The sequence below is a fragment of the Octopus sinensis genome, unplaced genomic scaffold (genome assembly GCF_006345805.1).
Source record: "Octopus sinensis unplaced genomic scaffold, ASM634580v1 Contig12488, whole genome shotgun sequence".
Taxonomy (NCBI): Eukaryota; Metazoa; Mollusca; class Cephalopoda; order Octopoda; family Octopodidae; genus Octopus; species Octopus sinensis.
This window is the reverse complement of record NW_021832604.1, coordinates 35,147-107,235: the sequence shown is the minus strand read 5'-3', so window position 1 is coordinate 107,235 and position 72,089 is coordinate 35,147. Positions and strand designations below refer to the sequence as shown.

General features: G+C 38.1%; 6 protein-coding genes across 6 annotated transcripts in view; 3 read left to right on the top strand and 3 right to left on the bottom strand.

The window, feature by feature from the left end:
- The window catches only part of LOC115229354, a 3,373-nt gene extending 2,130 nt beyond the window's left edge, over positions 1 to 1,243 (bottom strand). The window contains exons 1-2 of the mRNA XM_029799719.1: positions 937 to 1,243; positions 1 to 356 (exon numbers count right to left, since the gene is read on the bottom strand). The exon at positions 1 to 356 is cut by the window's left edge and continues 2,130 nt beyond it. Coding sequence (XP_029655579.1) covers positions 1 to 356; positions 937 to 1,243 — 663 coding nt within the window. The remainder of the gene's footprint in view (positions 357 to 936) is intronic.
- Positions 1,244 to 4,789: 3,546 nt separating this feature from the next.
- LOC115229353 (jerky protein homolog-like) lies at positions 4,790 to 5,149 on the top strand. Its single transcript, XM_029799717.1, has one exon. It carries the CDS (start codon positions 4,790 to 4,792, stop codon positions 5,147 to 5,149), a length of 360 nt encoding a protein of 119 aa, XP_029655577.1.
- Positions 5,150 to 23,354: 18,205 nt separating this feature from the next.
- On the top strand, positions 23,355 to 24,891 carry LOC115229352 (vesicle-fusing ATPase 1-like). The gene has a single exon (XM_036499178.1). It carries the CDS (start codon positions 23,428 to 23,430, stop codon positions 24,526 to 24,528), a length of 1,101 nt encoding a protein of 366 aa, XP_036355071.1. The 5' UTR covers positions 23,355 to 23,427; the 3' UTR covers positions 24,529 to 24,891.
- A 1,799-nt stretch (positions 24,892 to 26,690) lies between these two features.
- On the top strand, positions 26,691 to 27,718 carry LOC118761345 (electron transfer flavoprotein-ubiquinone oxidoreductase, mitochondrial-like). Its single transcript, XM_036499177.1, is given in 4 exon segments — positions 26,691 to 26,967; positions 26,969 to 27,109; positions 27,111 to 27,560; positions 27,563 to 27,718. Coding segments are annotated over 4 exon segments (1,023 nt in total). The 5' UTR covers position 26,691.
- An 11,443-nt stretch (positions 27,719 to 39,161) lies between these two features.
- LOC115229350 (putative ankyrin repeat protein RF_0381) lies at positions 39,162 to 47,449 on the bottom strand. Its single transcript, XM_029799714.1, has 4 exons — positions 47,360 to 47,449; positions 42,613 to 42,711; positions 40,555 to 40,752; positions 39,162 to 39,374 (listed from the first exon to the last, which is right to left on the bottom strand). The coding sequence occupies exons 1-4, from the start codon at positions 47,447 to 47,449 to the stop codon at positions 39,162 to 39,164; spliced, it is 600 nt and encodes a 199-aa protein (XP_029655574.1).
- A 13,950-nt stretch (positions 47,450 to 61,399) lies between these two features.
- Positions 61,400 to 62,219, bottom strand: LOC115229349. The gene is made up of 3 exons (XM_029799713.1): positions 61,728 to 62,219; positions 61,603 to 61,697; positions 61,400 to 61,571 (listed from the first exon to the last, which is right to left on the bottom strand). Exons 1-3 carry the CDS (start codon positions 62,217 to 62,219, stop codon positions 61,400 to 61,402), a joined length of 759 nt encoding a protein of 252 aa, XP_029655573.1.
- Between the last annotated feature and the right edge of the window lie 9,870 nt (positions 62,220 to 72,089).

The window sequence follows — 72,089 nt, the reverse complement described above, 5'->3', positions numbered from 1 at the left end:
ATTTCTGATCTCTTGGAAAAGAAATTTGTGAAGAGAGTCCAGCTTTTTGATAAAGAAATTGTACACAGCATCACATCCCGGAGCCTTCCAATTAGGAAGGTACTCAATTAAGTTTGATATAAACTCGTCGCTAACGTCAGGTGCATTATCTTCCACTCCAGTTACTCTTTTGTTCACTCCAAGGCCCAAATCAGTTTTATCCCTTTTCTTCCAAACATCACCCCAAAACTTGAGACACTCAGACGAGTCAAAACCAGCAATTTGTTTGTTATCAGAATTGGGATTCAGCTTTCTGTAGAACGATCTTCTGTTCAACTCGAAGTTTCTATTATCTATTCCATATTGCCTTCTTGAATCTGAAACTGATAACTTTTTGTTTAGAATTTTGATTTGATCATTTATTGTAGACGATATTCTCTCAAACCCCCCTTTTAGACTTCTTATAATTGTAGGAGCAGAGAATGTCTACTGCTTTCTTCCGTTCCTCATCTTTAGTGGTGGACATAAAATGCTTTGATATTAACCGATCATTCTCCATCAAAGATTCAATTTTATTTTGGATTTTTTGTTTCCAATTCGACTTGAATGTCAATTTACTTGATATCTTGATATACACATTGTGCTGAGTATATCAAAGACGAAATATCCTCAATACTTGCAGGAATGTTATTCGACGTGTATTCAATTAGGGCTTTATTAATCATTTCAATCACTTCATGATTTACATGCTGAGATTGAATCTTTCTTGTTTGCTTCCTTTCTTCGATTGGTATTGATTTATTTTGATCAATTTGAATTAATAATTCTTCAAAATTTTGTTGTACAGTGTCAAATCAGGTAATTTTCTATTCATATTATGTCCAGTTTTGGTGATTTCATTATTTCCGCGGAAAGTAGTAGCAAGTTTTTTCAATTCGAATATCGATTTTTTCTTACCAAATTTAGAATTAAAATAGCTGGCCATAAGTGGCCACCCTCCCCTAGGTACTCGCTTGAGACGATCTTTGACATAGTTCAAAAGAGATGACATCCACTCTCCTGGGTTGGACGAATCAATAGACTCACAAATAGCTTTTAAGGATAACAAAGTTGACGAGAGCTGCTGAGTTTCATTGTATTTGACAGGGGCACAGCCATAAGACAGCATGACAGACAAATCCACATTTTCTTGAGCGTCATTTACTTGGTATTCTGTGGATGCGTCCATGGAAATGACTTTTCCAGACTGAGAAAAACCAACCATCCTTACACCACTAAACAAAATATTGTCACCATTTTATACAATAATGGAATCTACAAGCCTAGATGGAGGTGCAAAGTTTGCAAAGTGTATAAATCAATACCCGATCGTAGTTTTTTTCCTAAAAGCCATCTTACGCTAATCCAATTTCTGGACTTAACATTCTATTGGGGATATGATCTGCCAATGTGCGCATTGATGTCAAATTGCACTTCCCCCCACATTTCTGTGGATTGGAGCTGGATAAATAAATGTGTGTATGACCAATCTGTTTCTCTTTGAGGAATAGACCCAGCTACTTTGTTGCCAATCTATTTTGAAGTATAAACATAGTATTTTCATCGAAATGATGCACGGGGACCGTTGCACGAGCGTCATTAGGTGGTCGGTAAATGAAAGGGGACATCCAAAAAAAATTTTCTGCCAAGTACCCAACCGAACTCAAGAAACTCTAATTCCCCTTATTCAGAGTTATGTTCGTCCACGTTCAATTGTATGCACTGACCAATGGTCTGCGTACAATGGACTTGAATTGTACGGTTACTCTGAACACCTACGTGTTATTCACAGCCGGAATTTTGTGGTCGTGTGTTTCTTTCATGATGCATTTATTTTTTGGCTGGTCACAAAAACCTTCAGGTTCGAAAGATTTTACTGTATATGGAAAAATGATCTCTTTATCGGTTATATGTCTGTCACTGTAGTGTGTCACTCAAAATCCCTCATTTTGGTTTCATGAGAGAAATGATGATGGGATTAAACTGTCAGGATCTCTAATTATCGCTATTTTTAAAGGTAAGGAAAATGTTTTGTGGGTATATTCCTCTAAAATGTGTTGTCTTTCTTGCTACATATACGATTCGGTCGTATTGGTATCGGCTTCATTTTATAATAATTTGTCGCTAATATGTGTGATCGATATTTACATTTATTTTATGATTTGCGTGAATTGAATAAAATGTCTTGGATTGAAAACTACGTTTTTGATCCGATAGGTATATGCGGTGTGACAGTCTACAGTTTCACAATGCTTTTTTTGGGGATGTTTCTAAGTCATCAAAACCCATTAAACGAAAACATAACCTCGGAGTATCTGATGGTCGGAAATAGGAACGTTGGTCTTATTGCCAGCTGTTTCACAATGACGGGTATTGCTCATTATTTTATTAATTAACTAATTATGTATTCACAAGAGATTATCTCTAATTATAGCTACCTGGATGGGCACCAGCTATCTAAATGGGACTGTAGAGACTATCGTTCGCTATGGCCTGATTTGGTGTCAATCACCCATTTGCTATGCAATTAGTATGATTATAAGTATATTTCTGCTTCTCATCTATACAGTTGGTTTCTTTTATTCAGAAAAAATGTACTCTTCCCGATATGTGACTCTCGTGGATGCATTTGAAGAATTTTTTGGAAAATTTATTAGTCTCTTGTTGGCACTTCCTCTACTTTTTTCAGAACTTATTTGGTTCTCTGCAATTCTCTCAGTTACTGGTGGACATTCAATTCCTAATCTTTTAGCTTCGTCTTTGCAGATATTTACAAATATCAACAAGCTTGTTGCTAACATTATACTGTGCATCATAACTATTTGTTACACAATGGTAGGAGGAATTTATTCTGCCGCGTATTCGGACGTCATTCAGTTGATAATCATGATGTCAGGGCTGGTATCCCCTCTATATAATTATAAGATTATCGCATCAATTTACATATATGTCAATCGAATTTCTGAGGCGAGTGAGTCGATTTATGGCAAGGTCGAAGTAAGTGAAATCACTCAGTACGTAGAAAATTTTTTAATATATACATTTGGAGGAATAGTATGGCAGGTTTAGAGTGATTATAATCCAGATAGTCTGGATTTCAACGAATTTTTTCTTGTTCTTCAGCTAAGAACGCCAAATTCATGAGCATAATTTCTGGAATTTTGTGTCTTGTATTGCTGATCCCAGTCATCCTCATTGGAATTTCTGCCCTCCAAACAAGTCTTATTATTTAGCTAAAATAGATTGGGATTATTTTCGACTTCAGCTCCCTCATAAACATGACGGATCATTTCCCATCTTGAAATATGAGGACGTTCTATCAGTCTCAGTTAAATTAACTTCGACTCCGGTTAAATTTTTGGGGATTGGCTTCATTATTGCTGCTTCGGTTTCTTCACTCGATTCGATCACAATTTCAATTGCATCGATTTTCACTAAAAACATATTTCCACTCTTATGGCAGTTAAAAAGTGGAAATCAGGCTACAGACAAACAATTAAAACTTGCATTTATCAGTTGCCAGCCCGTAATTATAATATTTCCCATTATCATTGCTCATTTATCTGAATCCAGCTTAATTCTGTGGAATGTTTCGTCAGAGATTTGTTATATTTTGCTGTTCCCAGTGCTCACACTGATGCTTTACTCCCCGTTCGAGATCAACGGGTATGGTTGTGTTACTGCTTATGTGACGTCTATAATTCTACGGTTATCCTTGGACAGAGATTTCGGGAATATTCTTAATGACACATATGTGCTGCCATCGTACCCATTTAGAAGTATTGTGATGCTTTTGACGATATTCATGATCCTGCTAATCTCAAAAATTGCATCGCTGTTGTTCAAAAAACAAATAATTTCACTGAAATATGATATTCTCGGAAACTTTATTTTACAAAATGGATCGGTGACTAGTCATATGAATTTAGTTTAGTAATAATATGTTTAAATAATAATTTTTTTCCTTTTAATCTGGAAAATTAATGATTTGATTATTTCATAAATTAGCAAAACCAGGCCTTATCGTCAGCCTATCAGTTTTTTTATTTTTATAAAACAAATTAAAATTTAAAAAGTTGATATTCCTCCATGTCTTCATAAACTTCCAAACTTTTATTGTCTTCATAAATTTCTTCCAAAATAGACATAACTAAATTTTCAAGTATTTTTTCGGTATTGATTCTCATATTTCAAAAAATTTTATTTATAAATCTTTAAAATTTTTCGACGGATTTTGCAATAATTTACTTTTTATCATTGCTCAAACATAATAAATTGAATTGAAATCAGGTGACTGAAAAGCCTAATTACAGTGAAACCTCTCGAATCCGCTGCTTCTCGAATCCGCCGCTTCTCGAATCCGCTTGTTTTAATCAAAAATTTGAAATTTCCTATGAATGATTCTTGAATCCGCTTGTTTCTCGAATCCGCTCCTCAAGTATTATGAAAAATAATTTTTTTATCTAATTGTAAGTTAAATTACTTAACATTTTAAAATTCTCATTACACGTTAAATTGTATTTTTGTGATGCGTCGCTGTGTTAGACTTTCTATCAACGAAAAAATTTCTATACTACGTTATATTTCTTACAACCCATTCGTTTCTGCACCTCAAATTTCCAGGATTTTTTCTTCACGGTTAAAAAAGAAAATTTCTCCGAGAACTATAAACGACCTTAAATCAAAATCGGACCTTTTGAATAGGACTGACATCAAAAAATTAAACATAACGAGAATTCCAAAACTCAAATTTAATGAAATTGATGTAGCGATGATAACATGGATTAACTTAATGGAATCTAGTGGAGCAATTCTATCAGATTCGATGTTAATTGCAAAAGCTCTTAAGTTTGGAAAAAATTTTCCAGAATTTAAAGCAAGTCGTGAGTGGCTAGAAAAGTTTAAATTACGAAATGGTATCAAGTTAAGAAAATTTCACGGAGACAGTGGATCAGTAAATCATGATGAAAAATCTATTACTGATTTTAATGAAACAATGAGTTTAAAAATTGAACAATATGGATTGGACAATGTTTATAATGCAGATGAAACTGGTGTTTTTTACAAGGCGATTCCTTCCAAAAGTGTGTGCACCAAATCACGGCCTGGAATAAAGTTGCTGCGACATTAACATTCTTCGCTTGGAATAAAGTTACTCCTACGACCATCAAAAATTGTTTCCGTCATGCACAATGGATAAAATGTGAAACAATCACAATCAACAGTGAATCTAAGAACTACGAAAATAATTATGAAGAAATAATTAAGAAATTTCAAATTGACGATCCAATATCTTATAGTGAATTTGTTGATTACGGATATACTGAAAATGAAGAGCTAATCGAATTTTTAGACAAATCTGAACAAGCTGGTACATTACAGTCAAAAAAAGTTCAATCAGTTAGTGATTTTATTTAATAATTATACTTAGGAAACAATTATTGAAGAGGAATCAAATGAGAAAAAAGTTTATCTCTCAGAAGCCTTCAGAGCTCTAGAGATTATTAAAACTTATGCTTCTCAGGTAAATGCAGATATAGATGATCATGAAAATATTATGCGAATTGTGGAAATGTTAAGAAAATTAATTAAAAAAATAAAATTTCTGATTTTTTTGAATATAAATAATTTTATGTATTCAGTCATTTGTATATAAAAAGAAATACTTAATCTATATTGTAAGTTCATGTTTCAACTATAAAATATTATTTAAATTGCCTCTCGAATCCGCCGATTTTTTGGTCGGTCCCAAAATCGGCGGATTCGAGAGGTTTTACTGTATATAATTTTTAAAATCAAAATTCTTTAAAGTCAAAAGAAGTCTCGCTGGTAAATCCAACGTGCTTTTTTATCGATAATTTTGATTATTTGTGGTTCTGTAGGAAAGTTTTTTGTCGCTTATTGAAATTTATTGGTTCTCTTATTGTAAAAATTAATCCCAAAATAATGATATGTCGCGAGCGTTGAGAGCGATCTATCAATGTCAATGATTGTCAAAAATAAAAATAATCTATTACATCAAAGTTAACTAAGGTCAATTGTTGACAATAAATAAATGATAATTAACCATTATTTATGTCCTCTTGAATTTTTTTAGTCGCTTTGAATGAACTTTCTTAATAGACCCAGCACTATCTGTGACTTTGACAAAATTGTTAGACAATTTCTCGACAATAATTAGTGGATCCCCATATGAATGTTCATTTTTTTTTAATCGAAGAAAAGGATTCGTCCCATAATCTTTTTGTACATAAACTTTTAAGTAATTAAAAATAGAATATAATATCTCCAACATCTAACTCATATTTTGATCAATGGACTCCCTTCTTCCTATTCATTCTTCTATAATATGAAGACTGCAAATTCATCCTTTCAAAATTAAACTGGTACTCATCATCTTTACTAATAAATAACAATAAAAACTTTTATTATAAATTTCGGGATTTTCTAAAACTTCCAATTCTTCCATATCAAAACTTTTTGGATTTTCCTCAACACCTGATTCAACAACAGTGTTGAATCCAGGAATACCACGATATTTTTGGAATGGACTAATTCCTAGAAAATAAAAAATGCAATTTACATGTGGATGAATGAGCACTCTGATTGTACAAAAACACAGCTTTTCGAATGTGTTCTATCCACTATTTTTATTATCCGAAGCTATCAATTTGGATAAACTCCTTGTGATTGTCTGATTAAATCTTTCAACTATCCCCTGACTTTGGGGATTGTTGGGTCGTCCATGAATTTGAACAACTTTGTACTCTTGACCGAGTTTTCTCATATGGTGATTCTTGAACTCCGTACCATTGTCTGATTGGAAGTATTTATAAGGCCCGTGATCCATAAAAATTTCTTCTAATTTATTGGCAACTTCTCTTCTACTTTTGTTCAGTAGGTTCCTGGTGAATGCATATCTCGAATAGACGTCAATCGCATTCAACAACCAAGAAAATTGATCATTGTCATTTAGAAACCTTGGGAATAACCCAATTTTATACCCTTTTAGGTCAATCAGATCAATCTGAAATCTCTCATTCGGTACATCCGCAAAAATATGACTTACGTCGTCCTATTATTTCAGCGGGACAGCAGACTGGCATATATCGCAGTCTCTTACCACCTGACGAATAGCATCTCTTATAACAAAACAAAATTGTTTTCCACACAATTTTTCGAGTGCATTGTGTCCACAATGGTTAGCGTCGTCGATCTCTTTTGCAATTTGTCCGCATCTCATGTGTGTTTGTTGTGGCAATAACAAGTTTGTGATTAGATAAATAATCTTGAAGGTAGAGCTTTCCGTCTATTAAAACGAATTTTTCAGCCTTCTTTTTAGTTTGTACTTCCGAGAAGCTGAGGTGTTCAAGTCTTGTTCTTCGATGATAGATTTTATAATGTTGTACTCTTCATTATTTTTTATGAAAACTTGGTTAGGCATCAGAAAAAGTGATTAGTGAAATAGTTTATTGAGTTTATCGTCAAAAATTATGGTATGCCAGCAAAAATTGGTGTAAATCTTAAATAAAAGTAAAAACTCATAATAATTATTACCTTTGTTCCCTCGAAGCCCCGGGGTGCCGTCCGTCCTCGAACCGGTCGGTTTGGACAGAAATGACGGCAAACGCCCTGACGGCTTAACTACATTCCCCTTTAAGCAGGGAAAATCTCTTATATGGGATTCCACTTGCTGTGACACATTCTCCAACGGGAACCTAGCCAGGTCTGACGTCGACCCAGGCTTTGATTCCAATCGCGCTGAAGATCTCAAAATCCTGAAATACGGTCACCTCTCCAGCTTCGTTTTCACGCGCATCGCCGTTGAGACCTCTGGAGTCTTAGGCCGCAAGTCGCTTTGTTTCCTACGCAATTTGGGGAGAAGAATCGCCAAAAGGAGGGACGACTCGAGAGAGTCCTTTTGGCTTTTTCAACGCCTCTCCATTGCCGTAATCCGCGGCAACTGCTTCGCAATCCGTAAGGCTGAGAGGGCGCCCTAACCTGCGTAGTCTTAAACAATCCTTCTCCCTTTTCTAATCTTCTTTTAATAAATTCAGATTTACTAAAAAAATTGGTACTGTTGCATTTCATCCTGCACGAAGCCTCTTATTATTATTATTTAAGCCAAACAAAATCACCGTCTTAACCATTAACTAACACGTTCAGGTGATTCCGACACTTCTCAACAGTCGAGCCATCTTTTCACGATGTTCCGACTGTGACCCCACACACTTTCTGTAGGTACGGTGAATGGTTTGTGGTCCATTTCCACGATCCCCCCATTTGCCTCTACGAGAGACTCCAGTGTTCTATGGACAATTTCCTCTAAATGAATTAATGAAAATTTTTATTAATATTAAATCGAAAATTTAAAAAATTAAACTATGCCGAATTTGTAAATTTTATTCTAATTTTTTTTTAAAAAAATTGAATTTTTTACCGGCTTAGTGGTGTCAAAACAATACCGACAAAATTAAATCTGAGCTATTAACGACCACCTGTCTAAAAAGACACAGTTGTTGGTTAATAAAGATGCTTATCATCATTCCCTCAGTGAAAAAATCTTTATTACAATAAAAAAGGTCAGCTGGTAGTACGAAGCGTGATATTCGGCGGACAAAATTTGACGATGGCATCTATTAGCTCATCGAAGGAGTTACCCTTCCATTTGTCAGTGTGTATCACTGATCCCTGTGCGATATTTTCCTGTATTGCGGCGGTTAGAGTTCTTTTGGAGCGATCTGGAACCATCTTGATGAGACAGTCTTTACTTCCACGACAGATTCCCCCAACCACCCATTGTTGAGGGAGAATCCGTCCTGCATTGTTTGTCCGTTTAGAAAACATGCATTCGTCAACTTGGACAACTTTGCCAATACCACCTAACAATCTAACACTAAATGCCGAACCCTAAATCACCCTGGCTACTTCCTCTGGCACTCCACTAACAACAGGAGAATAGTTCCGACCCTCGCGGACAAAGTCCGCAAGCTTATACGATCCCCTCCGGACATTAACCAGAAGGGGATTCACGACCTGGTGGCTACGAGGGCAATCAGATGTCTTGAATAAACAAGCTTCTGGGACGCCTTCCGCCGCCAATAATAAGATCGAATCCTCCCTCTCAAGAGAAGCCCGAGTGAACTTGGCTCGTCTCCGCTGTGGCCACCATACTGGCCTACACGATTATCGCATAAAAATCGGTCTTGGTGAAATAACCCCTTCCTATTCCCTCAACGACCTTTTCTCCTGTCCAGGCCCGCCTTCTACTTCCTCGGAACACCGGATCACGATCGGGGATCTTTGGGAGCGTCCGACATTGGCCCTAACGTTCTTGTTAGCCACCGGCTTCCTTCAATTGAAGGGGCCGGGGGTAAATAAATAAATCTAACACTAATACCAATCAGTGTGTTCGGACGATTTGCTAAATAATATGCGCAAACCTGGGAGTGAGACCAATTACGAATTGTATGGCCGCTCCATTCCAGTTGACGCCGACACCATAAAATACTGTGTCTGTCGAAACTCCACATGTACATAAAGCGAATACATGACTGTAAGATCACTGTCGTGCCTTCGAGCCACGTACCTAAAAATAAAGTACTCTCTTATATTGTTTCTAATAGAACTATATGTTCGACACCCACTTTTATGGCACACCAATTAACAAGTGTTGCAAAGAAAGTGAAAAAAGAACATGCAAACTATTTATCATTTATTAATTTCCTCATTAACTAATTTATTCCTTTGAAAATTCTTTTTCAATTTAACATATTCTTTAAAGTTACATTGTATATTAAATTTAGATGATTATACTTTGCCACAAAAAGTCTCTCTCACATTCTTCAAAGAAACGCTACCTCGATAAGAAGAAACTGTCTGAGTTCTCAAAACATGACTGAATTTAACTCAAAAATATATAAAAAACGTTAAGATAATTTAAAAACTATTTTTATTTTAGATATTTTTATTTTAATATATTTTATGTATTTTAAAATAAATATAAATTAATCTCATTTCATATTTATAAGCCATGAATTATTCACGTAAACTAAACATTACTAAAAGCATTAAACATTCAAAGAACAAAGGTATTGAATATTTCCTACTCAAATGTAGGAACTTCACATCATCACCGCTTTGGATTAAAATTTGTACTACAAATGCTACGAAATTTATTGAACAAAATTATTCGAAGACATGTTTCTAAATTTGATGTTGGACTCAAGATAAGTAAGATTCCAAATTGAATTTCATATTAGAAAAATGGAATTCATTCGAAAGATCTTTCAGAAAAAAGACAGACAGGAAACAGGTTCTTAATGGAATTCGATGAATTCTTAATTCTAGGAATTGAATTGTCAAAAATCGGTGAAAACCCACTCAGAAACGCTGGTAAATTTTATACGTGAAATCTGATATTGAGGATTTGATAGAATTACAAAAATGATGTGTTTTGTGGCTTTTATGACATATTTAACAGCGGAGTCATTTCCAAGCAACCTTCTGGTAAACCCGGATTGTTAGAGCACTTTAGTTTTGAAGGACTACATTAACATGTGGAGTGAACTGCAGCATGTCCAAATCTCGGATGAATGCGAAGGATGTCTCCAAGGCCACGAGGGAGTAATCTTTGTGACGGACATCAAGCCACAAAATAATAAATATTATCCGAACGTGGATTTTAAGTATATCCGCAAACTGGGAGTGGGTTCTCAAGGAACGGTGTATCTCGCGCAGGATATTTTGAATAACAAAATATTCGCAGTCAAGAAAGTTGAGAATTTGTTTGATTGTGATAGACTGAGATGAGTCGTTTCAACGCGGAAGAATTGGAAATTTCCTATCAATTGTGGCACGAAAATATAATAAAAATATATGGAATTATTCGGGCAGAGTGTCATCTCTACATCCTGATGGAGTACATAGACGGAATCCCCATGAGTCAGTTAATAAAATCAATTTCCCACCTGGAAGAATATCAGGCTCTCTACTATGCATTGGAAATATTTTCCGCATTGGAATATCTTCAAAGTTTATCCATAGTCCACTGCGACATCAAAGGTCTGTAACCATCATAAACATCAGCCTCGAACGTGATGGTTTCAGCAGACGGACTTCGTCTTGTAATCATCGACCTTGGACTTGCTAGGAGGATCCCAAATGGCGAGACCGTCATTGAAAACGTTGGGATAATCACGGGGACTCCCACTCATTGGAGTCCCGAGGTATTTACTCGCGGTTATTCAGGTTGCCCGGAATGAGCCGTTTGACTACAGAAGTGACGTTTGGGCCGCGACCTGTTTTCTGCTCAATTTACTGTCGGGCTCACATCCATGGGAGAGACGATGCAAACACATCGAGACCCTACAATATATTGTATTCCCTCTTGTGTGATGATAGATCGCCAATCACTCTCCTCCGTTGGCTGATATCCCCGAAAACATTTCTCACAAGTTGAAGGACTTTCTTCTGCGAGGATTCACCGTGGACTACAGAAAACGAGCATTCGCAAGCGAAATACAATCCGATGATATATTCCTCGATTGTTTTTTTATTTTCTTGCAAAATAGATTTTGATGAAACTCAAGACGATGAAATTTCGGACGAATTGGAAATAGGTTCGCATGATTCTCCACATTGTAGAAAATATTGAATGCATGAATGTGACTTGTAAAAATATATGCGATTCGTTCAAAAAGAGTTATCGGCAGAGCAGGAGTATTTATCGACTTCGGCAACACGGAAACAGAAACAACGTAACTTCGGAGTTCAAAACATCCTCCCGATATGTGCGAAGTATCAGGATTACGGATAAGCCTATTCGCAATGTTAATACTCTCAAATGATCAAATTCTAATTTCCATTTCTCTTATTTGTGGAAAAATTATATTTATTTTAAAAATTAGAATATTGTCGAATATTCAATATCCGAGATATCACTTAAACAACGACAGTTCAGCGGTGAGTTTTACCTCGTGGATAAAATGTGTTAATCTAAAAAGATAAGAGTCTTTGATTGCCCAACACTTATTTAACAGCTGTCCGTCGGGATGGAACCCACCAATGCATCTATGAGAACGAATTTTATTTTTTACTAATAAATGAGAATTAAATCATTAATTAAATCCTCAATTTATAATTGTGCTTTGATAAAATTTAAAAATATTTTTCTGTGGTCTCTATTGGTGGAATGTCCGAATATTGGTTAGTCTCCGTGCCCATGTATGATCAAACTCTTTCCGACCAAAAGGAGAAAATTGAAAATAAGAAATTGTCGTCAGTGCACAAGCTGGATATTCCGAATTTCAAAGTGCTAAAAGCAAGGCTAATCTTAGTTCGGGAGTCTTGACGAATTATTGCTACTTTTGGACGATTTGGCTCGAGTGGACACTCAGTGCGAGAAGTATCCTGTGTGTTTAGTTTAGTGTCGTCCGTCGGTTGGGAGACTTGTTGAACACTCTAGGAGAGGAGGATGGACTGATGGTGGAGGGGGGTTGGACTAGGACTCACGTTGTAGTGCGTTTGGGTGCATTTGTCGGACAATTCTCATGGAACCATGCCAAATATCCCTTAAAAGTGAATACAAGTCAAATGAAAGAGTTACTGGAGAAAGTAAGTATAGTAGTACGAACAACAGGAGATATACTATATCGAAGGAGAACTCAAAAACCGGGGAGGGGAATACAATAAGGTCAAGACGAGTCTGGAAGAACATCGAAGGAAGGCTACTGCCGGTCTCATGTCCCGGAGTCTCTACGATGTCCTTTCCGAAGAGGATTTGGTATTGGACTCTGAGTATTTGGTGACTCTCATCGTCGTGATCAACAAAAACAATTCGGCTGCATGGCTCAACTCATATGCCAGTCTGACAGACATGGTGGTCCCCGATTCCTCGCGGTGTATGTGTAGTGTTCACATCCTTCAGGTTGATTCTCCAGGAGGACGACAATATGCTGTATTCTGTCACTCTCTTCAGAACTGTCGTCGACGATTTCAAGTCAAAGTGCAGAGCAAGAAAATTCATAGTCCGCGAGTTTGAGTATCGACGTGAGGATGCCGCGAATCACCGAAATAGCTTGGCTACTTTGGAGGAGAGACAGGCCGCTCTTATTGTAACATTCCACCTCTCCATCTGTTCAGAGACCGTTGACTAATTGGCTCAGGATCAATTTTAGTGAAGCTTTTTCCGCGCTTGTCCACATAAAAATCCTCCGCATTTTCACTGAATCCGTGCTTAGGTAGTGTTTCCTGATTAATGACGGGTATGGCATTCCCAACCAGTTGCTGCTGACTGTCCTTCATCCGACTACAAAAACTGCCAAAAAGTTAAAGACTGTGCTCTTTGATTTGTATTCGGGGCTCGACGAGAATTTCATTTCTAATGAAAAGGTTGACGAGACGCAGATAAAGTTGGCCGGGCAAGCAGATTATTATCCTTTCGCTTTCTTCAAGATCAATCTTGACTGGCACTAACATGTACTTACATTTAACCACTAAATTATTTGTTCTGTTACATGTTTTCGACCTCTTCTGTTTCAAGTTTGGCTCAGTGGTCACACTCGGCAAACATTCCTCCGTTGCTACATTTTTCGACCGAGACTTTGGGCATTATTCCGATGGGATCACTCCAAACTTATGATTTGAACGCATACGCTCGGATGTTTTCCCGATACCCACAGGCTGAATATAAGCTCGAGTGAGTGCTTCGTGACTCAATTAATCATGCCAACACTTATTATTATTAGAACCAAGATCACCGTCCAAAACATAAAACTAATTAATCAGGTGATCCCGGCTTCTCTGAGGAGGGTCCTCAACTTTGACCGGTGCTCCTCCCTTGTCTCGGCACAATTTCTGCGAGGGCGCGGTGGTGGTGTTTTAGGCCCTGTATCCCCGAGGTTTCTTCTCAAGATTTCTTTAAATGGGGGATGAGTAGATGTTCGTTCGGTCCCTGCAGTGCTTTTCGGAAGCGATCTTGAGTTTTCTCGATTTTAGCGCGGTTCGTTCCACTGATAGACCCTCCCACGCCTCAAAAGCATAGCTAAGGGAGGGTTCGATGAATTGCCGGTATAAGGCTTGTCGTGCGGGGAAGCTGATACACTGTCTGCATTTACGAAGAAACACTTTCAAGATGTTCAGTTTCTTCATGCACCTTGTAGTAATATTATCGACTTGTTGAGAGAAACACATATGACTGTCGTAAGTCACCCCGAGGATTTTCTGAGATTTTTGAAACGGGATTTCCATATTATTTAGGTACAGGTTCACCACCGTTTTCCCAAGCTTCCTTGCTGAGGTCATAAGCGTGGTGACCGATTTTTCCGGACTCGTTGATAGTCGGTTTAGCGAGAGCCAACTTTCGAGATTGTTAAGGTGGTTCTGCAGTTTTGTGCTCGCCGTGTTCACCTCACGGCTCCGGGTAACAATTACGATATCGTCAGCGTATGATAAAATGATTGAGTCTTTGTCGTTTGGTAGCGGTAGATCCGATAAGAATAAGTTGAACAGGGCTGGTGAAAGGGGGGAGCCTTGAGGGACCCCGTTTGGAAAGTATCGAGACATCGATGCCAACACTTAATATAAATCTTTATCAAGATTTCGCTCAATTTGTAATTTTATTTCAAACAAATACTTAAAATAAGATGACAAATCGGAATAATATTAGTCACAATTTATGTAATGATTATCATTTCTATTTATCCCAGGTTATGTAATACATTGTAATGACCTAGTAAAATTCCAATTTAGTACTGTAAAGGAATATAAACCAAGATTTTTTGATTTTCTAGGAAAAGGAATTGTTTTGGAATATATTTTCCACGACAGAGTTGATTCCAAATAAATTTCCTAAGCGTCTGTTTGGTTGTTCCTTAAAAACTTGATATTCCTGCTACTCCCACTCATTTACAAGCCTAAAAATCCTCCTGTATTAGAACACATGAAATGTCAATTACTCAACCAGTTTATATTTCTTTAGTTTATTGCTCAAATAAATTCTTTTTTATACTGACTTGGAAAATTTCTTGAGTTTTCCGTCCATGGCAACACCCTCTGGGTATCGAAAATAGTATTCCATGTATTCCTCCCAGCCTTTTTCCTCCAAACTTGACATGCGCAAATCTATTTCAGGGTGTTGATTGGAAAAACCGTCGTCCAAAAAGTGGCTCCGGAGTTTCATTTCTATATAATAGAGTATATATTTGTGAAAACAGTAGTATAAACTGCCAGAATTTACCTGTTCAATGTTCACATAGTTGGATGGGCCAATCGGATGCGAAAATAGTTCATTCGCATATTCGTGAATAATTACTGCATTCGATGATTCGAGAGAATACAAAGAAATTTCTTCTTACATCCCAACCACGTGTTTTCCCGCCGTCTGAGTTTTGTCATAAAACATGACGTCTGAAAGCTCATCAAATTATTCAACAATATTGATGTAATTAATACATATTTAAATATAATTTTTTGTGAGCGTGAAACACATGGATAGATTTAACTATTTGTACGTGTTGTCTGATTTAAGAAACACCTGTTTCAGTTCAGAATACTTGGAAATTTTATTCGGGAAAACCAGCGAACCATTCAAATTGATATTTGATTTACTCGAATCCTCAAACAGTCAGCCTCGTATACTCTCTCAAGTTACTTTAGTAGAGAAAAACCAGCTTAACACTCAACAAATGTTTACATTACTTAATTATTTTAAACAACGCCCAATTATAACCGCCAAGATCAGTCCCTCAGACTTATCTAGGGGACTTGGTCTTCTTTCCAAGTCGAAAAACCTGGCAGAGTTTTCGTCACAATTCCTCGATTTTTCATCCTTGAGAAATCAAGATTCCTTCTCCGTTATTTCCAAACTAATTAAAGAAAATGATTTCATCGCTGTAAATATAATTAGATTTTATTTCAGGCGAGCAGGGCAATAAAACTTAGCAGGAACAGAGACAACCTGCTTTTAGAGGAGGTGAACGGTTTTTGAGTTAGTTAGGTGGTAGTGAATCTGCTTCTTTCAAACCAGACTGATTTGATAATCACTATGATTGCAGATAGTCCCCATTTGCAGAGATCAGTGGTGACGTTTTTGGACTGTCAGTTGATCAAGTTTCCTTTTAAATAATTTGACAGAAATCAAACCCATCGGAAACTCGAGAAAATACGGAAAATTATCTTTACCAATTTGTTAAGAAATATTATTCGCAAATATCGATTTCCTCCTGGTTAGTCCCTAAATAAATATTATTAAGAAAGTCATCCAAACATGGTTCTGCAGTGTTTCAACGGCCGTATTCGGTTCCTACTGAAGAACCACTACATGGATTCCCCAGAAGTATTTCCTTTATTTACACGCTCTAGAAATCAGTCAGTCTGGAAGCACTTTTGGACAATATCGCAGTATTTCGATTTTGTTAAATGCAGTACTTTTTTATGAATGGGGAGAATGTGTTTCCGCGTAAAAAATTAATGCGAGACTTCAATTATTTGGTTGAAGATGCGGTTCCTGAACTCAGAAGAATGTGGGGATTGTTCTTAGAACATTTTGATAGAGCGGATTCAACAAAATATGAACATTTGGTTGTCGACCTGATGCTTATTTTTAGAGGAAAGTCCGTCCGCCTGCAGATTTTTATGTTCTCCCGGCCGATGTTAGCATTGAATTTGTCAATACCTCTGAACAATTGGAGAATATCACTTATTTTATTTCGAATGTTGTCGTGTTTTGTTATTTTCAGAATTGTAGAAAAATTGGTTTCGACAGTGAATTCGCCCTTGATTTCATGGGATGCGGCGACGTTTGCTCTGCTGTGATGCAGTTAGCTACTGGAAAAAGAGTCTTTGTCTTGGATCTATGCTCCCTATCCCGCCAACATGCTTCTTGGGAACTTTTCATGTCGCGCATAATCTACAACGAGGAAATCACAAAAATAGGTGGCATCAGATTCTTATATTGACAGGTTACTCTATCAAAGAAGATGTCGCCCACATTGTTCGAGCCAACTCTGCATCCTTCCCAGAATCACTCAAAGACATGCTTTCTTGTTTCAAAGAGGCATGTCAAATTATATTAATACAGTTAAGGTCTACCCTGACCGTCATCTGCCGACCATCCTAAATATCAAGTGGAGTGCAGACACGGGAAAAGTTTCTGGATTAAATGGGCTGTGTTACCGAGTTCTTGGACGTCAAATTGACAAGTCGGAATGTCTTTCAGATTGGACTAGACGACCTCTCCGTGATTCCCAACTGATTTATGCAGGTTTATTACTCGTCCTTAGTTTGCCTAGCCATTGATGCACACGTTTGTTTGGAATTGGACTGTGCTCTCGGCTTAATTTCACAAATTTTTGGAGATTTGAAGAATACAAAAGGACCTGTATTTGCTCTAAAGTCGGTTCCAGCCTCCATGTGCTCTGTTTGTTTACTTTTTGGTAAAAGTTTAGTACTCGAGGCGGCCTCCTATTCGGAAGGATGCCAAAATATTGGTTCCCAAAGATTTATCTCCCCTCGGAAGGCTATTGAGGCTTGGGGGACGGGATGTGTGCTTTACGGACCGATGTCTTGTATTTTACTTAAAGTTGATTGTTATTAGCCAACTCAAATGGTATTCGATATTCCCTTTACCGAGGATTTGACATCATTGAATCACCAATATCAACTGGTCACTGGGGAATCCTTGGACTTGGGTTCGACTTGGCCTTGTTGTCCTGTGACTGTCTTGGTTATAGTATTGTTAGATTTGTGGGCTCAGTGAGAGTCTGATCACCATAATGTCAAATGTTGTCATAGCCGTGTGGAATGGCATAGAGGAGGAGTATATAACTAAATTCAGTGAGCGTGTGGTTGATAGAACATTTGGATGTTTCACAGAAATGATTTTGTTTGATTTTCGGAATAATTCCAATCCACTTGGAAGGGATAGTTTATTGACTGACAAGTCCGACATTGCAGCCATAATCCGAGAAAATTTATTTTTTTACTACCTTGAACTGACACAGAAAAAAGTGCCAGAAGAATGGATTGTCTGTACGAATTGCCGGAATATTGCCCCACTATTCAGGGGGCACTAATTTGTTATTGATTTGTTGATTATTTCTGTTACCACTCGTATGAATGTCGCCAGCTCGTCACCAATCGAGAACTCCTCTTTGTTCGTTTAAATTTATACACGAAAGAAATGAAATATTTCAAAACGATGATTATGAACTATTTTTTAATGCCTCCAGCTCGTCAAGCAGAGACTCCAAATCACAGTTTGTGATATCGCATTGCAAAAAGCGTTCTACAACTATCTCGTGTCTAAGATGTGACAAATAGAGTACAATGAATATTCCTGATCCTTAGACCCTTCTCGGAGGGGAAGTATATAGTTATGTTCATATAGCATTTCGTATATCTATAAATATACTAGGCATACTACTTGTTTGGCTCTCTTAATTAACGACTCATCAAAGTTGGAACGACAAATGACACTGAACGCGTGGGAATCTGCTGCCACTCCATTTATGAGTTGGTGGAGATGCACAATCTCCCCGTCCCCCTCCAGACTGGACAGTTGCTGTCCAAATCAACCCAAATCAATACTCTGAAGACGATGGAAGGACAGTTCCCGAAATGGTGGAATATGGTCTTGGAATGGTGTGTGGTCATAAATATGAGAGGACAGTCCGGGACGAGCCCAGTCAAATATGTTAGGAGTCCAGCCAGGAGAGAAATAGTGCTCAGACAGTTGGTCTCACTCCCGAATTCGTCAATAATGAGGAAGGACAGGCGACTGGCATGTCTGAGTATTCTGGCCAACTACGAATCAGCTGGCCACACAACTCGATTGAGGGCGACCATAAACTGAGAAAAGGGGACGGAATTGCTTTGGAAAGTGGACATGTGAATGTAGATGCCGTCGAATGGGCGATACTCCATACTCTCAGCAGGCACATGACACCCGATCGCCGCCATGTAGAGAATGAGAGCCGTCTGTTTGAGAAAGACAGTTTTGCCACTCCCATTAGCCCCACTAATGACGTGGATAGGCTGTGAATCAGTAGTGAGGGTGTCGTTGGTGATGACGTCCGTGGAGTGAAGGAGTGGGTGTCTACGTGTGGATATCCTCCCAACCTCCCTCCTTTTATTATTAGACGAGACCCGTCCCCCAAACTTGCCAAGATGGGTCGGCAGTATTTGAATTGGCGGGCAACATCAGCAAAGGAGAGGAGGCAGTCAAGTTCAGCGAGGAGTGCCACCAGTCGAATGAGGGAGTGAGCATTGAGGAGAGAGTTGTCCTGGAGAGAGAGGAGAATGTCATACTCACTGTCACATATCGTGAAGTAAATATCCCCGTAGACATCGTCCAGCACTCCAATGACAACCACCCTTACTCCGAGTCTGGGGGGACTTGTAGTGTGCCCCCTTCTCTGTCGCAAACTTCAGTTCGAACCCATCCAAATGTGCCAGTATTTCCTCGTTCTCGTCCGTGAAGGGGAGGTTGAGAAGGAATCCCACCTGTCGTGAGGAGGACTGACTCACGTGGGGGAGATACACCACTTTGCACTCGCCAATGCAGGAAGGAAGCTCCGATAGCTCTTTCATGGCCACTTGGTCCATGACGAAGGACAGTTGTGAATGGTCATTCTTCACTGCCATTAAGCAGAGGAGTACATTCGTCCAGTCCACTCGAATAGTTCGGACGGATGAGGAACTGGTTGTTCGATTCTGCCTGATCAATGTCCAGCACACGTTCAAAGATTTCCCACAGTTTATTCAGGCCTGAGGACATGTTCCAGCACTCCACAATGTCATCACACACTGACAGTTTAGAAGGCAGTTGCTGACAAATGTTTTTTATTGTTGCTGAAGCTTTTAAGGTCTACGTGATCGGGAGTGGCTAACCCTGTATAAGTTAGTCCAATCTGCGCGGGAACAATGACCTGATTTCATTCGTTCGAGAACATTCTGGAATGAATGGAATGGTAATACAATGGGTGATGAAATGCGTCTCAATTGTGCTCTTATTTGGGAGAAGACTGCTTGACTGTGATGGGAGGCAAAGAATTCGACAATATCATATCGTTGAGAGAGAAGTTGGCAGTCACTGGAAGGCTGTCTCATCAGAAATCGGAGTCTTCTAGTGCCCACAGCTGACTGGCACCGATTGAGGAGTCCTGTGGTAGACTATATAAAATAACCAAATAGGCCGAAAGACTCCTTGAAGGCATTCCCGGCCTTGAAGGCGGATGGATGAGTTTTCTTTGAAAAAATGCCCAAAAGTCTACACCTCAAAGAAGGGATTACTCGTAGGCCTCCTGGTCGAGGAAAGTGGAGTTTGCTCTATTCGTGGGGAAGGGAGACATACAAGGAATACATTTTGAGAGTATATTTGGGAGGGTGGGTGGCCAGACTGTTTTTTAAATTAGACTGAAGGAAGCCAAGGAGTGCCCCGATGGCCCTGATCTGTGGTGAGTGGAATGTGTGACCATATTAGTGCAGTCCAGGTTGATGAGGGAGGACAGTTTCCGTTCATTCCCAACCAACCCATCCTCCAATGTGATGTTGCACAGGCGGGATATTGCTGTGTTGTAGTCTGGGGGTTATGAGGGGACTCACCAAACTCGTGTGGACTGACTGTGGTGATGCGACACGACTCACTTTGACCATCAGACAATCAATTTGTAAACAAACCAAATCTGCTCATCTCGTCTGCCAATTTTTGAGGAGTTCTCGAACTGAGGACAATTTGAGTTGGGCCTGTTTGTTGTAGTACTTTAATAATCCCCTTCTTTTATACTTTGGATTGTATTCATGAAATCTGCTTCCTCGGGCATGTCGGCAATCCAATTCAAGGATGATGAATTCAAATCATAAAAGCAGCCTCCAATTTTGTGTTGATCGTAGCATATTGATAACACAATCTATTCTCTCATTTATTTATTACTTCCAGGCAAGATAAGTTGCTTTCCGTCATCATTTACCACCACTAAAATATTACTAATATTTCCCGCCTAAATTCAAATTTTATTTGCATTTTAGGCAACAATTCAGTTAAACTTAATAGATATTTCAATTTAAAAACAAAATAATAGAATATTAATTGGTTTTTTAAATGAAGGCTTTTCGTGAAGCAGTATCTTGGTGTCAGTTTCTCTCTGCTGGAAGGTCAGTAAATGCTTACGCTGTCGACTGTTCAATGAAATATACAAAATTTAAAAGTTTGCCTGTACAATACACATCAAAACCGTCTCATTTACGAGAACATATTTTTTTCACTACTGCAACAAAAATAATCAATTGACTTGTTCGATTAATATAATAAAACTGTTAATTCCCAACTCAGCAACTGTACAGATTAGAAAGCTGTACGAATTAGCTTCAAATATATACAGGCCGTTTACCAACTTTATAAGGCATCCTCAGTATTTCAAAATAAATTGATGATGCACAATAAGACCAATTTGACATCTCCTCTGTGGAATGAGATTACAAATAAAGGAAAGTTGAAAAGAGACAGCAAAACTTGGGCACGGGATGGCTCTCCTCAGACTGTCGCCTTTCGGGAGTATCAAACTATATTTGGATTTTGACAGATCAAAAAGGCTGCCGGAATCCCACATGAAAATGATTGATGCTTATTTTGGAATTTTTGATTAATTTAATTGGCCTTTTTTTGCAGCCGGACGCTAGTAAAATAGAAGGGGTTCCTTCATTATTTGACTTGTAATATTTTTGTGCATCTCCCTCAATCCCCGTGAGTATGATATTGTCAGAAACTAAATCAGACATGCCTGTTTTTCTCGCCACTATAAGAATGTCAACTCGGAGTAATTGCATGAGGACAGGAGTAATCAAAGTGCGTCATTGCATTAAAATTAGTAAATGCCAATCATCACCTAAATTCACAAAAGTAAATAAATTAAGCAAATAAGGACAGCATGACAAGCCTATATATTCCACCCGCAACTCTGCTTTACACCCACAGACCTTCATTCTGTGAGTAGTCTAAAATTGGGAGTCTAACACGTAAGATACTTAGTAGAGGGATTGGAGAATGATCAATCTTTTCACGTTTGTTGGATTCCTCAAGTGGGAATAATTTCCTGAATAAACAATCACTCAGGCAGGCTCACCGACCTCGATATTATCAACAATGAACTGAATGATTCTATTTGCACATATTTGGGTGGAGTTCTGGCAGAGTGTCGTATGATTTGTGAGTCGATTCCCGTCTGAATGATCACATTAACCCCATTCGTCTATACGCTCCACAAACATTCACGGAAGGCCAGTCAATTCTTTTATAAATGAATATAAGCACATTCAATCACATGACAATCAATAAATAGTAATGAGAAGGCAACGTTTGGGGAAATATTTATTAATAAATCAAATTATTCAATCTTTCTAATTGATCAACTCTAATTACTAATTAATGAAATAATTAGTGGCCTCCTTTTGTTTAAATATAAAAGAATAAAATATTAGTGTGGTTGTGTTCAATGGGGCTGATTGGCAAGTTCAAAGTAGAGCCATGCATTGACGACCAAATGAGTTATTTCAATTCACTGACAATATCCGGTGTGTCAGAGTATGCAAAATAGTCTCACTTATAGAACAGTGCGGTGTTGTTGTGCAAAGTTACCAGCCAACGGGAAAGTCTTGACTCTTTCCCTCAGACAGTCCGCTCTGGTCAAGACAGGAGTTGTCTGCATTTCATCCCCCATGGTATTTGAGGAGTGGCAGGGTAGAGGAAATATTTAAACACCAAAATCGGGGACGAGGTCATAATCGAGGAAGTGGTGAACGAGGTCAGATTGTCGAATGTTGTCATGCAAGTCAAGCTTGTCAATAAATTGTGATATGTCGGGTTATACTTCCAGACGGGAAGAATTTCGGATGTCCACGGACGAGTTGTTGTTGTCGGTGGTGGAACAGAATGTGGTGGTGTGTGGTGGACTGCCTGTGCTCGTCACGTATTGTGGCAAGCCCGTCCTCCTCACAGTGACATCCCTTCAGGGTATGTCCTCTGGTCATGTCAGTGGGGGAGAGTAAAGTGGAGCATGGCCAATTGACGCCCAGTTCAATAATCCTCTTCGAGGCCTGTCCGGACACCCCCAACATAAAGTTGTGTGGGAAATATCAAAAGTCTGTGTATTTCCCCACCCCAGTTCGAAAGTGCCAGTGAAGGCGGTGATCGACGCGGACTGGGACTTGAACAAGCTGGGGATTGGGGGACTGTCCACTCAATTCGAGACAATCTTCAAGCGGGCGTTCGTGTCCCGACTGTACCCGACGGATGTGTGTCAAGTCCTCTGTATTCCAATGGTCTGACTCGACAGCAATGAAGCACACCCGCGGAATATTGTTGTATGGCCCCCCGGGACAGGGAAGACAGCCCTGGCCCGACAGATCGCCGAAATGCTGAACGCCCGTGCAGTGAAGGTCATAAACGGACCAGAACTGTTGAGTAAATACGTGGGGGAGAGTGAATCAAATATGAGGAAGATATTCGCGGAGGCAGTGGCAGAACAGGACAAGTTGGGGGCGGAGAGTGCCCTGCATGTGGTCATCTTCGACGAAATGGATGCAATATGTAAAGAACGTGGGAGTGTGAGTGGGTCGGCCGGGGTGATGGATTCCCTGGTCAATCAACTCCTCACAGTCCTCGACGGAGTCCATCAACTCAACAACATCCTCATCGTGGGGATGACTAATCGAAAAGATTTGATTGACCCTGCTCTCCTCCGTCCATCCCGTCTGGGTGTCCACATCGAAATTGGTCTGCCTGACGAGGAAGGAAGAAAAGAAATATTCGACATTTATTTGAAGGGATTACGGGCCAAGTCCAAACTGTCCCCCGATGTCCTCATGGGCGAGCTGGTGGCCAAGTCCGAGAACTTTACGGGGGCAGAGATCGAGGGGGTCGTGCAGAGTGCTATCACTCAGGCCATGTCGAGGAATGTCCACCTCACCAAGACTGACAGTCGGGCTGCCCTCGACCAGTTGGTGGTGACCATGGATGACCTGCGGGGTGCCTTCCTCCACCTCCAACCCGCCTTTGGGTCGGCCGAGTCATTATGTTCTCGACTCATTCAGCACTCCATCATTCACTGGAATCCCCAAGTCGACGAGATTATTAAGAGTGGGGTGATGGCTGCCAGTGCGTGTGTGGCACAGGATACCCGAGGATATACTCATTGGCTTATTCTGGCTGGCATTCCGGGGGCGGGGACAACAGCACTGGCATCCCAAATAGCACTTTCGGCGGGTTTTAAATTCACGCGTGTAATCACATCGTCTCGAATGGCTGGGAATAGTGAGGGGTGGAAGTGCAATTACATAAACAAGACGTTCGAGGATGCCCGTCGATGTGCTCTCAGCTGCATAATCATCGACCAAGTGGAGAGTATCATCGAATACATTTCCAATGGTCTCCGCTTTTCCAACCCCATTCTCCAAATGATCATGTCCAAGGCCACCGAAATCCCCGAGAAGGTGAGTGTGGTTGGGGAGTTGTAGAATAACCGATTACTCCTGTTGATGACCACCAGCTGTATTGAGGCACTTCACTCTCTCCATTTCGCAATCAAGGCCACCAAGGTCGAGACAGTCCCCCCCATCGAGGATGTCCACTCTCTTGTTGCCGTGGTCGGGACTCTGGGGGTGTTCACGGAAAACCAGTTGAGGGAGATTGGGAGTAATTTGGGCGGACATTCGGTGTATGTGGGGATAAAGCATGCAATTGAGGTGGCACTGTACTGCAAGCAGGCCGAGGAAGGCGAGATGGTGAGCATGTACTGCCACGATATTCTCGCACGGTCGAGAGAATTACGCTCATATCAGAGTTATTGACAATTATTTAATATTTGTTTAATGATGAAATATGTCGGGAATTAATTTGAAATACTGATTAATTGATGGCCTTGGTTGAGTTTGTGGGGTGTATTTTGATATCCTTCGGTATTCCAGTCGTCGTGTTCTTCGCCTGCATATTACGCAACCCAATCCGCGTGATTGTCTTCCTCTGCAGGCAACGTCCCCTGTGTGATGTCTAGTGCACTTTTCTGGATATTTGCAGTGAACTTGTCTGCCATCATTTGGTTTATTGGAAGAAGTGGAAAGTATCACTTACATTTCAGTGCACTTTGTTCCGTCCTTCTCCAAGAAGCCGCACGTCTGGTCTTTATCAAGCTAATGCTGTCACTATTCTGGTTATTTCGTAGGAAAATGTTGAGAAGGCTGGAAATTGACATATTTGACCGTGGTCTGAAGAACTTATATATGGGTGGTGGATGAGTGGTTAGTTTAGTCGTGGGATGTGCATTCGGGACTATGAACTCGATTGTGTCCATGACTGACATTCTCTCCGTCCTCCCCGGGCCTGCCAGTTTCGGAATAAATGGACTGCACGTGCACTTTCCGTTGTACTCGGGTAGTTGTGTGCTACACCTCAGCCCTCTTGTCCCTGGCCTTCTACGTTATGCACGTCATGTGGGGCTATTTCGTGTGGCTTGGACACGTCAAGAATGATTTGTGCAAAATGGTCTATTTCTCAGGCGTCACTGCAATTCTTCACTTACTTTGTTCTGTCTGTGTACGCCTGTTTACTAATTTGGTCAGACCTGGGTTTCTCGGGGGTATTGGGGCACTTCCCTCTTTGCCGTGTGCTTCGTTTACTTGGTCTTTCTCCCACTTCAGGGGGGAGTTATTGCATATTCTATTTATTCGGGAAATATCATTTAATTTATTAAAAATAATTATTTCAATTTATATTGTCAGTCCGATTATGCATTCACCCAACAGACTTATTCTCAGGAAAATAGAAAGCCTGTTTGTGAGTCAATCGCGTGGTCTCCCCTCGACTCACTACACTGTTATTCCGCGTAGCACTGACCCTCGATGGAAGGGTGTATATTCCTCACTAAAATGTCCAGGAATTGACATGACACGAGAAGTAGATCACTTTGATGTGGTCATTGTGGGGGGCGGTGCGGCCGGCCTGTCAACGGCAATTCGACTGCGCCAGCTGGCTGTGGGGGCTGACCGAGAATGTCGTGTTTGCCTGCTGGAGAAAGGCCCCTACCTCGGTTTGCCTCTTTCAGGACGTTTGAAGGAGCTCATTCTCTGAGTGGTGCTTGTCTGGATCCTTCTGGTCTGAATGCTCTATTCCCCGACTGGAAGCAGGCCTTTGACGTTTGTGTTGGCATAAATGGCAGCCTCCGCCTCTCCAAACTCCAGTGGGGGTGGAGAAAGTGTCATTCCTCACAAACAAACGTCGAATTTGTCCAATCGGGGGAATTACGTTATTCGATACGGCCATTTGAACGCGTGGTTGGGTGACCGGGCGGACGAACTGGGTGTCGAGATATATCCTGGTTACGCGGCAGCCGAATTGCTGTTCGACAAACATGCGGTGGCAGGCGTGGCCACTAATGATTTGGGGATTCGTTCTGATGGCAGTCCCAAGAACAACTTCGAGAGAGGAATGGAACTGCGTGCACCCATCACTGTGTTTGCTGAGGGTTGCCACGGTCACCTCACCAAACAACTCATTCAACTATATAAACTAAGAGATGAGGCACTCCATCAAACTCACGGAATTGGTCTCAAAGAAATCTGGCAAGTCAGTCCTGGCAAACATTCACCCGGCCGAGTTGAGCACTTTGTCGGGTTCCCTCTGGTATGCCCCCAGGATTGATGTGTGAGGATTCCCAGACATATGGGGGCAGTTTCATCTATCACTATGGGAATGAGGGACAGGACTCCAACTTGGTGGGGATTGGACTCGTCGTGGCCCTCGACTATGCAAACACTTATTTGTCCCCCTTCAATGAACTGCAGAAGCTCAAACTTCACCCATATTTCTCAACTCTCCTGGAAGGCGGGAAACGTATTTCTTATGGAGCACGTGCATTAAATGAGGGAGGACTTCAGGTCCCTCCAAGATCTCGATGTTTAGAGTCTTCCACGTGTCGTTTTCCCTGGAGGAGTGCTGGTTGGATGTGGAGCGGGATTCCTGGATGCTGCCAAGGCGAAAGGGATTCACAATGCAATGAAGAGTGGAATTATTGCAGCAGAATCCATTTTCGAGCACCTCCAGACCTCAAGTAGGGAATGACGTTGACTGTGCAGACAATGTAGTGTCGGGATATCAAGATGCGATTCGTAATAGCGATGTTATGAGGGATCTTTATTCTGCCAGGAACTACAGACCATCCTTCAACTACGGACGGTCGTTTGGGATTCTCCACACGGGGACGATCTATTATTTATTTAAGGGGCGGGAGCCCTGGACTTTGAAGCACAAGAAAAAGCCAGATCACGCCTGCTTAAAGCAAAATAGTCATAAAATTGAATACCCAAAACCTGATCGGAAATTATTATTCGATCTGATGAGTTCAGTGTCGCTGACAAACACGAATCACGAGTCCGATCAGCCACCACATTTGACCTTGGTTGACGAGAAGGCCACCTTGTCAATTAATTTACCCAAATTCGACGGTCCCGAACAGAGGTTTTGTCCGGCGGGTTATACGATTGGAGGCCACTTTTAGGGGTTTATGAATACATTGATGGAGAAAATGGAAAGAATTTGAAAATTAATTTTCAAAATTGCATTCACTGCAAGACGTGTGATATTAAGGATCCAAGTCAGAGTATAAATTGGGTGACGCCCGAGGGAGGTGGTCCCGCCTATGATGGAATGTAAACATGGACTTTAATCATACTTTAAAGATTTAATTATTTGATTTCTAATAGAAATAGGGCATTGCTGTTTTTCATTTCCCTTTAACAGAGGGAAGCAACTTGCCTGAGACGCCATGTATGTGGACTCGTTCTCGCTTGAGAACCTGCTGATGTCGGCAACCGCCCCTCGATCAATCGCCACTACTGCTGAATTAAAAAGATGCGAAATTACTCCTTAATGTGGAAAAATACCAATTCCTTCCATTTGCAGTTGAGACGTCTGGTTTTTTGGGCGGAAAGGCAATCAGCTTCGTTCAGAAGATTGAGTCTCGGATGCGACACTCACAGGCGACGTCCGCGAATCGAGATGGCTCTTTGAGCGGATATCCCTCGCGATAGTAGGCTCGAACTCTTTCTCGATCGTATCAGTCTCTCGCCCAGTAAAGCATTTTGAAGAAAAATGAACAATTTACTCTGCTTGTGACTATACCCTCTATACTTGTCTTTTTCTGACCCATAAATCGAAGCGAGCTGCTCTGCCATCAACAACACAATATTTAATTTATTTTTATATACTTAAAATGTTAATTTTGTAAGAAATAATCAAAAGTAAAATAAAATTTCGAAAAGTGGCCAAATTCTAAATCGGCCACCTTTTCACAACATTTTCTTAAAAATAAAAATTTAATTAACAGATGTTTTCCAATTTTTGTTTGTGTACGCTATATGTAGCTTACTTTAATGAACTTCTAATCAATGTTGAGAAAGAATATGAGTTTTTCAAACTTCTCAAAATACAAAAGTACAAAGTAAAAAACGAAAGAAACAAAGGTTATTGATTTTAGTGAAGAATTAGTCCTTCCGAATACGAACTGCTTAAGTAATTATAATTGAATACTTTTTGATGCTAAATTTATGTTTCGATCGATTTACCCCCATAGTTTTATTTATAATTAGGAAATTTACCCGAGAAAAACCAAATTTGTAATTAATATATGTTTTGAGGCTGTCTTTACCGTCTGTTTTGTTGATTCAGAATATTATGCACCTTCTGTAAGTGTTGAAGCTTGTGGAGTTGATTAGTATTTTCCAGATATAGCTTTCTGTCAATAAGAATGAAATTTTCGGCTTTTTCAGTCGGAATTTTTTAACTTTCGAAATATCCACGTAATGCTCTCCAAGGAATAATTTCAGTCAGTTGTATTCTGCGTCATCATAGACAAACATCATAGCCTGTTAGGATAAAGTAATTATTTTGTCGTGGATTATTATTTTATGGTGACTTAAGACGACTGTCAGTGTTATGACATCTGTCACGATTTCACCCTCGACATATTCATATTTTTAGGTTGAAGGCATATAAGCACTTTTGTTTATTTTTTTCTTAATTTGTAATTATCAATTGATTGAAGCCATATTTATTCTCAAAAAGATGTTAAAAAACTTGTCGGCTTTTCGTATTGAGTAATTCACTCATCAAGTCGATTGCCACCTCCACGGAAACACGTCCCAAATCCAAGTTGGTCCCAATCACGTGAACTTGATTTTGCATAAGCTCTTCCCGTCCAATGACTGGGCGTAGTTGGAGTGACATATTACCCAGAGTAAAGCTTGAATTCTTTTTTGCGTTATTGAGTCGATCGGAGATGCAACAGTCGAAATTCCAAGACATGACTGCCCGAATGTGCCGTCTTCGGATAGTTTGATAGACCTGGGTTATAACCACCAAGAGTACCGTCTTTGAATATTCCAAAAACTCCTCTCGCAAAGAAACGACGGTGCATTGTATCGGGGAAAGCCAGAATGGCCTGAGGTCAGGAATGTGAACAAACCAATATCCCTTGTAGTGGTGAAGTAAGATCTTGGTGAATTCTTGAATGGACCCAATGATTTGATGATGAATGATTGCGGGAGTCTTTCTGCAACCATCACTAGGCATTGGACACAAGGGTGAGACTATTCGTAGAATAAATCAAATCTCTCCCCCGAAGTGAGGTCCACCTCCACGATCCCGCACGTGTAAGTGGAGTCGTCATACGTCCGGACGTTAAAAGTTACCTAGTACATTAGCTAGGAATAGTACAAAGGGCAGTTGGGAATATCCAGCGCTCTCTTCGAAGGTGATCCCCGTCGCCGAGAGAGCACTCCGAATTATCTGGTAAATTAATCACCGTCAACTTGGGTAATCAAATCACACTCCTCGTGTCTTGTTGAATTCATCAAAGGCTTTGAAATGAATTTTGCCGACAAGTCGAGGTCAAACGCGGAATAAATCGACTTGCACAAATTAAGGACGCCGACGAGTTCGTCTTGCAACTAGAATTGACAAGTCGGGAGTGACCTTTTCCCTGGAACAGAACACGCACGAATCGTCGTAATTGGAGACACTGTTCAAGAATGTCATGTCAGAGTGCTGACCGGCGTTTGAGAAGATGGGATCGTAGTCTACCAATTTAACAGGCAAGTCCCAAGAGTGGGGACTCATCTGTTTGAAGTAGATACTACAAAATGAGTGGACTGGCGGACCAATGAAAAGGAATTTTCTTATTTATTAGATAGGTTTTTCTGTCTCGTGCAGGACAGATGAGAAACATGTTCTAGAGTAGAATTTTACAATTATACTTCGTAGGTCCCCACAAACTCATTTCCATAGCCCATTCTATCCCACAAATCCCAATTTGACGACGCCGGGGATATGACTCGGAAATAATTTGCGACGTCGTATTCGTTCTGCAAATTTTATTATGGACTGACCTCCAGGAATTTGAGCAGCGCGAAAAAGACGTTGATTCCTTGTTGGTTGAAGGACATTTCTAGATTCGAGTTTGTGTCGGACATTTGCAGTAATCGAGAACTCTGGCTGTTAAACAACGAACCAACCGGAAGAACATTTTCGAAGCTGCGGACATGCATCCATTTTATCAGCTCGATTTCGTCCTCGTACACAAAGCCAGAAATTCTTCTATAAACTTGGAGATCCTGGCTACATTCCCCGAACGCGATCCCATTCTACGTGTTATTTAATCGTTCGAACGTCAAAGAGTCTACATTTGATGGACTTGGCTGGGGGAACAGGCATATCGAGACTGTAATGATACGACAATTACTAACTCATTTAAACATTTTCCCTCAACTACAAATTTTTCAATATGTCGGAATAGAGTTTGGATGTTCAGATTAGTCCCCACACCCTCATAGTTGTCAAGAATCTGATTAAGCAGTCTCTGGAGTGTCTCCAAATCCAACACTTCCCTACAGATCAAAATCGGAAAGTACTGCGAGTCGGGGAAATCAAAGTCAGAAAAAAATAGATTGTCCTCAAATCGTAAGCTGGTCATGATCCAATCCATTTGGACCTCAACTAACCAGCCCGTGAGGATTCCCGCATGCCAAACTACTGGAGTAATCGTTAGTATATTCACCTGGGTTGCCACTGTTTGGAAATTCCCTGAACATTTCCTTCAGCCTGCAAATTGAACAGCACATCGAGGCGTCGACGGCGATTTCCAATATATTTTTAGGATTATGCTAATTTATAGATTTTTCAATTAATCTGCCGAACTTTTGACTCAGGTTGGCTAATTAACATTAAAAATATTATACGAATCAAATTACGCGACACTTCACAGATTCTCAACCAGACATCATAGAGAGCACGAATCAGAGGGTGAGATGGAAAATCTTCTAGAGTATTCATTTTTCAGAATGATCAAAATTTCTAATGAATTTCACATTCCATTCCAAATAAAAATTTTCTAAGCTAAATTAATTTCCCTAGAAAACTCACCAAAGTAAATTTCTGTGTTTATCATTTTGATGTTGCAATGTCTCCGTCGCAATCCGGTCATTCCTTTGTGCTTTGTTTGTGACTGAAACGAATTTTTATAACTTTGGTTGTTACGTTCGTCGATGTGAAATGAAAAATTGACACATAAGTTATATTCCCACAAATGAATAAACTCGTTAGTTGAGTCTTGTTTTGTTAGTCCTTGTGTCCGATGTTTGACGATGCGTTTTGATCAAGTCGGAATTATCAGATATAGTTCCTAGAAAAAATATTTTTATATTATTTTTGGCTTCCTGCTAATAATAGGTAAACAAGAAGTTAATAATTTCCTTATGAAATACACATTGTCGTTGAGTCCATTAATTTGCTTGGCCCCTCGGGATTCTGTTTTCAGTAGAGTGGGACTCCTCGCATTTACATTCTCTATGTTTCTCCAAATTCCATGTTTTGATACAATTCAAGCAATGAATATAATCCGGACTTTACTTTTCAGCTTTAATTTACAGAAGTGAGATTTTTATTTTTTGGCACCCACTCTTCAAATTAAATTTCTTAATTTTAGACTTTAGTTTGTTTGGATTTTAATTTGATAGACTAATTGATCACATGACTGCAAATAAGTAATTTAGGGCTTCTTTATTATCAGAATCCATAATTTAACCTCGATGGGGTCAATTTAGTCTCGAGTAAAATTTTTGTCTCAGCATAAACCATTGCTCATAAGAGTTTAATAGAATTATAGTCGTTTTAGTAAAGCCAGAGTGAATTAGGTCATTCGCAATACATGTTATTAACGAGTCTTTCCCTTTCCAATTATGAATTTTACTCTCTTTGATCGACTCATTTGTCGTACTTTCAGGCTAAACAACTTTGATTAATCCCTTATTTATTACAAGTCAAGAGATTATAAGAAATCTAACTTCGAAAAGGGAAATCTGCTTAGTCTTTTACAGTTTGTAGGTTTGCTTGCATTCAAGGTCGTCAAATCTGATTTAATTGAGGCTGATATAATATCAAATAACTAACAATTATCATGACATGCACATTCGAGATGTTACGCCTATTTAACTCATTATTATACATATTATTTGAGTATTGCTTAAAATCATCGGCCACCGAAGTTGGTTACAGTTACTTCACTTCATTATATTGTGCTCTTCATTTCAGACTGTTGTTATAATTTATACTCAAGCCATATTTGGGTGGAGATGCTATTCATACTGTATTTACTTAAGCTTTTATAATTGAATATCCAACTCCCTGAGGATTGAAGAAGACAGAAGAGATAGAAACATTGCCTGTTTAATTTCATTTTACAGGCATAGACAATTGTGAATGTGCAGGGAAAAGCAAAATGAATCGAGAAGCCAGTTTATTGAGAAGATTAGGATGCATGCAATTTGATAATTGATTTGCTTATTAGTCTAGGAAACAATAAAATGGTACTATTTTAGGGAGATTAATCCCACTTATTATAATTTAAATGGAAATTATAATTATCATAGTCTATATTTGGCAAAATTTTCATGATTCGTAAACTTTTTGAATGAAAGAGGGAGCAAATGGGGTTTCCCGATGCCCCTGAGAAACTCAAACAATGAGTATTTCGACAAACTGGAACGGCGTATTCAATGTCCGGACCAACACGATATTTAAATGGACAAAACGCGTCTGTCTCAGAAATGTTTGGGAAAGACGGGGAGTACAACGAAATCACAGACGATCTAATTTTCTGCACAGTTCCCAGAGACGGGACAAAACAGGAGAATTCAAGAACTTTGATCAAAGGCTTTCTCCGAAGATTCAAAAGTTCCGAGGTTATCCAAGACTTTGTTAAAGCAATTGTCAACGGAGGGCGTCAAGCGACAGGATGTGTGAGCATCGAGTCCACTGTTGATGGACGAATTCAGGTTGACTTTCCACGACTGATTCAGATTGCCGGGAGAAAACACTACCCGCACGTGATTATCTTTCGTCTCTTCCGGGTGGAGGATGTGGAAATCTGTGAGTTGGTTTCTTTGTGCGAAAACGGATTTCGGAAAGGGCAACTTCACATGTGCATAAACCCATACCACTACCGATGCGAGAGAAGCGAGAGGCTGCTCATTGGTTGAATTAATCCCTCATTTTAGAAAACAAGTTACACGAGTCGACTTGTTCCACCAACTCGGAACTGAGTATTTTTGGAGTGATTCATGACTAGTGCGAGGACTGGATGAAATATTTGAGCGATATCTCCACATTTGTATGCAATCGATATTTAATAGAGATTATTATCATTGGTGCTCCGTCCAGTACTGGGAGTTCGGAGTGTCGAAAGGAGGCGCTTTCACTGCCTGTCCTTCGATAAATCAGTTCACAGTCACCGGAAATCGTGTCTTGGGGAGTAAACATGAATATTCCGTGGGAGCAATCATAACTACTCAGAGTAACAAATGTTCCGAGCATTCAAAGTTTTACACTTTTCAGTCATCAAGTAGAAGTTACATTTGTGAGGGGGTCACCTTCGAAAGAAACCCACGACACGTGATCAGTTTGACTTATAACGCGACTCGTTGTATCTTTGTTGAAGTGAATCGAAAACTTTAATCTCCCGCATTTCCAAACTCGAATTGGAAACTTTAATCTCCCGCATTTCCAAACTCGAATCCCATTTAGGCCTTTTCTTGCTCAAGAACTATCTCTTTATACCGAAGCTAACTTATCTCATGCGCTCATCGCCCTGCTTTCTCGAACAAAACCACTTGTCTCGTTTCGACAACATGGTCTCCGAAGCTCTTGAACTCCTCGTAAATATCAAATTCAAACCTTCAGACATGCGACGGGTTAATTTACCTATTCGTTACGGGGGCATCGGCATTCGTTCTTGTGTTGATTTATCCCTCCCATGTTACCTTTCCTCGTTGTCTGCTTCCGCTAGTTTCGTCAACTCTGTTCTCTTCCCCTTCTCTGAACAGCCCGAGTTGTCGGAATATGCGGCAGGTGTCAACATGTGGATTTCTTTTGGGCTTAAAATCCCGGACGTCCCCTCAGTTCAAAAGAACTGGGATGAGATACATTGTTCGCATACACTCGAAGATATCCGCCTACGTGCTGACCAGTTTCAGTTGGCAAGCATCAATTGTGCCTGTCAACCCCACTCGGCCGATTGGCTTGACGCTTTGCCGATTTCCTCTGCTGGAATGTTCCTGGACAACGAATCCGTCCGCATTGGTTTGTGCCTACGCCTTGGGATCTAGATGTGCCAGTCACATTAGTGCAAATGCGGAAAAGCCATTGACAGGAGAGGGCTACACCCCCTCTCTTGTCGCCTCAGTGCCGGCCGTACATGCCACCTTGAACGATATTGTTAAGCGCGCGCTCAACGCCGCCGGATTCCCTTCGGTCCTGGAGCCGGTTGGGTTAGACCGTGGTGACGGAAAACGTCCCGATGGGTCTACGCTATTCCCGTTCAAGCGGGGACTCGCTCTCGTTTGGGACGTGACCTGTGTCGACTCTTTTTCCTCGTCATCCCTCATCAACTCCGCGTCCCGCCCTGGCTCAGCTTCCGCACATGCCGAAGCGAAAAAAATTGCAAAGTACGCCTCATTGGAGAACACCTGCCTTTTCGTCCCCCTGGCTTTCGAGACGAGCGGGATAATCGGCCCGAAGGCCCTGGAGTTCCTTTCAGAAATCGGTTTGATGATCTCGAGGAAAAGTCACGAGAGACGTGAGTCTAGCTGGCTTTTTCAGCGCATTTCGCTCGCGATATTGCGCGGAAACTGCCTATCTATTCGCGCGTCCTCTCAATCAACGAATTAACATCATAAATTCACTTAATCAACACTCGAACTAAAAAAAAAAATCTGAACCAAAATAAAAAACGAACAAATCAGAACCAAATGATATTAAAATCACGAATGTACATAAATCAGGAAGAATTATCAAATATTCTGACGCCACGTTGGAATAGCTCTATATTTTTGGTAAATATAACTAAACAGTTTTTGAGTGTCATATATCCGTGGGTCTTTGCTGATTTTATCTTCGGCTATCCTAGATAGCCATACCTTCGTTGGATTACACAGCCTGCTAGGGTCGCGTTTAACGTTGATTTCAACCTTAAGATTATAATTTATACATGAACTTTCTTTTTTAGCTGTTCTAATTTTATTTTTTGTTCTTCTTTTTCTTTTTTCATATTGCGGAATTTATTTAGTGACATTTCAAGTTTTAATTTGTCCTAAAATAACCATTCATATATTTTTACTCTTTCGAGAAAACGTTGAGTTTCTTGTTTGAATTCCTGATTTTTTATTTTCATTGTTTGTTTGATTTGTTCCTTGCTTGGTTCAACGTTGGATTTTAATGATTCCTTTTTTTCTTTTTTATATTTCTCAACTTTGATTTTTTGTTGTTCACGATAAATTGCATTCTTTGCCTCTTGAATTTCTGCAATTTTGTTTTGTTCTAGGTATTTCTCCTTTGCTTTGTTTTGATTTTCAACATGTATTTTATTTCTCCATTTTTCTATAGCTTTTTTTATTGTGATTCTTTCTTGGATTGAATTGTGTTCCACTTTATTAATTTCCGAAAAACCATTTTCTTCAATTTCAGAACATTTTGATATTTTTAGTCTTGTTTGTTCCATTTTTTCGTTCTTCCATTTATTGATTGCTACTTTTTTAGCTTCCAACAGTCTCAGATAATCCTCAAACCATTTTATATGAGTCAAGACATCGGTCTCGTCTTTAATTGATCCAAAATATGGCATGAAATATTGTAAAATCTTTTCTTTACAACTTTTGTCAGATATCTTGTTGTAAACATTACTAAAGACTAAATGATCAGTCGCTTCCCAACCTCCGTATTCTCCGTGATGCTTTATTAAAAAATCCTATAACTAATTGTTTAATTTTTACATCAAATTGCTTAACTTGAATTGGTAAATTGTTTCCATATTGTTTACAGTCAATTTTGACTTTTGCTGTCCATTTTGTACTGGCGTTTACTCTCCAACTTTTTTGTTTGACTTCAAAAATACTCAAGGAATGAACCAGTGACTTTTCTTCTTTTATCAAATCTGATAGTCTATCATTTATAAACAATAGAATATTAACAATTCTTTGTAATTATTTCGGGTTTCTTGAATCTTCGATTCCGCTAGGGAAATAATATTTTCGATATTTTCATTATTTTGTGACTCATTTTTGGATATTTCTCCAAACACGTGGACAATTCGATTAATTTCATTGACCGAAGTTGACAAGTTGATTTCTAGATATTTCTACTTTTATTTTCTACCAAAAGCACTTCTCTTCTCATTTAAACGTTTATAATCATCAAGAATTACTTTGTAAATTTCGTGGTTTTTGTGTTTTTGAAATATTTTTTTGCACTCTTTTTCTAGTTGATTTGCACTACAAATTTAACTTTTTGATTTCATCAACCTGACTTTCTGCAAATTTATTTCTTTCAAATCCATTAGGAAAGTTAACCAGTTCTCTATGGAAACCTATAATTTATTAACATATGTTTCTTTTATTACTAAATTTAAAAAAAACAAAAAACCTGCGTGAATTTTTGTAAGACCGTAAGTTGATATTACATTTTTATTCTTGAGTTTGTGTTTGGAGGACTTCTCACATAATGAGTCTGCAATGACATTTATTTTTAAAGTCTTAGTAGATAAGAACTAATTATTCTGTTATTGCATTCATGTGTTGTGGCCTACAAAACCGGTTAAGTAATTTTCTGATTTTGAAAAATACAGAAACCGAGATGACTATATCTTATAATTCATCATTCGACGAGTTTCATAGTAAAAAATTAAACAATTGAGCGCAGTACTTTTTTGTGTTTGTGCAAGTTTAACATTAATTTACAAAAATTTTGTTAAATTTTATTAGTCGTAATGTCCAATGGTGCAAATTAACATTTAAGGGTATTATATTTGCTTATAACGTGACTCCAATTAACAATATCCTTCATAGTTTTATTGTGGCTAAATTTTCTTTCGTAGATACCTAACACTCAAAATTATACGCCAACCATTCCCGAAACTTCCAAATCTTCCCGTACTTCTTCTTGCTGCATTAATCCACTTATTTTTTACTTTTAGCTTGTTAAATTGATTTTCAATGCTAATTTTTTCTTCAGTGTCACGTGCTTGGTATCCAATTATACTTCCTATTTGAATATTTAACAACAAATCTATACGTCTTTTATTATATAGGAATTTAATTTTTCCGAATAATATTATCAAAATATTGAAGGGATAAGGACTGACCGGTATTTTGTTGATATTTCTAATCAGCTTTGTCCTTGTAAACTTCCATTCAATATCGGATTTTTCTTGAATGTGTTGATAGGTGTTTGACATCATAGCAATCAGTAAATTGACAAGGATAATGATTGAAAGACTCATGTATATCCCAAAAATTGCTTTTACTAAAAATAAACTCCACCATGGGTTTTGGAATTGGAGTGAAAATGTAATAGGATTCACTAATCCAAATAACCCAAAATAAAGAATTTCAAAAATATCAAGTATTTCTGGATTTATTAAATTTGATCCAATTTCACTACTTGAGCTGTGAATAAATTTGGTTGAATTATATATCGGACAAGAAACAGCTTTTAGTGAGAACGTAAATCCAGCCATAAAGATAAACATTATTACAGTGAAACGGACAACATCGTGCAACAAGTTTTGAATAATAACAGTCCACGGCCCAAACATATAATGGAAGCTCAAAAAATCCAAAAGAAGCATGAAACATAGGAAAAGAGACGTTGCCAGAAATTGATTTCTTATGTAAATATATTCAAATCTATTAGATTCCTTCTGAACAAGTATAATTAATATATAAACCTGTGCAGTACATGATATAATGTGGAAAATAAATGCGACGAATGATAGCATCAAGACAGCAAGTTTAATCTGACCAAATCCTGAATCTTCTTTTTTGTTCTTAATTTCCGATATAAACCATCCAAAAATCCAAATTAAAAGCAGCCATTCTTGGATATTTGGAAAGCAACTATTACAAAATTAAAATAGATAACAAAATTTGAAGAATACCTTTTTGATTCGTAGATGGGAGAAATCGGAGTGACGGCGACAATAAAAAATAGAAACATGCAATAGATATGAGTGACAAAGTAATTTATGAACTTGATTACTGGAATTATATTCAATTTATTTTCTAAAGGTAGAGTAAAAACGATCCAAAAAGGCGGGAAAATAATAAGTGATATAAGAAGAAAGAAAAATTTCATTCTACTCCATTTCAGATTACCAAGCCACAAATCAGTAAAATATTTTTGGACATGAGGATGGGAAATAACCTAAAGATCATCTTTTTTAAAAATACGTTTTTTTGACCAGTTTCTATAAGAAATTCGAAAAACGTAACTCCATGACTATTTGAAGCTTTCATTAGTTTGTCTTCCAGTCCCATTCCAGAAATTATTGAAAACAAATCTATTGCTAAATTTTGGCATTCTAATTCGATATTCAGTAGATCATTTGTGACTTCTTTTTCTTTATCAGCCAAAATTTGATATTTTTGAGCCAATTTGAGTGCAAATTCAATAGGAACTGGATGAGAAAAAACTAGCTGGCGCAATGGGAATTTATTTGAGTTTTTGTTACAAATCATCAAATCAACGAGAAACTTTTAATATTATTATCAAGTTACTTAACCTTCTTATCTTCACATAGTTCATCAATGTCAACTTTATCGAGTAGATAAATCACAACATCGACAAACCCCGAAGCTGCTGCAAACGCAATAGCAGTTTTTTTATTATTTGTTTTCTCGGTAGTCGAGGCTCCACTTTCTACAAGAACTTTAACCACTTCTATATGTCCATATTTTGCTGCATAGTGAAGAGCAGTCATCCCATCCTTTAAATTATATAATTAGTTCAAATGTCAAAACCTTTGAATGTAAGTTTATTTGAGACCCCTGACCGAGTAGAAAAGCAACCGTGTCATAGTTTCCATTCATGGATGCAAGGTGGAGACAACTTCTTTCTCGGTGATCAACGTAATGTAGTTGAGATATTCGTTCGTTCAGTATAAGACTTACTACTGATGTGTTTCCGCTTTGGACTGCATAATGAAGAGGGATATGATTCTACTTTTGATTTGTTTTTATTACTTGAATTTTGGTTGCTTCTGTTACGTTTATTTGTTTGCTGTTTAAAAGAATTCTAACTACACTTTCATTGCCTGAATAGGCAGCCAAATGTAAAGGTGCAAGTCCAAATTCGTTTTCAAAGTTTTTTACGTGACAACCAGATTTTGTAAATTCGCTTGGAGTTGTCGGGGATACATAGTGTAAAATTTCACTTGTAAACTGACTATTCCCGTTCAGGGAGGCAACATGCAAAGGAGTAAGACCAGTCTGCATAGTAGAATATTACATACTCAAAAACCTTTTTACTTAGAATATTCAAGTCAATGTGGTCTTTGAGTACATTTATTAAATTGGAGTGGCCATTTTTAGCTGCTAAATGAATGGCTGTCATCCCATCCTATTTTAGTATTCAATTCACTATACAGTATCTTCTTGGTCTATTATAGATTCGGCATCGATTAATAACTTGACAATAAATAAATGTCCTTTACTGGATGCCATGTGAAGTGGTGTCCATTCTTTTTTCTACAAAATATATAATCCTATAACTTTGCTCCGAGTTGAAATGATGGTCATTTTATTGAAACAAAGCAATTCTTTCATGACATTAACACTACCCCGCAATGCAGCGATATGAGCACATGTGTTGTGGTTCTATCAGTTTTTATTTAATATAATTTATAAACATTGTCAGATTCCGATATCAATTCGTGCTTTATTTTTAGAAAAAATCGTACAACTTCCTCGTGATCATTTTCGGCGGCCAAGTGCAACGGATTTGAACCATTCTAATTCAAAAAGAAACCAATTTAACCTGGTCTTTTGCATTTAAGTGCGATCCCAGTTCGATTAGTATTTTACATGAATTGATTTGGCCAGACTGTGCCGCTAAATGCAATGGAGTCTTTTTATTCTATAAATTTAATTTAAGCAATTCATTACTACTGAAACTGTCTCCAGAGACGCCTCATATTCTGTAACCATCCACTTGATAAGATTCCGGTTCCCGTATTGTGCTGCGAAATGCAAGGGAGTATGACCGGATTTTGAACGGAAATTTACGTATGCTTTACTATTGAGCAATTCACGGACAATTTTTTCATGACCTTTTTCACACGCTAAATGTATAACTGCTTTTCCATACTAAAAAGTAAATTTGGAATTTAGTACAATGTCTATAACATCCACACGCGCAAAGAATTTTAACAATATTTGTACAATTTTATGGTGCCCTTGTTCACACGCATAAAAAATAGGTGTCCATCCATTCTAAAATATCACAGATAAAAAACATTTGCTTGCAAATTGATAATGGCATGAATATGATGGCAGTCAATGTAATTCAAAATCTTGCTCATAATGTCAGGATTTCCAATCTTTGCACAATAATGTATTGGTGTCTCCAAAGTCTAAATAGAATTTATCAATATAAAAAATACCAGATTTGTACGAATAGAATAATCAGCTCCATTTTCTAAAAGAAGAATGGCCATATTAATTTGAGATTGAACTTCGGGGTCAGAACTTTTATTTAGCTCGCATGCCAAATGTAGTAGTGTCTCCCCGTCCTAAAATTTTGAAAATTGTGATACAATATTTTTAATATTAATTATTTCATTGAACTCTAAAGGTTGAATTGAAGCTTTGATTTTTGAAATAAATTCAGATAAAATTTCATAGCGGCAATATCGAACAGCAACATGTAATGGGGTTTCTCCTTTCTGTGAATAAATTAAATATAAATCTAAACATTGTTTTGGATTTTGTAATCTGCATTTTCTTTTAATAATATTTGGACAATTTTTAAATTATTGTAAACGGAAGCAATATGAAGAGAAGTGTCTCCGTTCTAAATTTTAAATCTCATTATATTAAACCAGATTGACTCCGTTTACGTCGCATCCTGATTTTATTAACATTTCTGTGCATTCTACGTTGTCCACTGTTTTCGCAGAAATGTGTAACGCCGTTTCTTTTATCTATAAGTCAATAAATAATATATACGCCTCCTAAAATTTTAATTGAGGCTCCAAATCCAAGTAAAATTTGAACTACATCTACCATACCATTTTCTACGGCTAAGTGCAAGGCTGTATAGTTGTCCTTATATAAAAGTCACATGATTAACCTTTGTTGTGGAATTAACATCAATTGATTTCCTCAACATTAGTTTTACTATATCTGAATGTCCTTGCCTAGCAGATTCGTGAAGACAAATTTCCCCGACCATTAAAATAATTGGCATGACGATTAACTTTATTTGGCATTTTTAGTAATTCTTCATATTTTAGAAGAAAAGTCACAATTTCTAAATGTCCTTGTTTTCCAGCAATATGAAGGAGATTATCCCCATTCAGAGTTCTTTTAAAAACGCTTGATTTAAATTTATCAATTAGAATTTTAATGATCTCAAAATGTCCTTTTTCTGTAGCAATGTGAAGCGACGATCTATCCATCTAATTAAAATATTAATTAATATATTTTGACTTTGTCGCATATATCTGGATTCGCTCTTAAATGAATAAGGCATTTCAAAAAATTCAAATCGCCATTGCCTGATGCTATATGTAACGGTGTTTCCAAATCGTCCTTTAATTATTTATTTTCTAGCTAACATTTTGAGAATCCAAATTGCAATCAAATTCGTGGAAAATTGGAACTATTTCAACGAATCCAACTCTTGAAGCTATATGTACCGCCGTGTCGCCGTTTTTCTTGTAAATTATATTTTATGTACTACTATGGAATGTATTTTTAGTTGCTCATAATTAAGCGGTAACAATTCTTTACAAACTTTTGTCGATAAAACTTTAATGGCATAAAATAATGGAATATATCCTTTCTAAAAATAGTTTAGAGATTAGAAACCTTATCCTGTGTGATGAAATCAATTTTCTTAGAAACTTTTGCCAACAATTTATAAGAATTGTTTGCATTAGTAGTAAATTGACAAGCTAAATGCAGTGCAAGTTGTCCATTCTATGTAAGAACGTTAATATTTACATCGTCAGTCATCGATACATCAACTTTCTTGGATAAAATTAATTTTGTAAATTCATCTGTGGCAGAAATGGCAGCGTAATGTAGAGCAGTACGACTTTCCTACAAATTTAAAAACAATACTTTGCATCTGAGGTTTAGATCTGCGTTTTTTTCCACAAGTTTTTCCGCAATCAAATGCTTGTTTTCTTTGATTGCATACATCAGAGGAGTTAGACCAGTATACTAGTGTTTATAATATCTTTCTAAATACAGTTTCTCTGCAATTTATTTCACTGTGGTCAAATTTATTTGTCGTTCGCAAAATGTGTTCTATCAGACTCCAGTTTTTTTGTTTAATCAAATAAAAAATGGATGGCTCAAAATTAGAAAATTCGTTGGAATTTTCTGCCATTGCGTTCATTAAAATAATTTTTACTATTTATTCCTGTATTGGATTTAATATTTTTTATTACAATGGGTTAATTATTATTATTGATATCTATTCATATATCTAAAAAATAATGGATATATTATAATGAAATTCTGCTATAGAATAACTCTCAAACCTTTTGTTTAGAAAATCTTAAACGAATGCTTGCTATTAATTCATACTAATTTGATAAATATTTTTTTAGAGATCGAGGTTACAAAATTCCAATAAACATTTTTAAAGCAGCCTTAACTAGTTTTCTGAAAAGTGTAAATTTTTTTATTTCGTTTTATTGAAACTATATATTTTTAAAAATACAAATTAAATTTCAAGCCACTTTAAGAAGTGCATTAGCAATTAACTTTTTTACAGTATCTGCCTTTTAATACCTAATATTACTTTCGTCAGAATAAATGACTTCTTTTAAATAATCTGACTCATTATTTTAGATAGAAATATTCCTGCAACTCTATCCTGCACCATGTCATATAAAATTTATTTTTCTTGAACCTCGCGATTTTTGCTCGGTTTCCAAAATTATTTCGACCATCTTAAGTGGTATAAAAATTTAGTTTTCTATCAACGTCTTTTTAAAAAGACGTTTCGGTATCGAGTGCTTAAACAGGAGTCTTATTTAAGAGTTCCCTTCAATCTATAGAAAGAGAAAAGAGATCTCCAAGCTGTTCATTGAAAACAAAGATCCCTTAAGTCTTGAGTTAACCTTCTATGGCTGAAGGATTAAGTAAAAGAAAGTTTATTAAAATATCAAGTCAGTGAACATTATTTTTAGTCAAAAGTTCGAGACAACTAATTAATCTTCTTAAATATGTGACACAATTGATTCTGCAATTTCCTGAAATTGACGTCAAATTTGAATTACTTTTCATAAAAATGGCGCATAATTATTTTAGACAAGCATGGAGCAGTCATCTAAATCAGTTATAAAAGAAGCCTATCTAAACGACCTCATATCAGCCTTATTTATTCCAGAAAAAGAGTATGTAGATTCTATGTACATGAATACGTTTTTGGCTACTTTCCGGACTTTCATAAGCCCCGAAGAATTGGCAGAGTCACTATTCAGTAGGTTTTAAAATATCTGTAATGTCTTTAAGATCTGAGTTTCTACAACAAGAAATGCCATCCCTTTCTGCGGAAATTGATAAGTGTTAAGTTTTTATAGAATTTCTTAGAAAAATGTCAACTTTTATACACTCTTGGATCAAAATGTACCCGAATGACTTTTATGAAATGGAAAAAAATTGTTTTAATTTGTTTATCAATAAACTATCCAAAAAACTTAACGAGAATACAAGATTTACTATTTTGAAAATATTCAAAAAAATTTCGGCCACTAAAAAAACTGGTTTTTTAACAGAGATATGATTAGACAATATCTCCGACCTAACTTCATACTGTCATCTATGCAATCAATGGGAAATAGAATTTTTCAGATTTGGAAGTGAAAAGTATTTTGCTGAACAACTCACCATACGAGATGCTGTTGTTTAGCAATACAATAATGCTTTAGTACCTTTTCTCGAATATTCTTCCACATGATTTTTTGGATAAATCTTGTTCTACTAATAAAAAGTCTTCGATATACCAACTAGCTCAGCAATATAATCTGATCGGAAATATTGTCCAGAGCACAATTTTATCAAACATTTCCCTCGAAGTCCAGGAAAGAAGCAAACTCATCGAAAAATGGATAAAAATATGTCACCATTTAAGAGAAATGAAAAATTTTTCTTCCCTGTGTGCCATAATTACATCTCTTCAAAATACGTCAATTTCTCGTTTGACGCACACGTGGAAATTTGTTAGCAAGTATCACGCGTTTTATAATTCATCAGAGAAACCATGCTGGTGTACTATTATCTTCTTGAAATTACATCCTTCGAGAATAACTACACGAAGATGAGGGAAATTATATACTCGGCAATAATTATTTTCATAATTCATAGGAAGCAACTGCTAAAATTGGAGTGGAAAGATCAAAACATAAAAACTTGAAAGTATTCTTTAGTTGTGATATTTATAGGTTTCAAATGTTAATATTTTTACAATTAAGTAACTTTTAGAAAATAAATTATGGCACGATTCCTTATATTGGGATTTTTCTCAAAGACTTGGAGATGATTAACTCTGCGTTTGAAGATAAAATTGACGGAAAAATAAATTTTGAGAAATGTAAGAAAAATTTTCAGGTCATAATTGAAATTAAACTGATGCAAACTGTTTCAAAAAACTACCATGTCGAGTTTAGAAATGAATTTTCAGTAAAATTGATGAGATTAAATATTCTCTCCTCAATTCAGAGGTTTGAAAAAGTAATTTAAACTTAGTTTTGAAAACTCGATCATGATCCAGCCCAAACCCGGAACTTTTGAGTATTTTTTAAATATAAATTATTTAGTCGTCGTACTGGTTTGAGTCTTACTGAATTCAAAAACTTGGTACTGTTAAGTATTGTTAAATTAGAAAAAGAAATCATCTAATATTTCATGCATAAGTGCATGTGAGCGAGTCGACAGCAAATATCAATTATCAGTCATTATTGGTCACAGTGTGGAGCATTATATGCTGAAACAGTACAAAGACAAAAAGAGCATTTTGGAAAACGTTCAGTCTTGCAATACATTTTTGATAGGTTAATGGAAACGTCACTTTGGAATCATTTTTAAAATATTTGATTACAAAATTGACTAAAAACGAACCAAAACATAGTAAACTATCTCTATTTTTGTTAAATGAAATTGATAATCAAGGTTATTTGTTTTCCAAAATATTATCAGAAATGAAGATAATTAATATGCACGTCACCATTGGATATTTAATTGATGGAATCGACCCAAATATTGGTCTCATGTTGGGAGTTAGTAAAAGAAAAGACAGTCACTGCTAAATGAAATTTTAGGCTCTATTGGCCGTATAAGTTCAATTGTATAATATTTATTTTCATTTATTTATTTGTGTTTCTATATAGTATAATTCTGGCATAATTTTCTTGATAGATAAATTTTCGTCACAGAAGACAATCCTTAGATACTACAGGCAATAAAAGTCTCGTGTTTTTCATTAAGAATGACTTCAAATCAAATCAAAATTTATTCCAAAGACCACCGTTAACCAAAAAAACTAACTAGGTGATCCCGACGAATTTGATCATTGCTCTCAGCTTCGCTCTGTGCTGCTCTCTTGAGCCCACACAAGATCGTTGAGGGCGGATCGTTCCTTTATACCATTGATGCCCTTTTGTATTCTTCTCAATGAGAGTTTCGAAAGGGATTGGTGGTTTGATAGCTTCACCTGTATACCACCTTTCGGTAAGTGTGAAAGCTCTTTTCTGGGTTGCGGAGATTTTACTTGATTTAATATTAAAGAATAACTATGGAATATCTGAATTTATTTTATAATTATTTTTACTGGTAAGCCTACTAAATACTTTAATTCTAAATAAATTCTAAATAACATCCTTCGATCCTTGTGGTCGTAACCCTAACCCTTCTTGTTTTCCTCCCTTTTCATGTCATTTGGGGATGATTTATTAATATCAAATGACATCGGATGTTTTTATGTACTCTGATACTTTTTATCTGTACAACAATATTCGCAATATAACCTGAGTTGCCTCTGTATATATTGCTACATTTTACTTGTTTCTAGCATGGTTAGCCAGTTCCTAACTTTGAGTGGATCTTTGCTATATTCACACCTATTAAACATGTACAGTTCTTCTTAGGAGAAGACTTGTCAATCTGAATCCCTAGAACACTTTAGTGAGGAGGAAACATGTGAAGTGTGACAGGCAAATTTGTCCCAATAGCATAAAAAGTTGATATTATTTTTAAGTGTGAATTAATTTTCACAATTATATTTTCCACACACTTATTCGAACTCGATTTCGTTTGTGTATCAAATTTCTAAAATCCGTTTGTTGTGTTTGCTAGAACATTCTTTGTTTTAATAAAAAATATATTAGAAAATCAAATCTCTGATATTTTTAATTTTGTCTTGTTCAATCATTTCGTGGTATTCCTTCACAGAAACATTGTAGTGTATTTGTCTGATATGCCTGTGCAAATTACCACTCTGAGAAAAAGTTGCTAGACATAAATAGCATTTAAATGGCTTGACTGTAATGTGAACATATTTGTGCTTGTATCTGGCGCTGAAAGTAGTGAAGCGTTTTCCGCATTTCAAACACAAAAAAGGATTTTTTGTTTCGTGTAAAATTTGTTTATGAACCATCATATCTTGGTTTGTTTCGATAAGTTCTTCGCAAAAATTACATTTTTTTTGCAGCTCGGATTTTGAACCTTCCTTCCGAATAACCTTTGATGGTGGTATAAAAAATTTCAAGTTTGATATACCCGAGTCGCCATTATACAAATCTCCGCATAATTTCTTTCCGCATTGTTGCATCATGTACTAGCGTTTGATACGGTTTTATAGCAGTCATAGGCGGTTATTTTAATTGAATAATTGAATAAATTTTATACACATTTAGACCATTAGCTTATTTGAGACCAGTCTTAGCTGCAGTAGAATCACAGGAAAGCCCGATTTGTAATGTTTTGTGATAATGAACGAAATCACAATTGGAGTCTGAAAATCGCGTTATATTCTTTGATTCTTTAAATTTATTTTGATCGGTAATAAAGATTATATCCAAAATTAAGACTGAGGTTGAATCGAAAATATATAGAATCAAGAAATGTAAATATTGATGGAACATGTTATTCATCGATTTTAAATTTAAAGCAAAAAAGGGCGTTTGAATTAAATTGAATTTTTGTCGTAAATCATTAAATTATGCAATTATGCGCATTCTAAAATTCTGCATTCATTAATTCATTCATTAATTATACAAAAAATTATCATTAAAATCCAATATCTGAATAAATTTATAGATATTTTGCAAAAGTGTTAAAAGATTAATCGAAGGGAGGGCCAGCAGCCTGGCGGATCCCCAAACTGTTTCCCCGGAAAAAGCCAGTCAACCTTCCGAGGATCGTGAGTGCGCATGAAGATTTTCGCCCCGAGCTTCCGGAGGAACTTTTCTGTCTTTGCACCAAGAGAACCGACATCTCCACCGCTATCGGCATCACGAAAAACTCATCCAAAAGGGCAGAATATTTAGTTAGCTTTAAATCTTCAGCCTTCTTAGCAGCAGATTTAGCCTCCGAGACACACGAAGTTAGATGTGAGACATTTATAGATATCAACATTCCACTTCAAGAATGATTTACGACCTCCTTATCCGCACTTGCACTCAGAACATATGCAATTCCCCCTTCGACGACATGGGTTGGAGACAGGCAACCCTCCCGTTGTCTTTTGGAGGGCTCGGCATCCGCTCATGTTCCGACCTATCGTTACCTGCTTTCCTTTCTTCCGTCTCCGCGAGCCACACACTTGTTATGGAAATTCTACGCTCCTTTTCTGAATTTTCCTTGGACACAAATGTGGCTCATTTCAGCGAAGTCTGGAGGGAACAAGGTCTTGACTTTCCGGAAAATCAGATGTCTCAACGAGCCTGGGATCGAATTAGATGCAAGCAAACTTTCAATCTGCTGCTCGAGTCGTCCAACCAGCACCGCCGCGCTTGCCTTCTGTCGGCAGCATCCCCGGCTAGCGGAGCTTGGCTTTGTGCATTCCCGAACGCCCCATCTGGCACTCTCCTTGACGATGAACCGGTAAGGATCGGAGTCTCTCTGCGACTCGGACTAAGGCAATGTGTCCCGCACACGTGCCGCTGTGGCTGCACTGTTGACCCTTTCGGTCTGCAGCAGTTATCGTGCAAGAGGAGTGCCGGACGTTTCCCGAGGCACTCTGCTATGAATGACATCATACGGAGGGCCCTCGACTCGGCGGGATTTCCTTCGGTCCTCGAACCACCGGGTCTTGACCGCGGCGACGGGAAACGTCCTGACGGGATGACCCTTTTCCCCTTTGAAGGCGGAAAGGGCCTCGTATGGGATGCAACCTGCTGGGACACCTTTTCTGCTTCTCACTTAACTTCGTGTGCTCTGGAGGCTAAATCTGCAGCTAAGAAGGCTGAAGATTTAAAGCTATCAAAATATTCTGCCCTCTCGAAAGAGTTTTCCGTGGTGCCGATCGCGGCGGAGACGTAGGGTGCTCTCGGTCCAAAAACTGAAAAGTTCCTTCGCAAGCTCGGAGCCAAAATCTCAATGCGCACCCTGGGGAGGCGGACTGGCTAATGCAACGGTTCTCGATCGCCATTATCCGGGGAAACAGTTTGGCAATCCGCCAGGCTACAATCTATCATAAACATAATACTTAGATTTCGGATTATCCATATTTATTATTCAAACGCCCTTTTTTGCTTTAAATTTAAAATCTGCAGGATACCCAGCCGTACTTGAACCGGTCGGGCTTGGAGATGGAAAACGTCCTGATGGGATCACAATTTTCCCATTTGAAGAGGGGAAACCCCTGGGACGCAACCTGTGTGGACACTCTCTGCCCGTCCAACATTGCCGGGAGGACAGACTGTATGCCGCGAAAAAACGATGAGGGCAAAGGAGAGAAAATATGAAGCGCTGCGAGATCGATTCGTGTTCTGTCCGATTGTGGTCGAGACAACTGGAGGAATAAGTGGGAAATCGCTTCCTAAAGAAGCTTGGACGCTTAGCCACATTAAAAAGCCACGACACACGTGAGACCCGGTGGCTTCTCCAGTTGATCTCCGTTGCTATCGTGAGAGGCAACGTCAATTATGTTGGCGGGGTCCACTTCGCATAGATGGCTTTGTTAACTTCTAATCTAATTATTTGCGTTTTATACATTGACAAAAAAAATTTTAAATCGATAAATATTATATATTTGAAAAGTCCAGATAAAATTGATTTTTAATTATTGCGTCTGCTTTCAGTCGATTCTCCTCCTCTTCGAGCCCGAGCAAGTGTCTTCGACGGGTACACTTATCCATTTTACAAGGCAGGCCACTTTTTGGTTGTTTTCGAGTCCTATTTAATTGCATGATTCGCCGCTGTAGAAGTTTATACTCCGGGCGCATGCTTTCCAATGTTCTCTTGATCACGATTGACTGGATATAAGCTCGCGTAGATTCCTGGACTTGTAAGGAGTTCTGGTAGTGTTTATAGAATCTGGATGTTATTCCATCCCACGTAATAACCAACGGTATGACATTCACCCTTGCATTATGGATTACCTTCAATTCGTTCGTCAAAAGGTCATATTTATGTAATTTCTCTACTTCTACATGCTTCAAGGATTGCTGAGAAGTAATCCCAATTTCGATGAGCGTAATAATATTCCAAACTTTGTCGTAGACAAAAATGTCCGGTTTATTATTACTGATTGCAGTATCCGTCTTGATGGTCGTGTCCACACGTATTTCGATCACCTAATTAGAGACAGTCGACTGAACTGAGTGGGTCTTTAACTTCCGAGACTATTTTATTCCATATTTTCGGCAGATGTGCAGGTGCATGCACCTTACAACCTCATTGTGGCGACGTAGGTAATCACTGTTCAACATTCTGCCACATCTTGTGGCAAGATGATCCACAGTCTTTTTGGCGGCGTTGCAATGGTTGCAACAACTACCACCGTTGTCAAAGAATAAGTTGCGGTCCTGAACCATGCACAGCATTCGCTCCGACCTTGGAGAGTTGTTCCCATGAGATAACCACCAGGACGATTCTTTCAGATCCACGTCCAAATCATCATAGCAATTAAACAAAATCGAGTGAAGTGGCTTTTTTTGTATTTGTTCAAGTAAGTGCTTTCCTTGCAAATACTTCAGAACATTCACTTGATAGTGGCCATATGAGTTTTCTTGAATCTGACGGCTTTCAGGATTCCTTCTCTCCTCAAACAATAGGAAGCCTTCATCTCAATGTCCTTGAGGAATTCAAGAAGCATTCGCTCGCTTTTATGCACCACAGAAACCAATCCTCTTCCTAGTCGGTCTCTTGAAAGATAAAGTCTATGTTTGTTTCCAGGTTTCATGTGTATTTGGTGGCGTATCAAAATCTTGCGCACATTCTTGTCGATATTCTCAAATTCCTATGGTTCGATATCAATGAGCCCGATGTAGTAATTATACAACGATAATGCATGCTCATTGACAGCCTTGAAAAAATTTGCAGAATTTAGCTTCGATTTTGCCAGGCTATTAATTCTCTCCTCGATTGCATCCGATATTGAGTTCATCGTGTCATTCTTCAAAACTCTGCTATCTTTGTCTTCCAATACTTCAAGGTAGCGATAGCCATCAATCCCGTCAAGCAGCTTACCTTTGCTATTCAACCCTTCAAGATTAGTTGCAGACTTTTCAACGTTTTGCTCCAATCCGGCAGTTCGGCCATCATTCTCATTACAGTGTCTTCCTTCCGAGCAAACAATTTTAGGTCGTCCATAAACAACAAGTGGTTCGTTGATTATACCCGAGGACTATTGCCAGACTTTTCCACTAGCACATTTGGGAATTTCGCATTCAATATTCTACTCAGGGGGTCCAGGACAAGAACAAAGATTTGCGGCGATAAAGAATCACCCTGCAAGATCCCTCTCTCCATTTTCACTTCACCAATCTCTTTTTGATTAAATCTCAGCTTGATCTTCCATTTCGTGACAATTGCCTTGATAAAATCCACAATCCAATGGGGGAGGCCTGAGTTATCGAAGACTTGATACAGAAACTCGTGATCGACAAAGTCAAAAGCCTTCTTTACATCAATCCAGGCAAAAGGCAAATTATTCCCATTTTGTTGATGGATACATTGGTTGAGCAGTGCCTGCTCTTTGGCTCCTTGGCACATTCTTCTCGTCCCCGATTGATTGTCGCTGATCAAATTGTATGCTTCAATGTAGTCCGTCAATTTTCTGTTCACACATTTTGTTACAAGTTTCTATAGATTTGACATGCAAGTAATCGGCCTCAGGTCCTTGGGTGAGTCACAAATTTCTTTTTTTGAAATAAGATGGGTAATTCCTGTGTAGAACCACTCATAAGGTGTGTACTTTCCATATATGATATCCGCGACGTTCTTACAGAGGTCATCGTGGACCGCAGTGAACTTTTTCAAAAAAAAAGTTGTATATGCCATCGCATCCACAGGCCCTCCAATTTGGCAGCTGGTTAATGATCTCAATAATTGTGTCTTTTTCAAAATCAGCAATTGTGTCCTCGGCACCAGTCACCCGGTTATCCAATAAAATCGAGTCCCCCACGGACTCATGTTTTACCCAAACACTCTCCCAGAATTAGAGACACTGACTCTGGTCAAACATAAACTGTGTATTCTTCTTTTTCTCAGTCAAGTTTCTGTAAAATTGCCTTCGGTTAAGTTCAAAACACATATTGTCCCTCCGGAATTTTTCTTTGCTTCATGGGTTGCCAATTTTTTTCAACAATCTTTACCTCATCCTGGATGCAAGTGACAATTCTAAATAAATCTCCTTTTTTGGCCTTCCGGTATCCATATTTGCTCAAGATGTCTCTCAATCCTTCACTGAATGATTTTCTCGTTTTGTCATTATTACTTAGTGGTGTTACCAAGTCGAGTTCCTTCCTAAGCTTGTCAAGATTTGCGTTCATAATTCCAAAAAATCGATGAATAACATGTTCCATCAATATTTACATTTCTTGATTCTATATATATCCAATAATACGGCGATTTAAGATATACATCTAAATTCGAAGACGTCGCTTTGCGATTAATATATAAAATCTGTCCAAAAGATGCTTGCTCTACCAAACAAAAACATTTGCAACAAAAATATATTATTTATAGAGTTCTTGACGGTAACAACAAATCGATCAACATATACTATTAAGAAAATCCTCGTTGTCTTGAATCATTTCCAACTACACACATAGCTGGACGCCTCACAACTTTCCTGGCGTATGACACCATAGTTATCACATATACTAAGGTACATCAACAGTGAATTTTTCAATTCATTAGAATTAATTGCCTTCTTTCACAATCCATCAATTTGTATAAACTCAAAATTATCTTCAAAAAAAATTTGAGCCAAATGAAAAAATCACTTAAAAAATCTTTCCTGCAGGCCGACTTCCCTTCTATTTAAAAAATCATCGAAAGATTCATTTTAAAGGATTCTGTGCATTTTGCCAATCTCTCGAAACCCAGCATAAATGGCCCTTTTAGAGTTTCAACTAGGGCAAATTTATCTACTCTAATCTATTACTTTGCTTCCCGGTTTATAGTCTCTTCCGAAGAACTATTTTAAGGTCGATTGATATGAACAAGCTATTTAATCGAACTCTGCTTTTCTCACTCACTGTAGTAAACTCGGCCGCAACGAATTCATTGAAAAAAATTATTTTCATTATTTCACAACGGAGTTTCCTATGCTTCGAAAAAGTTGCTGTCAAAAAACGTTATAATATCAAGCGACATTATGAAACTCGTCATTACGAAAAATTCAAAGTTTTCAGGAAAATCTCGCTTAAAGGAAATTAAGAACCTCGAACAAAATTACAGAAAGCAAACAACATTTTTTAATAATTTGAAATGTAAAAGGATGATATCACACGTACAAATTACAAAATTTTAAAGATAATTGCGAAATGAATGAAACCATTTCAGATGGAGAATTTATAAAAGAATGCTTAATGGCAGTAGCTGAAAATCTATTCCCTACAAAAAAACATTTTTGAATCTATCTGTTTATCTCCAAGAACGGTGAAAAGAAGATTAGAAGAAATGTCATTCGATTTAGATCTCTCTATAAAAAAATACTTTTCTTTCGCATTGGATACTAGTACTGAAAGAAGAGATACTTCTTAACTTGTCGTATTTGTTCGAGAGATAACTAAAACATTCCAAACTTTTGAAGAATTTATCAAAATTTTTTTGAGGAAAAGAATTATGATGCTTCACATTTCCGAAATAGCATTAATATTTCCAAATTGGCATTTTTGGTAGACATAACATCACATCTAAATGACTTAAATTTGAAACTGCAGGGAAGTAATGAATTTATAACCAAATGTATGCCGAAATCACTGCTTTTGAAAATAAATTGAAGTTGTGAGAATCACAGCTACAAAAAAGAAATATGACGCATTTTGTGAATTTTCTTTCTACGAATCCGACTGATGTTCCGGAATATGCAAACATAGTTATGGAATTGATATCAGAATTTTCATCACGTTTTATGGATTTAAGAGTAAAATGCTTATATATAATTTTGTAGGTGTTGAAATTGAGACAGTACCAGGTTGATATCAAATGGAATTACTTGAAATTCAATGCGATACTCAAAATATTTTTCTGAATTAGATATTTGGAGCTTCTACAAAAATTTTGTATGTGTCAAAAAATATCCACAATTAACCGACAATGCTAAGAAAATGTCTTGTATATTTGGAAGCACATTTTTATGTGAACAGTTATTCTCCAAAATGAATAATGTAAAAAATTGTCTGAGAACGAGAATGACCGATTCACTTCTTAACGATATATTACGTTTAGCAACTAGTACGATTAATGACTAAAATAAATTCACTTCTTTATAATCATTTTTAACAAAGGAAACACAATGTTTCTTTCCCTGGGGATCGTCGAATACAAAAAAATAACAAATCTGACTAGGGTCGTGAAATAACTGCCATTAAAAATTACTTATTTCTAAAAATTAGCCCGAAAAGTAAGGTGTCTCCAGGCTGGGGTCTGGGCCAAACCGGGGTCGGACTTTACTTAAAATTCCTTTCGAAATTCTGATTCTTCGATTTTTGATGGTTAGAATAAATAAATTCCAAAAATTCTTTTGTGAATATCGAAGAAGCATTAAAGATACCTAAAAAAATTAAAAGCATTTTTTATTAAAAAGAAAATTTCGATACAAATTTGCCTGAGCTGAATGCCGTCATAGGTCATATGCTGAGTCAATATTTTTTGTCGGTCATAAAAGATGACAAAAAAGAGAGGATTTATTATACTAAAAAGGACAATTAATGTACTTAATTTTATAAAAATGGATAAATAATTAGGTTTTAATATTCGGATATCTGACCTAATTAAATCGTTTAAATTACATATTAGCGCTCAATTCTTTACTAAATGTTTTTGACAAGTAATAACACAACTCTTATAATTCAGCATTAGAAAATGTCCGAGGGAGAGGAATAGTAGTGGCATCTACATTTTTTTATTTGAGTATTATGTATACACAGAGAGTCAATCTAAATTTGGTTGTTGCAGGAATTAGAGCTGTTGAAAAATATGGCACAAAGAAGGTAAATAACCATATATGATTTCAAGAAACTGTTTGTTTGGACTACTGGAGAACGAGGAGGCGCTTTGATGTCGTTTTATATAGGATACGCTCTGACCCAAATTCTTGGTGGAGTGTTGGCTAAAAAATATGGCCAAAAATTAATTCTTACAATCTCGATCATAATATCAACTGCAATGTGTGTTGTTTCCCCAGTGGCAATTGAACACTCTGTTTATGCCCTGATAGGTGTGAGAATAATCATGGGACTTGTACAGGTCTAAAATGTTTTGATAGTTTTTAGGCATGCATTTTTCCTGCAATCTTTCTCATTATTGTGAACTGGTTTCCGGACAATTATCGAAGCACAGCCAGTGGGATGATCATACCAGGCATTTTTGATTGATAATATTCAGGGATCAATTTTGGTTCTATTTTATCTTATTCGGTTGTTTCTGGGGTGGCAAAAAACGAGTATTCATGGACTGCTTCCTTTTATATTTTTGGCATATTTTTAGTTAATTTTATTTTCAGGAGGTTTAGCAACTCTTTATTTAATATTTTTTCTTGTCTTTTTTACCGACTCTCCAAAGGATAACAAATGGATCACTTCAGAAGAAAAAAAATTTTTGGAAGAAAACGTTACCGTAAAAACTTCCAAGACTATTAAGGAAAAATTTTGATTTTATTTTTAGGACTTCGCGTGGCGTCAAGCACTGACCTCAAAAGTATTTTTATCCTTAATATTTGCGCATTCTGCGGGGACATATAGCTTGTTTTTTATTATTAGTTATATTCCGTGGATAATCAACGGGTTGTATAATATCACGTAAAAAATGTATTTTTGAATAAATAATAAATTGCAAAAGGGAATTACATTTTTCGTTCCAATCTTTATTTGGCTTGGAGGATTTGTTTCATGCTATTTATCTGACGTTCTTGTCCGAAGGGAGGTAATGGGGAAATTAAAGTTGAGAAAACTGCTTCATTTTCTTGGTTTCTATTAAACATAAATTATATTAATCAGGACAGATTCCAGTAAGCATCTTCATGTTGTGTGCCACTTTAACATCTAATAAATTTGGAGGGATTACGTGCATTATGATCGCTTGTTTTTTTCTAGGAGTATCTCTTTCTGGGGCTTTGCCAACTATTGTCGACATTGGACCAGATTATAGCAGTATATTGATTGGTATTGCAAACACACTGGGGTCTATTTTTGGAATCATTGCAATCGTTTCTACACCTGAGATCGTGACATCGAGAGTTTGATCAAATAATATTTTTAGCATGATTTTAATCAATGGGCGAGTGCTTTTAGCATAATGCTTGTACTCCATCTCGTATCCGTCTTGTTGTTTACAGTTTTTGCACAAATTGAAATTCAGACATGGGCACAATCTGAATCAGTTTCCCAACAATAACTCAAATTTAATCTTTACTTGTTCTCTAAAACTTATTTCTAACAAATTTAATTCTCTTTCATCCGTTTTTTCACAAGAAATAATTTTTTCAAATTCTTTCTTAATTTGTTTTACTATGTCTGTATTATATTAATCACTTTCTAAAAATATTTTAATTTAATTTTCCTAGCCGCAAATTAAACTTCCCACTTGCAAAACCGATTTTCATGACCGCAAATTAATTTTCTTGATTGCAAAATTGACTTTCCTTAACCGCAAAAATCATTTCTTACTTGCAGAAATGAGTTTACTGACCGCAAATTAAATTTCCTACATGCAAAATAGAGTTGTAAATGGGATAGTCAGATTAGTGACTAAAATAAATTCACTTCTTTATAATCATTTTTAACAAATAGATCTGCAAGCGTTGCCCCGGAACGGTTCGTTCCAAACAAAACAGATAGTTTATGCGTCACCGTTCACGATTGCAAACGAAACGAGATCCTCCGTCTCAGCCAAGAGGATTCTTGTATATCGTTATTTTTGCGACCGATAAGGATTTTTTTTGTTTGGCCCGAATCGCATACAAAAATAAAATTTTGGCGCGCGGAGATAAAAATCCTGCCGACCTCTGAATTAGACCATTGATGGGGTGCCGGCAGACATTCCGCAAAAAGTAGATAACTCCAGTTCTCAGAAATGCACATCAACTACAAATCCACGACAAAGGGAAATGTTATTGTGAGCAAATATTTGAGTGTTCCAATTAAATTTAGATTATCTGCGGTTAAAGACATGCATGGACGTGTACGGATCACTAAGCATTCAATTTTGTAGATCATTTTACAAATCACATTAACACAGTTATCCTCCGGTTTTTATTCAATAGTTTGTAGAGAATATTATATCAAACATCCATTTCGATAATATTGGATAATATATTGATTGGTTATGCAACGTCGGTATAATAAAAAGGCGGAAATAATACGCACTTCAATTCAAGTAGTGCTGTAAGTATCGTTAAACAATCCCAATTATTTGTTGTATTTATCCTTCTAGACCGTCATGGTAAACAAACAAGACGTTTCCACAAGTATGCCTGTTTCATTAGTTTCCCCATCGAATATATATAATCAATACGATCTGCTAATTGAGTTAATTACAAACACTGATAGATAAAAATACAACAAAATTACAGAAAATCAAACAACTAAACTTAATCAGTCTCGACAGACATGCAGCTGCAGCACAACGGAGAAAGAAACTTGAAGAGGACCGGATGGTGCCACTTCTATCTGACTATTCAAGATTAAAACACTCAATAAAATTAAAGGAAAAACTTGTCTTCCCAAGAACCGACCCACATCAACCAGCAAAATGGTTTTCGGCAGCAGCACTCCCCGGTTCGACAAAGCCACGCCCACATCTCGCCCTCGACAGCCAAGACTGCAGAGTTATATTTCCGAGTGCATGCTGTAGGCACTACTAAGGACCACAATCTTATGAAATCCATCAGCCCTGTTATTCGGAATAATGTTGACGAATCCGATTGTCATTTTGTGCAATCCAAGAGTGAGTGTGTAAATTAAACAAGGCGATTCATCAATAAGCGAGGACGAATTACCTCAGCACGACACTGCCGAAGCCTTGTCGAACAAGACAGACTCGGGAGTGGAGGCCGGGTTGAATAAGGAAGAGACACAATATGAGGAGATTGGGGAGGCGGTCTATAAAACCAGCGTCCTTGAATTGGAGAGACAGGAAAGAAGGAGGGTAGTTTAGCACTTGATTGCAGAGGGTTGAAGACGTGATGGCTAAAATTCGAAAATCTGCCAAAGACCTACCAATCGAGAGGGAGGAAGAAATTAGTTTCTCTACAAATCAAGCATAGTTATTATTGTTAGTTTTCATAATTTGCTGATTTAATACTTTTGTTGCTCACAATTTGTATCCTCCACTTGCAATAGAGAGAGATCGATTTTTGAAAAATAAGTTAATCGGCAAAGTAATCTCTATTCCAGTGGTTCCCAACCTTAAGGTGCTCGCGGAACCCTTTTGGGCTAATTTATTTTTTGCGGAACCCCTCCAATTCAATTATTATAATTTCACTAAAACATAATAGTAATAACCAGAAACAATTTTAATGTGAACATTGAGATAGCATCTTCCAAAGCTTCACTCAATGAAAAGGAATATTCTCTCGACACCAGAGTATGACGGTGAAGAATGCAATGACTACTAGTACAATTGGGAGCCATTTGTTTTATCCCTGGTACAGCTCCATCGCTACAAACATCCACACATTTATGTTTTTTGCAAAAAATATTTTTTAATAGTGTTGAAATATTTCCCCAGTAAATATTTCCAACGTTTCGCACATTAACATATCTTCTTCAATAATATCGTCAAAGGGTATCGAACGAAAACCAATAAAACTGCCAACCTTCAACATCAGTAGATTCATCAATTTGAATAGCGAACCATTCGAATTATTCAAACGAATTAGTAACTGTGTTTCAATATTTTCCGAAAGTTCCTGAATCGCCTTGAAATAGTATTATTTGACAAAGGAACAAGATCCAGTTTCTTAGACATTTGTTCGCCATAAATACACTCGATGATTTTTTTGAACATGGCTTTATAAGATTTTCGGCAATTGTATGTGCCTCTCCACAACGTGCTACAAGATAAATCACCTGTTTGATTAAAATAATTATATACTTCATAAGATGTTCTGGTCGATTTTAAATTGTCTTCTTTCGCAAAATTGGACATTTCCAACTTGCACCTTGTAGATGCATTTAATTTGTTTTGAAAAAAAGGAATATCTTTTATCCTTTAAATGAGGATGCTTCATCAATAAATGTCTTGATAGTTTGGCAGGAACAAGAGATGTGTTAGGCATTATATGATGGCATATTACACATTCTGCCGTATGTGGTAAATCAGATCCATTCTGAGAAAACCCATATGAGAGGTAGCTTTCATCATATTTTCTTTTCTAAAATTATAATTATAAAAAACCTTTTTTGAATATTTTTGGGAATCTCTTATGCAATTATTGTTCAGTGATAATTTCAAATCCAACGTTCATTTTAGTAGATTTTATTTTTAGACTATGTATGTAAAGCAGAAGAACTGATGGCGATCCAGTTTCCACTCACTATTGCTTGGGACACGTTCTGGAGGAGCCATCTCGTCTCCAGAGGATTGTGTGTTCTCAGGGTCTTGAGACGTCCAACCAACTAACTCAAAAGAGAAACAAGATATAAGCGTGGATGTTTCTCATTAGAAATCTTATAAAATTGACCAACTAACTCAAAAGAGAAACAAGATATAAGCGTGGATGTTTCTCATTAGAAATCTTATAAAATTGACCAACTAACTCAAAAGAGAAACAAGATATAAGCGTGGATGTTTCTCATTAGAAATCTTATAAAATTGACCAACTAACTCAAAAGAGAAACAAGATATAAGCGTGGATGTTTCTCATTAAAAATCTTATAAAATTGACAACTAACTCAAAAGAGAAACAAGATATAAGCGTGGATGTTTCTCATTAGAAATCTTATAAAATTGACCAACTAACTCAAAAGAGAAACAAGATATAAGCGTGGATGTTTCTCATTAAAAATCTTATAAAATTGACCAACTAACTCAAAAGAGAAACAAGATATAAGCGTGGATGTTTCTCATTAAAAATCTTATAAAATTGACCAACTAACTCAAAAGAGAAACAAGATATAAGCGTGGATGTTTCTCATTAGAAATCTTATAAAATTGACCAACTAACTCAAGAGAAACAAGATATAAGCGTGGATGTTTCTCATTAGAAATCTTATAAAATTGACCAACTAACTCAAGAGAAACAAGATATAAGCGTGGATGTTTCTCATTAGAATCTTATAAAATTGACCAACTAACTCAAAAGAGAAACAAGATATAAGCGTGGATGTTTCTCATTAGAAATCTATAAAATTGACCAACTAACTCAAAAGAAAACAAGATATAAGCGTGGATGTTTCTCATTAAAAATCTTATAAAATTGACCAACTAACTCAAAAGAGAAACAGATATAAGCGTGGATGTTTCTCATTAAAATCTTATAAAATTGACCAACTAACTCAAAAGAGAAACAAGATATAAGCGTGGATGTTTCTCATTAGAAATCTTATAAAATTGACCAACTAACTCAAAAGAAACAAGATATAAGCGTGGATGTTTCTCATTAGAAATCTTATAAAATTGACCAACTAACTCAAAAGAGAAACAAGATATAAGCGTGGATGTTTCTCATTAGAATCTTATAAAATTGACCAACTAACTCAAAAGAGAAACAGATATAAGCGTGGATGTTTCTCATTAAAAATCTTATAAAATTGACCAACTAACTCAAAAGAGAAACAATATAAGCGTGGATGTTTCTCATTAAAAATCTTATAAAATTGACCAACTAACTCAAAAGAGAAACAAGATATAAGCGTGGATGTTTCTCATTAAAAATCTTATAAAATTGACCAACTAACTCAAAAGAGAAACAAGATATAAGCGTGGATGTTTAATATATTTTAATAATTAAAAACTATTATTAAATAAATATAATAAATTTCGCGGAACCCCTAAACTGGCTCCGCGGAACCCTGGGGTTTCGCGGACCCCAGGTTGGGAACCACTGCTCTATTCTATTGGTAGTAATGCGTATTTATTTAAATGACAAAATGGATTTAACAAATCAGTCACTCAGCCCTATCCTTCCAATACTAAACACATCAGCCCAGTAGTACCAAACTTTCTTATCATCCGACGACAACTTACTGAACTCAGCCAGCAACTGAGCACGCCCTCTCGAATCAGAATTACCAGTCTCACTCAACCACATGTCAAATGCAGAAATTTTCTTTTTCCTGATTAAAATTAGGCCGACCAGATTACAACCGTTTGGACGGGGGATTCTTCGGGTGGGACTCGCAGGCTCTTCTGACCTTTTCATTAAAATCATCGACACTGGCTGAAGGGTCATCTCTGTCAACCTACTGGAGTCAAACAACACTCAATCTAACTCGGAATGGATTGAATGAACGAGTCGATTTTTCTACAAAACTTTGATCGAACGACTCATCCACCGTCATTTGGGACTGAGATAGAAAGGAGGCTGACATGACGGACTCGTTACGCTCGGGAGACATGCGAGTGTCCTTCTTTGAACAAATGCCTGGTTGAATACGCAATGTTCTGGGGACTACTATTTCCTCCGAATAATCATTTCCAATCGTCGAATTGTTAACCGGGGGAGTCTCTTCTTGACAGGCAGTTATTAAATTGAGAATATTCTCAGCCAACACAGAATGTCCAGTTCTCTCAGCATATTTGAGTGCCAGTGACCCAAATATGCCTCCAAGGGCAGCTGGGCTGGACATGACAGTCTTGACGACATCAAAAGCTCTCCGATCCATCAACTCCTGACAGCAAATCTGCAAATGTGTGAAATGTGGACTTACTGCGACAAGCTGCATTGCGAGTGACTCCTCGTCAATACTCGAATGAGGGAACATATTTGAACGAATTATTGCCTCCTGCCAATGAAATCAACCAAGACCTGCAGTTTGGACTGCTGACTTGCCGGATTGCACAATGGGACACTGAATGGCATCGTCAACACCACTGGCTTGGGGAGAAGGGAAACATATTTGGACTTGGACGAGATGTACCTCACACGCTGAGACTCCTCGTCCACTCCCACGACCCAGTTATTGTCCCCCAGGTGACTCTGGAGAATATCCCCACGACAATCTCACCGAAAGGTCACAGACCTGTCCCCACCAATGGGATTGTCCCCCAAACATACACCGAACGACTCCTCTCGAATCACTGCTGTACACTCTCCCAGACGAAGAAAAACTAAATAAGTCAACAAATATACAACCCGGCCCACGACAAATAAGAGTGAGGTGACAGGGGGAGATCAGAACAGGAGATCAGGGGGAGAATAGAGGACTGAGCCACCTCAAACAACATAAACCCCAAATTCTGTTCCCCCAGTTGAGCTAGACCATAAACATAAAGACCAACCGACTCCGCGATGATAGACAAGGAGGAGTTGTGCTTTGGAGGCCACCAAGCACACAGGGCTGCCTGGAATGGAGAAGACCGTCAATTCCAGACCAGACAGGGAGAATATTCTCACGACAAGTCGAGTAGTGAGGACGGCCACCCAATCGTCCGAACTAATGGCAACGCACTGAAGTGGCAAACACAAAATACAGTAATCTGCTCATTTCCGGGGAGTTCGACCGTCCACTCCTTGCAGTTATCCCATGTCTTGATTAGCATGCAGTATAGCTTAGAGTGAGTGCCCTCTTCATCCCCCACGGAGGCAAGGACAAGGGCATTCTGGGAGAGATCGGCGATTGAGTAGAGGGATGAGTTGTAGATGTGGAAAGAGTGAGAAATGGCCGAATTGTGGAACTCCACGTCAATGCTGTCCTCCCCTTCTTTGTGGTTGTATTGTCGCACAATCCCCACTGAATTCCACACCTACCCTCAATCCAACTGCTAACCATAAAACGCTCAGAAAGGAAGACAGGCGTGGAGCCTGGCTGGAAAGGGGACTGTCGTTCCCCCATCCCCCCGACAACACCATCCTCGTCGTCGGAAGACATGACTAATCATATTTATATGAACAACCCACTCTTGGACTGTCGAGGCTGATCTTGTGGAGTCACTTCTTGGGAGGACTCCCTTACTGACTGTCCCTCATCGACCCACTCCTGAACGTCCACCAATTCCGCAATCTCGGAGAAATCCACGAATCCCAGAGACCCCTGTGAATTAATTTCCCCAACAAAACAGAAAAATCAGTGAAAATGCAATTGTAACTATTCAGAACAAACTTGTCGAAAGAAATAGCACAAATGGAAGTGGGTGACTGACACCTGGCACTGAATAATGACACAAAACGAGGCAAGTTTAGTGAGTGAACTCATCGACCAGAGGGCGACAACCCCCCTCAGCGAACAGGTGGCCATTGCTTTGTCATCTGCACTGAATGTACACAGCGAAAAGTCATCGTCGGAAGGATTGGACTGAATTGGACAGAATGGGGTACCAGTTCCGAGTGGACTGCCCACGTGTCCCTTCGAAGGAATCGAATAGCACGTGGAAGTGCCACTCCCCAGAACGACTCCAGCAGACCCCCGAGAGTGACTTGGAGTGTCTAAAACATGCTAAACAAGGGCAGTACTTCAAGTCGTTCATTTTGGGGAATAAGGAGTGCAGTTCACAGCAGAGATCACTCACTCTCCATATTCTCAGAGACCCGTCGCAACTGGAACTGGCCTGATGGATTGGTAGGCAATGAGTACAGCGAACTCATCTTGTGGGTCGAGTGCAATGGAGAGGACGGGGGAGGTGTGGCCTTCGAGGAGTTGGACAGTGGGCACTCCATTACTCAGGTCACACAATTTTATTTTAAAGTCACTGCCATGATAACAGTCAGGAATACGCAGATCCAGCAATGAGTTTATTTGATTGTTGAACCACGTCAATGCAGTAAACGGGGGCTTCGAAGGATGCCACCACACGCTCGAACATAATTTGGGGACTCCGGTCGGGCACAAAGGAGTATGCCTCCAGTCGGTTGTTGTCCAACCCAACGTAGAGAGTATTGCCCTGCTGGTCATACAACTGCCAGTACGATTGAGGAAAGACCGGAAATGAGTCCCTCGGCCTGTTGGGACACTGGGTCGTCATCATCCACCGACTGGAAGAGGCGAAAATCCCCATCGGAACCCCCAGTTATGAGGTACCTGGAATATTTCAAGTGTTCTAACCCTGAAGTGTGTGTGAATAATGTATGGCCTTCACAATGGGCAAATCGACACCTCACATTACACATGCAACCGCCGCCAATTAAATTTATTGTATTGTCAAATCAATCTCATAAATTATATTAAGAATTGGGAAATTTGAATATTTTCCTCACTCAACATAATTGACCTCAATTCTCAATATAACATAATCACATTAGTTAGTTAGTTACCCCGGCTTCTCTAGCATGTAGGAAGCCGGCTGCAATCAAGTAGCGGACAGCGGCGATCGGGCGCTCCCAGAGATCCCGAATCCCAATAGGTGGCGACTGGTGAGGCGGTCCAGGACAGGAAAAAAGGTCTTCAGGGGCGAGGGTGCGGAGTGTTTCGAAAAAGAGTGGATGATGTCCCGAGCGAAGTCGTGCAAGCTGGACACGGAAGTACCTGTCGAGTGATTGCTTTGAAGGATGGACTGGTGGCGGAGGAGAATCAAGGAGTTTGTTATTTTTAAGCATCCTGATAGCACGAGTTGAGATGTAGTCGTGAATTAATTTCTTCCCAGTTTTCCCATTGTTCGTTAAGAGTATTTTTGAGAGAGGTCTGCATTGATCGGCTAGAGTAGTGATAATATGTCTTTTGTTTTCTGAGATAGAGATTTTGTGGCATGGATGAGATATTTCTTGTATTTCGTAGAGGAATTGAAGTCCTCTCATCTCCAAATGGTCTTCGAACGGAAGGATACGAGATTCCCAATGAAGATGATCGATGGGAGTGGAGGCTAGGCAGCCAGTTATTGTGCGGAGGCCTGAGTTTTGGATCCAACGATGTGGGTCACCTTCTCGTGGGTTGGATGGATGCTGTTTTAACAGCAACTAAAAGACCCTCAACAATCTCCCCATCTGATCGTTACAACGGCGATCTTTTGGCTGCAATTGTGCGAGCACAAAGCTCCCGCTCCCTTTCCCTGGTGCGGTGACATAATCACATTGTGGCCAGAAACTACTCAGAGAAGTTGTATTAATCAGGCTTGTCTTGAAGTTTACGTGACTTTAGATTTCGTGATTAGTGGAATTAACGTCATCACAGAAATTTGTCGGAAATGTGCACTCGAATGGACTGCGTCATCGAATTGATAATATTGTCGCCGTATCCAAGCACTAGTTTAACTTGGGGAAGTATCGTCGAGGAGAATGCATTCCAGCAGTGATCGAGATATCAACGATGAGCTCACAAGACTGCAAACTAGAATTCTCCAAAAAGTTGACAATTTCAGTCATGCTAGAAAATGGAGAACAGAAAATTACGTCGTCCATGCAGCACATCGGACAGCACAAAAAGTAATGAGATTTGCACATTAAGTCGACATGCACAACTATCTCCACGACTATCGTCTCTACAAGCACTCATCAATCAAAACAATCTGCTCCATAAACTGAAGGTGCTCAAAGTCACACTCCTTTAGAACTTGCAATCCACGTGCAGTCCGTGCCCCCTGCCTTGTCATGACAGTAATGCGTGTTTAATCGACGACAGGCTGCCAAGTCCGCTCAAAATGTAGGCCCTGTGAAGTGCAGGAACCGTGCACCCCTGCCTGTGATTGTGACCAACCCGTGGTTTGTGAGCAAGTGGAGGTTCAACAGCCCAATGATCGGAATTTGGATAAACACGGTGGATATGAAAATATATTTGAGATTATTTCGAAATGATGATGATGGAGAACACCCAAATGAATCAAATGATGATGCAGCGAATAATGATGGGGACTAACAATGTATTCATATGGGGACTAACTTGCCAACAGAACAACCAACACTGTAGAGGGCATTCCAATTGCCATGATGTCATCCACGTCTACCATGATAATCCTCCCAATTCATGAAACTTATTTTTATAATATTTCATTAATTCAAATAATATCTAAAAATGTGTTAATTATTTGATTTTTGTTGTGTGCTATGTCTGGGAAAGCCGAGACGTCTGCAGAAGGAAACACAGAAATATTGCTAAAAGAGCAAAATCTGAACGAAATGTTTAAAAATCGTTATACTGAACAAGACCGGGATTATACAAATCACATATCTCGCTACTTACCTGTGGACGCCACTCCTCCTGTTCTCCTGGGATGGTCTCCTTTCAAAATACAAAACTTTGAGAAACGTTGTGACAAATAAAAAGAATTGTTTTAATATTTTTAAAAGAGTTTGTGTTGTTGCAAGATGGAATAGAATTTGCAAATTCTTTTGTCAGATAAGTCCTGTCTAGTCATGCTGACAGGAACTAAAATAAAAAAATTGTAATAAATGTAGTCTTGCTTTTCCCTGTTCAACAGATTGGTTGTTTCGAATGAAGAGACGACATGGCAGGTTATGTTTTATCAGTTGTTTTGATTTTTCTAATTTCTGTTTATTTAATATTTCTCTAATTTTTGCATTCGGAATTCACGATGAGGGGACTGTCTATGACTGTAAGAGGGTAGGAAACACAATTTTTCTTTCCCTGAGGATCGTCGAATACAAAAAAATAACAAAGCTGACCAGGGTCGTGAGATAACTGCCATTAAAAATTACTTATTTCTAAAAATTAGCCCGAAAAGTAGGGTGTATCCAGGCTGAGGTCTGGGACAAACCGGGGTCGGACTTTACTTAAAATTCCTTTCGAACATTTACAAATTAGATGAGATGGAAGACTAGCTTAATATCAATTCTGATTCTTCGATTTTTTATGGTTAGAATAAATAAATTCCAAAAATTCTTTTGTGAATACTGAAGAAGCATCAAAGATAGCTAAAAAATTAAAATCATTTTTTATCAAAAAGAAAATTTCGATATAAATTCGCCTGAGCTGAATGCCGTCATAGGTCATATGCTCAGTCAATATTTTTTTCGGTCATTAAGATGACAAAAAAGAGAGGATTTATTATACTAAAAAGGACAATTAATGTACTTAATTTTATAAAAATAGATAAATAATTAGGTTTTAATATTCGGATATCTGATCTAATTAGATCGTTTAAATTACATATTGGTGCTTAATTTTTTACTAAATGTCTTTGACAAGTAATAACACAACTCTTATAATTCAGCATTAGAAAATGTCCGAGGGAGAGGAATAGTAGTGGCATCTACATTTTTTTGTTTGAGTATTATATATACACAGAGAGTCAATCTAAATGTGGTTGCTGCAGAAATTGCTACTGTTGACCAAAATAACACAAATAATGTAAATAAGCATATATGATTTCAAGAAACTGTTTGTTTGGACTACTGGAGAACGAGGAGGCGCTTTGATGTCGTTTTATATAGGATACACTCTGACCCAAATTCTTGGTGGAGTGTTGGCTAAAAAATATGGTCAAAAATTAATTCTTACAATCTCGATCATAATATCAACTGCAATGTGTGTTGTTTCCCCCGTGGCAATTGAATACTCTGTTTATGCACTGATAGCTGTGAGAATAATCATGGGACTTGTACAGGTCTAAAATGTTTTGATAGTTTTTAGGCATGCATTTTTCCTGCAATCATTCTCATTATTGTGAACTGGTTTCCGGACAATTATCGAAGCACAGCCAATGGAATGATCATACCAGGCATTTTTGATTGATAATTTTCAGGGATCAATGTTGGTTCTATTTTAGCTTATTCGGTTGTTTCTGGGCTGGCAAAAAACGAGTATCCATGGAGTGCTTCCTTTTATATTTTTGGCATATTTTTAGTTAATTTTATTTTCAGGAGGTTTAGCAACTCTTTATTTAATATTTTTTCTTGTCTTTTTTACCGACTCTCCAAAGGATAACAAATGGATCACTTCAGAAGAAAAAAAATTTTTGGAAGAAAACGTTAGCTTAAAAACTTCCAGGACTATAAAGGCAAAATTTTGATTTTATTTTTAGGATTTCCCGTGGCGTCAGGCACTGACCTCAAAAGTTTTTTTGTCCTTATTATTTACGTATTCTACAGAATCATATAGCGTGTTTTTGCTTATTAGTTATATTCCGTGGATAATCGACGGGTTGTATAATATCCAAGTAAAAAATGTATTTTTGAATCAATATTAAATTGCAAACGGAAATTACATTCTTAATTCCAATCGTTTCTTGGCTTGGAGGATTTGTTTCATGCTATTTATCTGACGTTCTTGTCCGAAGGGAGGTAATGGGGAAATTAAAGTTGCGAAAACTGCTCCTTTTTCTTGGTTTCTATTAAACATAAATTATATTAATCAGGACACATTCCAGTAAGCATCTTCATGTTGTGTGCCACTCTAACATCTAATAAATTTGGAGGGATTACGTGCATTATGATCGCTTGTTTTTTTCTAGGAGTATCTCTTTCTGGGACCATGCCAACTATTGTCGACATTGGACCAGATTATAGCAGCATATTGATTGGTATTGCAAACACACTGGGGTCTATTTTTGGAATCATTGCAATCTTTTTTACATCTGAGATTGTGACATTGAGAGTTTGATCAAATAATATTTTTTAGCATGATTTTAATCAATGGAGGATTGCTTTTAGCATAATGCTTGTACTCCATCTCGTATCCGTCTTGTTGTTTACAGTTTTTGCACAAATCGAAATTCAGACATGGGCACAAACTAAATCAGTTTCCGAACAATAACTCAAATTTAATCTTTACTTGTTCTCTGAAACTTTTTTTTTTATACAAAGAGTTTATTTAACCAGAAAAATCAAAATGAAACTAAAGTTAGTTAGAGGACTTCCCCGCTTCGTAGATGGAGAAACAGTTTCCTCGTACGATGGCAAGGGAAATCCTCTGAAGGAGCCAGCCCGTCTCGCGTGTGTCATTTCTCTTCAGAGAGATCAGACGTCCGAGCTTATAGAGGAAAGTCAAAGACTTTTCCCCAATGACCCCTGAAGTCTCGACAGCAACAGGGGCGAATAGATATCGCTCCGAGAGTTCTCTATATTTCCGCCGCCCCGAAGGCGAGAGCAGTGAAGAAAACTGCAGTAGCAAAATCTGGAGTTCAGCTGCCAAGCCCCGAAGCCCGGCTGGAGGACGATGGGACGCCTCCAGAGCCGGCTGAAACCGGTAGCAAACGGAAAGCAGGCAGACCCCCTTTACCGAAAAAGGTGGCGCTCCCACGGGAGGTCAGCCACCCATGTCGGAAGGATTCCTTGCTCTGACAATTCTAAATGCCTGCTCGCTTGCGAGACGGGCATCGGAGCTGAGGCTCCTGCTGGCCACAGCGAAGTCTCACATATTGATTATCAATGAGACTAAGCTGAAGGAAGCTACGAGGGTGAAATTCGAAGGCTATAAGTCTATTAATATACCATGGAAAATAAACTCAGTGGCGGGGACAGGAACCTCAGTCTACTACAGGGCGAACCTTAAGGTAAGAAACATCAGAATTGTGGAGGAGTCACTCTGTGAACTTATTGTGCTCGAGCTGCACACGACTGCTGGCTGGCTAACCGTCGGGGGAATGTACTCAAAGTCGCTAAGGCGCTATTCAAACGTTATTGGGACGTTCTTTGAGGAAAATTGCCTGTCAATCCTAGCAGGAGATCTTAATGCCAAAAATATGAGTTATGGATGTGAAACTACGAATATGGATGGAACTGTCCTTGAGGACTTGGCCAGTAGCTTGGGTTTTTCGGTATTTACATCGGAAGAACTGAATCATTAAGCAGACAGAGGCAGGGCTGATCGCTTGGGTCTCTTTCTATGCTCGGCATCAATTAGTCCTTTATGTTACATACCGAGGTTGGAAGCGGACATTGGCTCTGACCACGTGCCGCAAACGATGTTGATAAAGATGACTATGAATGTTACGGAGGACTTGTTCATTGGTTACAACCTCGTGAACATGAACTGGAGTTTATTCGAATCATATATGCGGGATTCTCTTCGAAATGTCGTGTCCCAGCCTCTGAGAAGCAGAGATGATATTGACAATCTCGATGATCACCTTAGATCGTCAATCATAAAATTCCTGGATGTTTATGCATTAAAAAATGTATGGAAACCCAAAGGAACGCAAAAGCGGATGAATTCGAAACTTGTCACTCTGATCAGAACGAAAGGTACCCTGGAAAATCGCAGGAGAAGATGTCGGGTTGAGTCAATCAAATGCCGCCTAAAATTGGAGATCGACAAGATAAAATCTACTATTGCAAAAATGGCCAAGACTGAGGTCGAAAGTAAATGGAGGTCTGAATGCAGAAAACTGGATAAGCGAAACCCTAATTTCTGGAAAACATATCAACGCCTTACCAGAAATGATGCCAAAGGATTTGAAATTTCACTAAAAGAACCAGACGGGAAATATATCTCCTCTGATCGTATCCCGGAAGTACTCAGGAACCAACTTAATCAGGTTCAAGAGGTCGAATCTACCGTTCCACGAGGGACTTATGACCGAATTGTGAAGAAGCTTGGCTCTTCGCAATTATCGGAGGGACCATTATGTGGGGCGATAACACAGGAAGAGGTTGAAAGGGCAATTGCTGGGTTGAAGAACAAGGCGCCTGGCTTCGACTACATCCCTCCGAAGTTGTTAAAGAAGGCCCCTGAAATCTTGATACGAGCATTGACTATGTTGTTTCACGCCAGCTGGACGTTCGGACACCTTCCATCGGCGTGGAAGCATACGATTGTTCGAATGATTCCAAAATCTGGTAAATCGACACTGCTGGCACAGAACTACCGGCCAATTAGCCTCATTTGTGCTTTCTCTAAGACAATGGAAAAGATTGTCTTTAACAGACTCTCTGGTCATATAGAGTCACAAAATTTGCTTTTACCCGAACAATGGGGATTTCGTGGAGGAAGATCCACAGGGGACTGCCTCAGGGAGTTAGAGCACCAATTATCCCGTGCTGACAGAAATGAAGCATGGCTAACTGTGGTGTGTCTGGATCTGGCCAAAGCCTTCGATAGCGTGTGGCACCTGGGCCTACTCTCCAGAATCCATGACATCGGAGCCGGGATAAAAACCTATCGATGGCTGGAGCTTAATTTGTTGTACTATGTTTGTATTATATTAATCACTTTCTAGAAATATCCTACAGAAGGCAATCAACTAGAAATCCATAAACACGCTATAATTAAACAATCAACAAAGTCAAATCATTTTGAGTGACGTGCGCTGTAAATGTCCACAAACTCATCAGCCGAACTGGATTTTGGCCCTGATAAAAGAGTCATTGCACTTCCAGGATCGACCTTTTTCAAATCCTCGAAACTAGCCAGAAAATCATCTGCATCACTCAAAAAATGTGTCATACTCTTCGTATCGATTGGAGACAAGGAAACTATTACTTCTAAAAATTTATCAACATTGACGAAGGGTCCCTAAAAGTCATTAAAAATATTTTACGTGAAAAAATTGTGGCGGGGGGAGACACGAGTTTAGATAGTCCAAAGAGGATATTGGCGGATATGATCCACCGAGAACAGGATGAAACGAGGTTGCTACGTTTTCAAAAAGACAAAAACTCATGAAACTCATTCTCGGCTTAAAAGACAACATTTGTGAAATGTCAGGACGAGCTAACGAAAAACGGCCATTTTTTGATACTATACACTGGAAGTTATTATCCTGAGATAAATTATTTCGCAACAATTTTGTAATAATAAGTATAATAA

Coding starts and splice junctions, on each gene's coding strand:
- LOC115229350 (XM_029799714.1), bottom strand. CDS start 47,449: ATGCAACAATGCGGAAAGAAATTATGCGGAGATTTGTATAATGGCGAC. Junction 42,712..47,359: donor TTTTTATACCACCATCAAAG/GTTATTCGGAAG, acceptor TTAAATTTGTAG/GAAAGTCGTACTGCTCTACA. Junction 40,753..42,612: donor ATGTATCGATGACTGACGAT/GTAAATATTAAC, acceptor TTTACTTTTTAG/TATGGAAAAGCAGTTATACA.
- LOC115229352 (XM_036499178.1), top strand. CDS start 23,428: ATGCTGAACGCCCGTGCAGTGAAGGTCATAAACGGACCAGAACTGTTG.
- LOC115229349 (XM_029799713.1), bottom strand. CDS start 62,219: ATGTTCCCTCATTCGAGTATTGACGAGGAGTCACTCGCAATGCAGCTT. Junction 61,698..61,727: donor GTTCATTCAATCCATTCCGA/GTTAGATTGAGT, acceptor TGACTCCAGTAG/GTTGACAGAGATGACCCTTC. Junction 61,572..61,602: donor AAGAATCCCCCGTCCAAACG/GTTGTAATCTGG, acceptor AATTTTAATCAG/GAAAAAGAAAATTTCTGCAT.
- LOC115229353 (XM_029799717.1), top strand. CDS start 4,790: ATGATAACATGGATTAACTTAATGGAATCTAGTGGAGCAATTCTATCA.